This window comes from Emys orbicularis, chromosome 1, assembly GCF_028017835.1.
Source record: "Emys orbicularis isolate rEmyOrb1 chromosome 1, rEmyOrb1.hap1, whole genome shotgun sequence".
NCBI lineage: Eukaryota > Metazoa > Chordata > Testudines > Emydidae > Emys > Emys orbicularis.
Genome location: NC_088683.1, coordinates 292,671,484 through 292,743,572, shown reverse-complemented (window position 1 = coordinate 292,743,572; position 72,089 = coordinate 292,671,484). Strand labels below are relative to the sequence as shown.

Here is a 72,089-nt window from a genome sequence, read left to right as displayed (position 1 = left end):
CCTCCAGCCCAGCTCCACCCCCAACTCCACTCCACTCCACCTCCAGCGCTGCTCCACCTCCAAAGAAAGGAGACAAATAGAAGTTTGCCCAGGGCGCCCTTTTTCCTATGGCTGGCCCTGGAACTGAGACAACATTAGAAGGCTTGATTCGCAGCTGAACAAGTACTGTATTAATTAACAGTCAGAGACACAAGTGCAAACTTTTTCCTGAAAATAATGGCCACTTGTACTCCTAAAACCGCTAAAAAACGAAAGGATCTCGAGTCTTACATTAAACTTGGCTTTACCAGGATCATCACCTCTGGTACTGAAAAATCGCAATGTGTCATTTGCTGTGAAGTTTTGTCTGCTGAATCAATGCAACCATGCAAACTGCAGTGACATCTTGAAACTAAACATCCTGAGCATAAAAATTGAAACGTGGATTTTTTCAAACACAGAGAAGAAGCAACAAAGGTCAATTCATTTTAAGCAATAGGGTTTAAAATTAGTATTTAACAGTGTTAAATATCAAAAATGTGCTTTTAATTTCTAAGGGGGAGGTCGCACGCAGATGCTTGGTGTTCGAAAGGGGTCACCAATATAAAAAGTTTGAGAACCACTGATCTAGGGCAACATCTGGGTCCAGACAAGCCCCATGTTGCGGTGGGTGGTGCTGGTTCCTCCCCTCAAGAGGGGAAGGTCCATTTCCCACCCTCTCCCACACGACTCTTAGCCCCACCCCCAGGATCTGGCCTCTCTGGGCTCCGGAGTTGGGCAATGCCAGCCTGTGATGAACTGGGACTGTTCTTAATGTGGTCTTTGAATGCTGAGTGGTGAGTGTTGGCTGGGAAGGCAGGGGAGTGTGGCTAGGATGGTCTGCATGGGGGGATGGGAGACTGGCCGAGGGAAGATACCTGAGCATGTAACATGAGAACCCAGGAAGGGGTTAGAAGCCAGGTGACACCTTTGCCCGGGAAACTGAACAAAGGGTGGGGGGAGAGTTTCAGAGCTAGCTGGTGGAATGGCTGGGAGGCAGACGGGGCTCTGACCTCCCAAGGGGGCTGGGGTGCCCTGGGACCCCAAGATGGACCTAACTGAGGGGGTCCTGTTGTCTGTGCCTGCAAGACCTGTCTTGGACTGTGTCCCTGTTGTCTAAATAAACCTTCTGCTTTACTGGCTGGCTGAGAGTCATGGTGAATCGCAGGAAGCCGGGGGTGCCGGGCCCTGTCCCCCCCCCCCCCCACACTCCGTGACACAGCCTGAGAGCAAGGAGCCCAGGAGCTGGCATGGAGTGTGAGAATGGGAACCCCCCCCCCCCCCAAGGAGTGGGGGAGTGTGGAGAGCACCCCGTGGGGAGCCTGCAATATTTGTGCAGGGAAGGGGGGCATGGTCCCAGGGGCTGGGGAATCCAGGCCCACCCTTGCTCCCTGGAGCATGGGCAGCAGCATCGGGGACCAGCACTCCCTACAGCTGCTAGAACAGTGACACAGACGGAGCCCCACCTCGGCCAGCTCCCCCATCTGGGGGGGGCCCCAGGAGAAGCAGCTGGGCCCAGCACACCCCCTCCCCACGGAGCAGAGACCAGAGCTTACAGTCTCAAATACCTCAGTGTGGGTCCACTCAGCTGGTGCTAACAGCTCCTCCTCTCCCCGCGCGGGGTCCAGCCCTTCCTCCTCGTACTCCGTCAGGTACTCAGATTCCTCACCTGGGATGGGAGCACACATGGAGCTGGCAGTTGCTCCTGGCCTGGCCCTGGTGCCCCTCAATCCCGACCTGCAGCCCCCACTTCTATCCCAGCCCTAGCCCCCATCCCCCAGCCTTGCTGGGGCCCCAGAATCCTACTGGAGTGACATGGGCAGAGAGCCCTGTGTCTCGCCCCCTGCCCCACTCACCATCAGCGTAGCCATCGGACAGGTAGCTCTTGGCCGGCTCGATGCAAGACACGATCTCAGCCAGATCAGTGAACCCCACGCTGGGGCAAGTCAGCACCTGGGGGGTGAGAGCCAGGCTAGAGATGCCCCTGCCAGGTAGCCCTGGGGGGCTGGGATACAGGGAGGAAATGCTATGTGGGCTGAGCTAGAGAGCGGGTGGTTCAGGAGGGCTCCAGTGGGTGAGGACAAGGAGTGGGGGGCATTGTGGCAAAGGGTGTGGGTCAGGCTCTCACCCCATGGCTCTGAGGCCAGCCCCGAGGGGATCCCCCACTTCGCCAAGGGGCTTGGCCTAAGGACAAAGGGACCAGAGCCACACGGTGGCCCCTGCTGGAACTGGGGTCTGCACTGATGAGGGAGGGCACTTCCTTGCCAAGCCCCCCCACTCCCCTTGGAGCCCCCAGCCCTACTACTTGGGGCGCCAGGGCTGAGCTGGTTGTTCCCCTGCCCCAGGCACTGGCGCTGTGCCATGGGGCTGCCACAGCCAGGACCCTGTAGGAACATCAGCTTGGCACAAAAGGGAGCTAAGTGGCTGGAGTGTGACGAGGCACAAACTGTAGCTACCCATCCCCTGCTGGCCCATGCCCCACTGTTGCCCCCTCACTCACATCCATGCGCTTGCTCTCGTAGAAGTCGGCCGAGCACCGGTCCTTCACCGTCTTCTCAATGATGTTGCCGCGGCTCCAGCCGCTGGACATCACCTTGCCGTGCTGGTAGCCCACGTCCTGCATGAGATGGATGGGCAGGATGAGGGGCCCACTCCTTCCAGCCAGCTGCGGGGGGACTGGCCAGGCCAGGCAGCACCCGCTGCAGAGCAAGACATGGATTTGCCCTGGGTGCTCCAACGCAGCTGGGGGGCTGCTCCCCACAAGGGTGGCCATCAGATTTCCAACCCATCCCCTCAAGCAGGGCCTCTTCCTCCCCAACCTGGGCACAACCAGTGGCCCAGATCGGGGCCTCCCACCCTCCCCACCCCCGGCCAAGCGCAGCCCCCAGTCTCCCACACCCTGCTGAGCACTGACCCCCCCCTCTCCCAAGATCAGGCCCACCCACCCACCCCCGTCTGAGCACAGAACCTCCCTTGGCCCCCCCAGATTGGGGCCTCCCACCCTCCCCACCCTTGCCCAAGCACAGACTCCTCTCCCCCTCCAGATCACGGCCTCTCACCCCCAGCCCAGTGCAGCCCAAGGCCCAGATCAGGGCCTCCCACCTCCCCGTCCCCAGCCGAGCACAGACACTTCCCCCACCCCCTAATCAGGGCCTCCCACATTCCCCACCCCCGTGGCCCAGGCCATCTGGACTCACGTAGATCTCGAACTTGCCAAAGTCCATGGTTTTAAAGCGGTCGATGGGCAGGCAAATGTATTCACAGTAGGAGCTCGACTTTACCACCTCCAGCTGGCGCACACACGACACATAGGCCAGACGCGACTGGATCTCCGCCATGTCGGGCACCTGTATGTGTGTGGGGAAGAACAGGAGTGTCCTGCAAGGGGGTGGATCAGCCCCACCTCGGACAGCATCCTGGGGCAGGGGGCTGCAAGGGACAGTCCCTCCTATGTTCTGCAGGTCTGACCCCCTCCCCCCCCCAGCTGGCTCAGTCCAGCTGAGTGGCCGGAGCCGGATCCCAGCAACTGCCACTGGGGCATCAGGAGTGACTGTGCCCAGCCAGCCTGAGGGAAGCCACTGGCTGCCAAGGCAGGCCCACATGCTCAGGCAGGAGCAGCCCTGGGAGGCAGGGGCTGTGGCAGAAGGGACCCTGCCAGCACCTAGGGCTGTCGCTGCCCTTGGGGTAGGGGGCAGAGGAAGGGCAGGGGAGAGGGATGGTGAAGAGCCCCAGCCCTGGGTGGGTGGGGCCCGCCTGCCTCCCCTCACATGCCCCCTGGCCTGTAGCATGGGACGGGTGCAGCAGCAAGCTTTTTACAAAATGGAGTAAGCCTTTTAAAATGGGGTTTGAATGACAATCTGGCAAACAGTGAACAGAAGTTATAATGTAGGCAAGTGTAATGAATGGTGAACAGAAGTTACAATACTGAGATACTGAAAGAGTGCAAGTCTCAGTGACTTAAACAGGAATCGGATTGATATTGAAACTTACAAAGGCAGCTGGCTGAACAACTGTAGCTCTTAACAAGCAGCTTAATTGAGCTAAGCAGCAGCGGACTTAACCGGGGGAGCTCAACAAGCGGCTTAAAAATCAATTAGCCAGTTATTGGGGTAACTGGTTTTATGAATGAATGTGGTTCATTCATAAACTTGACTTATGAAGTTACATTGATAAAGTGAACAATTAAAAACAATTTCACTGATCAGTTCTACACAGGTGGCCGGGGTGACGTGCCCGGAGGCAGCAGGAGAGATGGGGCAGGGTTCCCCTTGGAGGGGGCTCTCGGGCACGGAAGCCCCCCGGGCAGGGCAGGGCAGGGCTCACCTTAACCTTCTGGGCCCAGGTATTGAGGCGTTTCCACAGCAGCCACCAGCCTGAGAGGCTGTCCCCGTAGTTGCAGAGGTCAGTCTCGTCCTGGCTGCCCATGTCGATGGCGACCACTGATTTGGGGCCCAGGTTCCGGGCAATGCCCACTAGTGTCAGAGAGAGCGTGTCAGGGGCAGCGGCCCGGCAGAAAGTGGCACTGCCGGCGCCCCATGCTCCTGCCTGCTGCCATTAGGGCAGCTCCCCGCCCCAGCCATCAAACACAGCTGGGGAGCAGGGCAGAACCCCAGCCACAAGCAGGAGGTGGGGAGCAAAGCCAGGTTTGCAGCAACCACTTTTCTCCCCTCCTCCCCATTTGCGTGGGAGGCATGAGCAGCAGGAGAGCGGGCGGGGTAGGTGGGGGTGGCTCCTCTGCACCAGGGAGTCCAGGGACCCCTTCCCACTAGCACTGCCCAGCTGGCCAGGCGGGGAGCTTCCCAGTGCAGGCTCCAGCATGGCCAGATCTTCCCCATCCCCCCTCTGACTTTCTCTGTGTGAAGTGCAGGTCCAGCTCACCCAGCCTGCCCCTGCTGGCTCTGTTCTGCCTGGGAGCTCCCCCTCCATGGCACATTCAGAGGGCAGTAGGAACCAGCAAGTCGTCCCATGCAAGGACCCCTGGCCAGACAAGCTGCAGCAGGACTGTCCCATGCTGAACTCTGGACTCGGAGCTTCGACAGGGACAGTCTGTCGCAGTGCTGGGGAGGGCCCAGTGCAGCTCCAGGGGCAGAGCACAGCTGCTGAGGCAGTGTGTAAATGGCTGTCTGTCAAAGACCTGCTGAAGGCTTTACCCAAGTCTGTGACTGCCAATGGGTGCAGTCTCTTCTGTTAGACTGCATGGAAGGAGCAATGAAGCCCCTTTATGTAGTGTGGTAACTAAACAGAAGCCATTGCCCAAGGCCCTGGGTGGGCCACATGGCAAGGCCAACCATACGCTGAACTGCGTGGGCTGAAGGCTTCCCTGTAAGTTTTTGTAATATTTTTTGGAAAGTGTGTGACTCAGTTTCCCTATTGTGTAATGCCACCCCCTGGGTACGAAGGGGTTAATCACTCCTCAGGGACGGGGAGATGAGGTGTGGTAAAATACTTACCTTTCCAAAAGGCGAGTGCACCTCTTGTGCTTTCTCATTTACCTGCTGCTGAAAGGCTCCTGTTTACATAGGCTGGGGTTTGGGGATGCTGGAAATGGGCTGCTGAAGGGCAGTACAGTAATTGATGTCTTAGCAAAGATCCAAACGTCAAAGTGCAGGCTACTAGGGGCCTATCTAGGATTGAGGAGATGAAGTGGAGTTTGGCATCAGGGCAATTCAATCCCATAGCTTTATGCTTTGGCCATGTGGGGTTAGTCAGTCCTGCTGTAAATAACCACATGGGCTCCTTCTGGAGGTACAGCATTCAGTGAGGATACAAGCCACCTGGAGAGTTGGGTTGACAATATTCTAAACTTTGAGAGTTCCATAGATACTACCTGATAAATTGACAGATCCCCAGGGTACAACCTTGAACTGTGGGACCACTGTGCCCCCTTAACTCTCCCACCTGGGCTGTCTCCCATGATGCATTGCTAGTGTCAAGCAGCAAACTCTTCCAGGTGCTGTGATCACTCAGTCAACAACATGCAGGGACACACCCAGCTAAATTGCATGAATGCTCTAAGCCACTCATGAACCATACACAGGGAAACACCAGCAAATCCCCCCAGCTTTGCACCCCAGAAATGTACCCTCTTACACTGCTCACAACCGTCTCTTGAACAATGCAAGCTCATTAATTCGTTCACCACTTCGTCAAAGGTGAGCGGACATGCACCAGCGTTTGTAATCTGAGCAGATTCCCCAAGCGCTTTAGACAGACTCATTGGTAAGGATAAATCATTGTTTATTAACTACAGAAAGATAGATTTAAGTGATTATAAGTGTTAGGCACAGAGGTTAGAATTGGTTACATAAGAAAGAAGAGGTAAACTCATAGACTAAGCAAAATTTAAATTAAACAGTTTCTCACCCCGCTAGATGTTCCAGGCAGTTTACAATTCTTATTACACAAGCTGCATTCCCTCCTCAGCCTGGGCCCAATCTTCCCAGTTCAAAGTCTTTTCTTCCAAACATTCTTGTTGCCTTCAGAGTAGATAGGGGAAGAGAGAGGTGGACTAATGAGGTCACGGTCCTTTATTTTATACTCAGTTATATGCCTGGAAAAATCCTGGCTCAAACATGGAGTCAAGCATCAGGTGTCTTGAGGTGCCTTGTTGAGTCAGAGTTAAGCAATCCCTATTGTGTGGATGTGACACTCTAACTCCCATACTCATTCATATATGGTTGTGATATTTCATACAAAGCATGCCATGTAAGGTACATGAAAGATCATGATCTGCTGAAACCCTTTGTTCTGTCCAAATATGTATATCATTACTGTGTATAAAGCTATGAGATTATGCTGCATGGTTGCTACTAAATAGGCTGTAAATTTGCTAGTGGCATGCAAAGGGTCCTTAAATTTTGAAAGTGTTCCCCACAGTATGCTTAGGTAATGGAGGATTGACACACTCTAGGTTTACACATATATTCTGTTTATAAATGTATTACATGAGCTCAGACAGAGGGAAAATTCTGGCCTCAGTTGAAATGAGGGAACCAATAGGGTTAGCTGTATGCAAGCATGGGCAGAATTTGACCCAAGGAGTCTGCATATACTGGGCCTGATTCTTCCACTCACAGTGGTTTTAAACCACTTAATTCCACTTCTCAATGGAGTTATTCCTGTTTCATCCCAGAGAACTGGGCCTATTTTTCCCCTGGAATTGTTTGACTTTGTAAAGCTGTTTGTAGAAGCTTTTCACAGACTAAGCATTTGAGTGCCACAACTTGTAGGGCCGTCTTGTGAAACTATGCTGGACATCATAACATTCACTTGGAAGAAACTGACTTTTATAATGCCGTGAGATACTGAGGTTAAAGCAGTTTCCCCTCTGATGACCAGAAGTGGTCTTATGGTTAAGGCAGTGGTCTGGGATTCCAGAGATCTGTGTTTATGGGCATACATGCAGGTACCTATTTTAAGGTCCCATCACACTGACAGAACGGCTCAAAGAGGATTTAATATAGTGAGAATCAGACCTGATGATCTAGTATGCTTACCTACACTGGCTGTTTGTACTCAGCTGACCACATCTACACCAGAAGGACAGCCCCTTTCAGCACTGCTTTGGCTTTACCAAACAAGGAACCTGCAGGAACTATGATGCCAGGGACTCCTCTAATGGTGGCTGCACCTGAAACTGCCCTTAACAGTGCAGAAGAGCTTCCAGATTGTGACAGGAAACACCATACTGCAGACTCCCTTGCCCAAAGGTGAAACTATCTGGCAGAGAACATCCTGCTTTCCTTTTGTACCTCCTCCCACCTGCAACACGGGGATCTCCCTGAAGGAGCTTGTCTGAGGTTTGGGGTAAAGCAGGAGCATGTCACACACACCTCTCCCCATCTACCATCCCACAGACAGAATCACCTCTGCTCATGGAAGCAGAGGAGAAAGCTTGGGTGACAAACTGTGGCTTTCTATATACTGGGTATGAGCTCTAATCCAACCATACTCCTTGTAGAACCATGTGCCAAACTACAAGATAGGAAACATTCTACATTAAAAAAAAAAAACCAAAAAAAACCCCAATCATTCTTTGCATCTTTGCTGCTTTACATTGCCCCCTCACCAAGGCAACAATAGTCTGTGATATGGTGACTGCACAGTATGCTGGTTGGATCTATGTGCCTTATGTAATAACACTATCATCTGTTTTGTTTTTCATTCTAGCCCCTGATAAGCACACCTGTTATCTTGTTTGCCTTTTTGTGCTGATGGTTTCAGTGACGCCCTGGCCTCTTTTACTACGTCACATTCAAGGTCTTCATTGTCAACTACAAGATGTTCTGGTGGAGACATGAGTCTGAGATCGAGGCTCTATTCTTGGCCTTACTTCTTGAGTGACTGTGGGCAAAGCAAATTAGGCCAAATTTTAAGAAGTGGCCTCTGTTTTAGACACAAAAAGGTCTGAGGTGAATTCAAAAGGGTTGAGCACTGACTTAAATGGAGTGGTAGACGCTCAGACAGCTGGGGTCTGAAACTGAACACTGAAAAATCCAAGTCGGTTTTGAAAATTTTAGTACTGAGTCTTTAGTTTGTATATCTCAGGTTCCTCATCAGTAAAATAGGGATAATACAGTCTACCTGCTTTGCACATGCACTAAAGGTGAGGCTTAATTCATTAAAAATTGCATTGATATCTTCAGATCTCCCATACATACAAAAACAAAGTTTTAATATGATAAATACCCAATAACTTCTCCTGATCAGTTTTCTGGTTGATTGTTCAAAGTGGTGTTCTCTAGATTTGTTCCTTTCTCTCAAATAGTTTTACACAACAGACAGGAATTATCTTGCTGAAGAAATGCTATATTAACAACCAAAGTTACTGTGATCTTAAGGTCATAGTGCACTTCAAGAATGTACTGCACATCTAAACAAAGTCACCTTTCCAAATATATACAACCTTCAAATCCCAGCAGTCTGCAAAGAATTCTGGTCCAACTATTCATACATTCAGCATCCCTGAGCACTTGTGAACACCCAGGGACGACTATGTTTTTTGCCACCCCAAGCACAGCAGTCAGGCAGCCTTCGGCGGCACGCCTGCAGGCGGTCCGCTGGTCACGTGGATTCGGCGGCGTTTCTGTGGGTGATCTGCCGGTCCCCCGCATTCGGCATGCTCGCCGCCGAGTTGCCACCAAAGCTGCGGGACTGGCAGACCTCCTGCTTGCATGCCTCACAGCGACTGACAGGCCGCCCCCTGCGGCTTGCCGCCCCAGGTACGCGCTTGCTGCGCTGGTGCCCGGAGCCACCCCTGTGAACACCCGCCCCCCAAAAACAAACAAACAAACAAAAAAACTGCATTTGCCATCTGATCTCCTAATCCGGGCACAAGCATTTGTATCTGATTGTACAATTTCTCACTATTTGTTCTGCCTACAATTTTAGTATCATCTGCAAGTTTGGAGATCTCTTTGCAGTACATCCACACACATCATTTACAGACTACCTAATGCACCGTGCTTAGCCAGGAGTGTAACAGGTCCTGAACTAACTCCTAACTGCTCTCCAATTTGTAAGATACCCATGACTAATCTTTTCTATGGTTCTTTGCATTAACCATGATGGGCCAAATCCTTCTCCAATGACTTGATGAGCGAGGAGAGCTGGATTTGGCCCCATATTCAATGGGGAACCTCATCAAATGCTTTTAGAAAATCCAAGCAGTCGTTAAGTATCACTCATCTATTTTAGCAGTAATCTCCAGAGTACTCCAGCAGGCTGGTTAAGGAGGACCTCCCCTGTCTTAATGCATACTGCTACCCATTGCAAACAGGGCTGCTCCCACCCCATGCCTTTGGATGCTTTCCAATAGTTCCCGTACAACTGTTAAAACTACAGCTCTAGAGTTTTCTGGTTTGTCTGGATTTTATTTTCAGTAGTGGAGCTTGTTTGCCATTTCACTGCCCTTGGGATTTTAGTACATGAATTAACCATCTAGAAAATGTGTCAATTTGTTACATTGGTGTTGGTGCTTTTGTTTATTTTTACTACGTGATACCGGGTTCCATCTCTGCCAGGTGTGGTGAATATGCAGCTAGAGCTTTAGGTTCTAAACCAGGGGTTCTCGGGACAAATGTTTTGGTGGCCTCAGAGTGCGGACACCAACTGTGGCTGGTGGCCGCTCGCTCACTTTTTCCTAAAATACTTAATTAGCTTTAGGAAAACCAAATAAATATGCACATATACATCCAAATCATTGTAATTTATTTATTGCTAGCTAGTAAGTCTGTTGTGAAAAGTGATATTAACAAGCATACAAGTATCACTTTTTACAGCAGTCTTACTCAGCCCCAGTAAGTCTTGGGACAAATTAAGCCCTGGGGAAGGGCCAGGGGAGATGGGACTGGGGATGCAGCGAGGGCTGGAGCCTGAAGCTCCGTGGCTAGAGCCCAAAGTCCCGCAGCTGGAGGACAGGGCCAGAGGATGGAGCCCGAAGACAATGGGCTGGATTCTGGGGCCTGCTGCCACACAGCCGGTGCCTGGGGCTGGAGCCCAAAGCCCCACAGCCAGAGCCTGCTGCCCTGCCAGCCCCGAGCTAAAGCCCAAAACCTGAGCCCCACCACCCCTGGGAAAGTGGGGAACTCATTGGCTGCCTGCTCCTACAGCGTTGTGCCCCTGGTGACTCCAGAGGGTGCAGGGCCCAACCCCTGATGGTGGCCCCAGCAGCCAACATCAAGGCAGTGCATCCAGGAGCAACGGGGGAGGGGCAGGAGGCCCTACTTTGCCCTCCCCACCCAGTGATGAGCTCCCAAAATCCTAAGAACTGGTTCCCTACTGGGTCCTCGGCAGCACTTCGGCGGCTGGGGGAGGGGCTGGGGGAGCCTCCCCAGCTGGGAGCTCAGGCAGGATGGTCCCGGGGGCCGGATGTGGCCCATGGACTGGAGTTTACTCACCCACCCGCCCCTTTAGGAACTGGTTCTACACCGGTGTGACGTTATTGATATAATCTGGGACCATATAGATCATTGTTGCAACCAAGGTCCTGTAGTGGCACCCAAATCTTGTATAAAGGGGGTCAAATGGGGTGTCTAAGACAAGGTTATGGTTTACTGGTTATGATTAGGCTGTCTATATGTGTGTATCAATTTTGTAGTTGAAGTTATGAATATTGGCTCTATACTGTCTGTATTTCAAACTTATGCTATGCTGCTGGGTGACATCCCAGACAAACTGGTGTTAGCTCTGCCTAGCCTGCTTGATGGCCCATTAAGGACCATCAGCTATACAATGGACCCATTGCGAGAAGGCAAATATGCCTTCAGACTCAGCAAAGTATGCAGGAACTTGCCCATGTGACTCCAGACTCCATTTTGCTGTAATTTTCCACAGTAAGGACAAAGAGGTGTTCTTACACCTGGAAAAGACTATATAAGGCTGATGCCTCATCTCCATCTTGTCTTCAATCCTGCTTCATACCTCTGGAGGAACTTTGCTACAAGCTGAAGCTTTGAACAAAGGACTGAGGACCCATCCCAGCGGGGGATGTATTCCAGAGACTTGATTTGAACCTGCAGTTTATTCTATCGCTGCTGCAAGCCTGAACCAAGAACTTTGCCATTACTGTATGTAATTGATCCCATTTAACCGATTCTAACTCTCATCTCTATCTTTTTCCTTTTATGAATAAACCTTTAGATTTTAGATTCTAAAGGATTGGCAACAGCGTGATTTGTGGGTAAGATCTGATTTGTATATTGACCTGGGTCTGGGGCTTGGTCCTTTGGGATCAGGAGAACCTTTTTCTTTTACTGGGGTCTTGGTTTTCATAACCATTTGTCCCCATAACGAGTGGCACTGGTGGTGATACTGGGAAACTGGAGTGTCTAAGGAGATTGCTTGTGAGACTTGCGGTTAGCCAGTGGGGTGAGACCGAAGTCCTCTTAGTCTGGCTGGTTTGGTTTGCCTTAGAGGTGGAAAAAACCCCAGCCTTGGGCTGTAACTGCCCTGTTTGAGCAATTTGTCCTGAGTTGGCACTCTCAGTTGGGTTCCGCCAGAACCGCATTGTCACAACCGGCTTCTAAATTTAACCACCGGTTCTTGAAAAGTGGTGCGAACCAGCTCCAGCTCACCACTGTCCCCACCCCTTCCAATCACAGCCCAAGAGGCTGTGGCCACAAGAAAAGCCCCTGGTGGCCGCATTTGAGAAACACACTAAACCCAACTTCTCTATGCCCTGCCTTGACTTCAGTGGAGTCAGACCAATTTAAAATAGCTGAAGTTCTGGTCCTAACTTATTTCTTAACTCCCCGCTATTCACTCTATTGGTTTTTTTTAATCTTTTGTCCACTGTGCATTTAGTTGAAGAGCCCTGATTGTTACTGGAGATTTTTAAAGTGCATGCTTTGTTTTTATTCCTTCACTGCTCTCATTTCTCTGTTGGCTTATGCACCTTTCCCAGTTTCTCTCCTTCTGTCTGAAGCAATCTTCCCTACCTGTAGCTTAGGCACATCCTAGTGTTCCACTGTGGATTTCCCAGGTGTTATTGAATTCCAGCCAGTTTTCTTGATCTCATAGTCTTCATTTCCTGCCATTTTATTTTCAAGCCTTTGTGTTTGATCCCACCTGTATCTTTTTCAGCAGCCTCATAAGATTCTCTGTTAGTATTAGTCTGGGTATTTCTCTGGCCTTGGGTCCTTAAATAGTTCCATGGAATCTAGGCTTTGCTATTTATTTTAGCCTTGCAGTCCCTTCCAGCCTTACATTTCTATGGTAAACAGTAGATTATAGCAGTGAATGGCTTATCCCAGTGGCTCTCAACCTTTCCAGACTACTGTACCCCTGTCAGGAGTCCCATTTGTCTTGTGTGCACCAAGTTTCACCTCACTTAAAAAAAGTTACTTGCTTACAAAATCAGACATAAAAATACAAAAAAGTGTCCCAGCACCCTATTACTGAAAAATTGTTTACTTTCTCTTTTACCATAGAATTATAAATCAACTGGAATATAAATATTGTACTTACATTTCAGTGTATAGTATATAGCGCAGTATAAACAAGTCATTGTCCATATGAAATTTTAGTTTGTACTGACTTTGCTAGTGCTTTTTATGTAGCCTGTTGTAAAACTAGGCAAATATCTAGATGAGTTGATGTAGCCCCTGGAAGACTTCTACATACTTCTAGGGGGTACATGTACCCCTGGTTGAGAACCACTGTCTTAGCTAAGTGGATCATCTTTAAGACATACAGTTAAAGATGACTTGAAGTGCTTTTGGGATAAACTAATGGTGACTTGCTGAGGTCTGTTGGAGAATGACAGTCCATCAATTAGAGAGAGCACTAAGAACACCATATTCAGTCCTTGTGAGATCTCTACCCAGTTCGTTTTAAGGCAGTCAAGGACCAATGGTGCAAGCTGCTAAGCATCAACAGTTCCCATTGACTCCACTGGTCACACAGGATCAGGCCATTAATGAAAGGCTTGACATGAGGGAAGGAAGAGGTCAAGGACCAAGTTCCACCCTCAGTTTGACCCAGGAAAACCCATTCATGTCAATAGAGTTACAGGAGTGTAACTAATGGCAACGTCTGGCCCATAGATTTTAAAAATAGTGCTAACTCCATTGCAACAGTTAACCTTATTTTAGGTGCTTTTCACACCACTAGCTGGATATTAAAGCGACACTATATGATATTGTTGACAGGGAATATTTGTATACAGAATTTCACAACTGAAAACACACGCCTGGCCATAAAGCTATCAAATTTAAATATTTACCAAATCATGTTTTCTTATTACAGCCTCAGTAGGCATAGAGCACATGGGTTTGATAGAACAGGCATATGAAACAAAAGCCTTCATTTTCTAGCCTATTGAGACTGCCTACGTTTGTTTCCGCATGGTAGGTGCGAGTCAGAGTGATCAGGGAAGTCTGGACTCTGAGAAAGAGTGGACTATTTGCTTTTGGAGAGAGTGATGAATGGATAGTAACAAGAGAGATTATCCTAATCAACTTTATTTACAATATGTACAATTTCTTTGGAATATGGCTTTGAATAGAGCCATGAAAGAGCAGGCAGCCCATCTTGGATCTATGTACTCCTAGACTGAAATACGGGCCTCTCAACAAGAATTGTGTGTTTTTTCCTCAGCTAGCACAGGGACATGCTTCCCAGGGACACCCAGGGTTGTGGGGCACCTTGCTACCACCTGCCCTTAGTGAGAGGGAACCTTGTCTGCCTGTTGGGGGCCAGTTCCCTGGCTCTCCCAGCCACAAGCAACAAAACACTCCCCTCTCAGCCCATGGGCTTTGCTGTTTCTCAAGCTGGCTAGCAATAATTCTCCAACACCTAAGGCCTCTGAGCGTCCCTCCAGCACCCAGCCCCTTATCCACTGGGCACAGGTTTTCATTGGCAACCTTACATGACATTCTTTGGCAAACTAGTACGTAGATCCTAGACCCAGGGATCCCTGCAACTCTTAGGTACCTCTGTTCTCTCTGACAGTTGGCACAAAGAGGTCCCTGGGTCATACAGTGACAGACTCTGGGTCCAACCCTGCACTCACTGAGATAATTAAATTGGTGCAAAAGGCTGAGAGGACATTTGTTTTGTTTTAGTGAAACCTGTTAAACCAAAAAATGACTTATTTTAGATTAGCAGTAAGTGTCCACACAGGGCTCTGTACCCGTTTGTCTATATTGGTTTAAATTCACTTCTTAATTCATATCCTTGCAGCTTTCTTGTGTAGATCATACCTCTATCTCAGTCCCTCTACTCTACTGTCTGGTGATAGTGTCTCGTAGTTTTCAAACTTCTCCACCTCATTCAATTGCCTTTGTGCCACATAAGGCAATGCTCTAGGGGCTTGTTTACACACACATGTAACATTAAACCAGTTTAGTTAGATAGGTGCAATGTTGCATGTGGACACTCACATCAGATTAAACCCAGTTTATAGAAGTTTAGTTGAACAACTCCTTCATTTGAGAGGAAGGTAAATTCTTCAATCTTAACTTATTTCCTTTGTGACTAGTCTAGGCAATGTACACTCTCATTTTTAGTAAGAGGAGCCATGGGGGGGGGGGGGGGGGAAGCCCTTCTACATTAACTTTCTTAGCACTAACAGCAAAATGACTTGAGAAATGGCCATTTAGAAATAAGACATCAACAGCAAGAAAAGCAGCCAGCCTTATGTGAGAAGCACTTATTCATGCGAGTAGCATGTTTGAGTTTGGAGGATTAGATCTTTGCTTGTATTTAAACAAACTATTTCTGTAGAAGTGTACATCAAACATTTGTACAAAGTGATGATTATGTTTATACAGATCTCCTCTTGCATTAATTTATAAATTTTAAAGATACTTTTCAGCGCACAAGAATAACCATACTGGGTCAGACCAATGGTCCGCTTAGCCCAGTATCCTGTCTTCTGACAGTGGCCAATGCCAGGTGCCCCAGAAGGAATGAATGGAACAGGCAAGCACCAGTGATCCATCCCCAGTCATCCACTCCCAACCTCTGCCAGTCAGAGACTAGGGACAACTGGAGCATGGGGCTGCAACCCCAGCCATTTTAACTAATAACCATTGATGGACCAATCCTCCATGAACTTGAGGGTTTTTTTTTTTTAATTATTATTAAACACAGTTATACTTTTGGCCTTGAAAACATCCCGACAAGGAGTTCCAGAGGTTGACTGTATTGTATGAAGAAGTTTCATGGGGTGATCCTCAGTTCTTGTGTAATGTGATGGAGTAAACAACACTTCCTTATTCACTTTCTCAACAGCAGTCATGATCTTCTAGCACTCTATCATATCTCCCCTTAATCTCTTTTCCAAGATTAAAAAAGACTGGGACTGTTCATCTCTCCACAGAAACTGTTCCATACCCTTAATCATTTTTGTTGCCCTTCTCTGTACCTTTTCCAATTCTAGTATATCTTTTTTGAGATGGGGAGACCAGAACGGCATACAGTATTCAAGTTGTTGGTGTACCATGTTTATACAGTGGCATTTGATATTTTCTTAGTATTTATCCCTTTCATAATATTCTGTTGGTTTTGGTTAGGTTTTTTTTTGGACTGCTGCTGCACATGGGGCAGATGTTTTTGGAGAACTATTCACGTTACTGCAAGATCTTTGAGTGGTAACAGCTAATTTAGACCCTATCTTTTTGAATATATAGTTGGGATTATGTTTTCCAATGTGCATTACTTTGCATTTAACAATTAACTTCATCTGTCTTTTTGTCATCTAGTCTCCTATGTTGGGAGATCCTTTTGTAATTCTTTGCAATCAGATTTGGGCTTACAAAATTACTCCAAATAGTATCAGCAGCAAGTTCTGCTGCTTATTTACCCCCTTTTCCAAGATAATTTATGAATATGTTGAACACCACTAGTCCCAGTACAGATCCCTGGAGGACACCACTATTTCTCTCTCCTCATTCTGAGAGCTGACAATTTATTCCTACCCTTTGTTTCCTGTCTTTTAGCCAGCTACTGTTCCACGAGAGGACCTTCTATCTTATTCCATGACTGCTTTCTTTAAGAGCCTTTTGTGAGGGTCCTTGTCAAAGGCTTTCTGAAAGTCCAAGTACACTATATCCACTCGAATCACCCTTGTCCACATTAGTTGACCCCCTCAGAGAATTCCAATAAATTGGTGAGGCATGCTTTTCCTTTACAAAAACCATGTTGACTCTTCCCCAACAAATGGTGTTCATCTGTGTGTTTAATAATTCTGTTCTTTACTATAGTTCCAACCAATTTGCCCCATACTCAAGTTAGGCTTACCAGCCTGTAATTGCCAGAATTGCCTCTGGAGACTTAAAAATTGGTGTCACATTAGCTATCCTCTAGTATGGAAGTTGATTTAAGTGACAGGATACATACCACAGTTAGTAGTTCTGCAATTTCATAGTTGAGTTCCTTCAGAACTCTTGGGTGAATCTCATCTGGTCCTGGTGGCATATTAACTGTTTAATTTATCAATTTGTTCCAAAACCTCCTCTATTGACATCTGAATCTAGGATAGCTCCTCAGATTTGTCACCTAAAAATACTGGCTCGAATCTCCCTCACATCCTCTGCAATGAAGAATTAATTTAACTTAGGGTTATCATATTTGAGGTTCCCCAAAAGAGGACACTACCAGTGGGGATGGGGCAGGGGGAAGCTGGAGAGGAAGGGGGTTCAATTGGGGTGTGTGTACTGGAAGGGATACCTGGGGGGGCACTGGAGGGGGGGTAGTGTTGCTCCCTGTCATGGTGGCAGGGAGGCTGGAGCAAGCCCAGGATGCAGCACCAGCTATCAGTCAGCATCTCCCTGCGGGATCCCCCTCCTTAGGGCTGGGAGCTGGGGTCTGGCAGCTGTGGCTGCAGGGGAATGGACCAATCAGTTGTGGATACAAGAAGGGACCAATCGGGGATCTTTCTGAGCTGCAATGACTGCTGTGCAAAAATTCCAGACGTTGCCTGTTATTTGAAAAATCCACCCAGACAGAAGGTCAAAAAAGAGGCAATGTCTGGGAAAACCCGAACGTATAGTAACCCTAATTTAGCTTCTCTGCTATAGTCTTATGTTCCCTGAGTGTTCCTTTAGCACCTCATTTGTCCAGTGGCCCCACTGATTGTTTGGCAGACTTCCTGCTTCTGATGTACTTAAAACTATTTTGTTAGTCTTTGGCTAGTTGCTCTTCAAATTATTTTTTGGCCTGCCTAATTATACTTTTACATTTGCCAGAATTCATGCTTCTTTTTATTATCCTCAGTAGAATTTGACTTCCAATTTTTAAAGTGTGTCTTTTTGTCTCTGCTTCTTTTACTTTCTTATTTAGCCACAGTGGCACTTTTTTGGTCCTCTTATGTGTTTTAATTTGGGTTAGGAGTTTGAGCCTGTATCGTGGTCTTTTAAAGAGTTTCCATGCAGCTTGCAGGCATTTCATTTTTGTGACTGCACCTTTTAATTTCCATTTAACTAGCTTCCTCATTTTTGTGAAGTTCCCCTTCCTTAAGTTAAATGTGATGGGCGTGTTCGGTGTCTTCCCACATCCCAAAGATGTTAAATTCAATTACATTATGGTCACTGTTACCCAGTAGTTCAGCTATAGTCACTTCTTGGACCAGATCCTGTGCTTCACTTAGGAGCAAGTCAAGAATTGTCTCTCTCCTTGGGGGGTTCCAGGACTAGTGCTCCAAGAAGCAGTCATTTAAGGTGTCAAGAAACTTTCTTTGCATCCTGTTCTGAGGTGACAAGTACCCAGTCAATATGGGGATAGTTGAAATCCCCCATTAGAGATGCTATACAAATAGAAAATGCAATAATAATCTCCAAGACATTTCACAATCACCATCCTGGTCAGGTTGTTGGTAGTATATTCCTACTGCTATATTCTTGTTATTCAAGCATGGAATTTCTATCCATAGAGATTCTATGTATAGTTTGATTCATGAGATTTTTATTATATTTGACTTTCACATAGAGTGCCACTGACCCACCAGCACAACCTACTCTCTAAACCCCTCACCCACACCTCAGAACTGTAAATCTTCCTTCAGAATGGTCTAGTCCATTGGTCATGGTATTACAATTCCCTGCTCTGCCAAAGCCTTTGTGGGCTACTTAGGAGAAGTCATTTGTCTCTCTGGGCCTCATTCCCTTCCCCATCTGTAAGATTAGAGATAAGAACACTTGCTGACCTCACACTGGTGTTGTGAGGGTAACTACATTAAAGAATGAGAGGTGCTAGATATTACAGGAATGGGGGCTGGTCCTGCCTGAAGTGCCATTCTGTAGCAGGCCATGGCACGATAGACATACTGCCTCAGTTCCCCCCTTCAGGTTACCCATAAAACTTCACTTCAGTCTCTCTTGTCCCAGTACTACCCCTCCTTGGGGGCAGTTTATTACCCAATGTGTCAATGATCCATAATATAAATCCAAACACATAGGCCAGTTGTCACCCCAGTACAAGTAGTCCTCTCATCCCTCAAGTCTTCTCATACCTCAGTACCCCCATGTACCACACACCAGCACCTTTGACCACATACACACATTCCCTGTTAGCCCTTTCTTCTCCCTATACCAGGGCAGCCACACTAGCCCCTCCAACCATCGTATAATCCCACTCATCCCAGAATCTCTCTGCTAGATGCATCCTTGCCAAGGGAGCATCCTTCACCCCACACCCTCAGTTCCTCTTGGTCTAGCTCACCAGCCTTGGAGATATCAGCAGGTAATAGCCCTACTGCCCCATTGCCTTCAGCTTGCTCCAGCCCTTGGCTCTGGTTCTCCAGCTTAGAGCAGGGGTCTCAAACACATGGCCCGCAGGGTTCTTTCATGTGGCCCGCCAAGCTCCCTGTGCCCCCCCGCCTGCGCCCCCACCCCCGGTGCCGCGAGCCCCGCGCCACTCCCTGAAGCGGCTGGAACAATGGCCCTGCAGCCCCGGGCAGGGCAGGGGGGGAGAGAAGAGAGTAGAGGGCTCCATGCTCTCGCTTCCAGGCACCGCCCCCTGCAGCTCCCATTGGCCGGGAATGGGGAACCGCGGCCAATGGGAGCTTTGGAGGAGGTACCTGGACGAGCAGCAAGAACAGCACATGGTGCCGTTCCACCTCCCCAGGACTCCTGCTGCTTCCTGGAGCAGAGCGGGCCCAGGGCAGGCAGGGAGCCTGCCCTGGCCATGGTGCGCAGCACTGCCACCCCGGAGCCGCTCTAGGTAAGCGGCGCCGGGCCGGAGCCCGCACCCCAACCCCCGCCCTGAGCCCCCGCCACATCCCACACCCCAACTCCCTGCCCTGAGCCCCCTGCCACACCCCTCCTGCACCCCAACCCCCTGTCCAGAGCCCCCACCACACCCCTCCTTCACCCCAACCCCCTGTCCGGAGCCCCTGCCACACCCCCCTCCTGCACCCCAACCCCCTGCCGCACTCCACACCCCTCCTGCACTCCACACCCCAACTCCCTGCCCATAGCCCCCTGCTGTACCCTGCACCTCAACTCCCTGCCCTGAGCCCCCATCACACCCCGCACCCCTCCTGGGGGTAGGGAGAGGGCAGACTTGGGGTGAGGACTTCAGGGAAGGGGTTGAAATGGGGGTAGGGAAGGGTCAGGAAGAGCAGGGCCGGCTCCAGGGTTTTGGCCGCCCCAAGCAGCCAAAAAAAAGAAAAAAAAAGAAAAAAGAAAAAAAAGCCACGATCGCAATTGCGATCTGCGGCGGCAATTCGGCGGGAGGTCCTTTGCTCCGAGCGGGAGTGAGGGACCATCCGCCGAATAGCTGGACGTGCCGCCCCTCTCTGGAGCGGCCGCCACAAGCACCTGCTTGCCAGGCTGGTGCCTGGAGCCGGCCCTGGGGAAGAGGCAGAGGCGGGGCCTCATGGAAGGGGTGGAGTGGGGGCGGGATCAGGGTCAGCAAGGAGTGGGTGTCAGTGATGCAGCCCTCGGGCCAATGCACTAGTCCTCATGCGGCCCTCATGATCATTTGAGTTTGAGACCCCTGGCTTAGAGCTAGCAGGCAGCTCCCTCTGCTGCTTTTCCTCTTACCTTCAGCCCTCTGGCCCTGGCTCAGGGAGGCCAGCAAACCTCTCTTTGTACTCCTCTACCTTCAGCTTCCTTCTTGGCTCTGCCACAGTCCCCTGGTCTCTAGCAATTCATACCTACCCTTCCCGATTGAAACAGTCTACTTTGGCACAGGGGGACTCCCTTATTCCTTATAGCCCAAAGATGCTGCCCCACCCTCTTAATTGGCCAAATGGGAGCACCTGCTCTGGCACCGGGGCTTTGGAGCGACTTCATTTACTGGGGCCAGCCACCTGTGGCAGGGCCATATAAGTGCCTAGGAGTGATCGACATGAAGAGATTCTATCTGCTATGACTAGATATAATCCTAGTAATTTAGGCCCCTATTCAGGACTGCACTTCAGCTTCAAGTTAAACACATGCTTCAAGTGTTGTCCTGAGCAGGGAACTTAGTTTCAAAAGTGTCTTTCCCCAACTGCAGAAAAACAGTGTATAAAACACCTATCAATGAGGGGCTGCTGACAGGGCCAAAATACCTTCAGAAAATGGTTTGAAGATGCCTTTTATAAGTGAAGAGGGATTGGCTGAGACAGATGTCAATGGGGAATGAGTTCGTCTCGCTAGGCTCCACTACAACAAAGACACAATTGCCTGCTGCCCTGAGACACGCGTACAATATCCAGAAAGAGCAGATGGCAAATGCAGCCAGGACTAGGCTCCAGGTGGAAGGGACAAGTATCACTAGAGCTTACATTAGTGAAGGCTTTTAAAAAAGATGTAAACCCCATTCAGCATACTAGACTATACAACTCGTGGGGAGAATTTCTGCCATCAAAAGAGTGAACATATCTGGGCTAATTTACTTTTCAGCATAATTCTTTTGCCCATAGCTGTGTTCCCATAGAGACTGGTGGAGAAAGAATGGAACATTCACAGTTCTCCATAGAAAGCACAGGTTAGCCAGCCAGGCAATCTAATCACTTCTTGAATGAACCCCTCCAGTCCATTACAAACACTATTTTTTTCTGATCAGAACAATCCATTAAATGCTGCTCTGCCTGGATTTTCGCATTTACTAGAGTTATCGGAATTGTAATGTTCTGAAAGGATATTTTAAAAGTTCCAATCCTCATAGAAAATGCCTTAGGAGCAAATCCCGCTTGCCTTTCTCATATGACTTCCAAGGGGCTACTCATATGAAGAAGGCAAGCAGGATTTGGGTTTACTGTATTATAACAAAAACAAAACCAAGTAGGAATTCCATAAGGACCAGAGAAAAACACAGTTGTTTCCCAGCCTGAAAGAAAGATGGCTTTGTGGATAAGGCACTGCACGGGCACACAGATTTGGGATCAGTGCCTGTCTCTGCCACAGACATCCTGTGTAATCTTGGGCATGTCACGTCACCTATGCGTACCTCAGTTTCCCCGTCTGTAAAATGGGGCTAATGATATTCACTGCCATTGAAGCGCTCTGAGATCTACTGATGAAAAGTGCTGTGTAAGAGCAGCTGTAAAATGGGGCCCATAGTTCTTCTTTAGTCATAAGAATGACCATACTGGGTCACATCAAAGGTCTATCTAGCCCAGTGGTTCTCAAACTTTTGTACTGGTGACCCCTTTCAAATAGCAAGCCTCGGAGTGCAACCCCCCTTCTAAATTAAAAACACTTTTTAATGTATTTAACACCATTGTAAATGCTGGATGCAAAGCGGGGTTTGGGGTGGAGGCTGACAGCTCACGACTCCATGTAATAACCTCGTGACCCCCTGAGGGATCCTGACCCCCAGTTTAAAAACCCCTGATCTAGCCCATCCTGTCTCCTGACAGTGGCCAATGCCAGGTGTCCCAGAGGGAATGAACAGAACAGGCAATCATCAAGTGATCCATCCCCTGTTGCCCATTCCCAGCTTCTGGCAAACAGAGGCTAGGGACACAATTCCTGCCCATTCTGGCTAAGAGCCATTGATGGACCTATCCTCCATGAAATTATCTAGATCTTTTTTAAACCCTGTTAGTATCTTGGCCTTCACAACATCCTCTGGCAAAGATTTCAACAGGTTGACTGTGCATTGTTTATCTGTCTTATGTATTTAGCCTGTAAAGCCTTTCTGGCAGGGACTGTCTCTTATGTACCTAGCACAATGGGGCCTTGGATGTCAGCTGGGGCATCGATACTACCATAATATAAATAATACAAAAATCAAACAGCTCTCTGGACCCAACTGCCACAGCGAGCTCACAGACATTACCTTGCTCCAGAAAAAGAGAAGGGCTGCATGGAATTTTGGAGTGTAACTGTTCACCCTCTGCACCATTGACTAACCAGCCTTTTTCTGTGGGAATACGGACCTTACCCCAAACCACACGTGTCTTTTGGCTGCCTTCAGTGACCTTTGGCTCAAGCCCTGATACTTTCCCCATTATTCACCTTACTGGTGCATATCTAAACTGGCGAGTAATCAGTAAAGATCAGTGGCCAGAACCCCTGTGTTTTGCAGAATGTGCAGATCTGGTTGCACGGGGCCACAAATAAACTGCCAAGGCATAACACAGGCAGGTCTGTTGGGGGAGAGGCACAAAATACATTTATTTAAAGAAATGCCCGAGGCCTAATATTTTGTTGAAACCTAAAAGGAATATGGAAACTGCCATACTGGGTAAGAGCAGTGGTTCATCTAGGGCTCAATCCTGCATCATTGAAGCCAATGGGAGTGTTGCCATTGATTTCAGTGGGAGCAGGAGCAGGCCCCAAGTCCACTTTCTGTCTCTGGCAGAGGCCTCTACCCAATGCCTGAATAAGGTGAGAAACACCAAAGTGGACAGTTTGGGAATAATTTACTCCCGGGGGGGGGGGGGAGGGAGTTTCTTCCCAGTCCCCTCGATTACATTGGTTTATACCTTGGAGCATGAAGTGTTTTAGCCTTTTCAAATGTTAGGTGCTTAAAAAAACAACCAACCAAAAACCAATAGGGTATGTGACTGTGGGGTGCTTTGTTAGTCAGAGAAATGGCCAATTGATAACTCCAGCTAAGCAACACCACACCGATCTCTTGTGACAGTGAGTTCCACAGACTAATCATAAGTTGTGCAAAATTGTTTCCCTCTGTCACTTTTTTGATTTGCTGCCTTTCAGTTTTTAATCAAATGTCCCCTTATTCTTGTATTTCAAGAGGGTAAATCGGAGCACCCTGACATACCTCTTCTTTACCATTCATTGTTTGTGCACCTCCTGCTATGTCCCTCCTTATCTGTCTCCTCTTTAAACAATCCCAATTGTTTCATATGGAAGGCTTTCCATGCTGCTGATTAGTTTCGTTCCCCATCTTGGAATGTAATTGGAATCTATTTCTGCTCTATCTTGTTTTTACGGTGGGGTGGCCAGAGCTGACAACAGTGAGGATGAAGTAGTGATTTATAGCTCAGCATTACAATATTTCTAATATTATTCTCCATCCCAGTCCTTAACATTGTATTGTTTGACTGCCAAGGCAATGCAATGTCAGACCCAGCCTTTCTGTACAACCACTCTAAGCTCTAGTTAGTTTATGTGCATATGTATTTGTTTTCAAGTAAAGCACATCACAAGCTTGCAGTTGTGGTTTTCTGAATATATTTATTCTGCGATGCTTGGAAAAGGGATATTTACAATGGGGACATAAATGATCTTCCTACCAAACAGGGCAGATTTCATGCCATCACGGTAACCAGAAACCAGTTTGCTTTTGGCCTTTTGTGCTGATCAGCAGCAATGCATTATCTCCCAATCATAATATCCAGCCCAAGGTGTACCATGAGTAAGAGACAAGGCAACTTCTAAATAGCTTGCCAGCAGCTGATATGGAGCAGGAATGCAGTGTCCCAACACTAAAGGGTTATACTGACATTACAGTGGCTGGTGTGCCATAAATGCTACAGATCAGACAGAACAGAGCTGCTGACACTTCTTCAAAGTGAGGAGCACATTTTATATAGGGAGTGTCTGGTGGATGGTTTTCCATTCTATTCACAATCACCTGGGGCACCTCCCCTCTTGTTTGTGTTCAGGGGGGCCTCTTCCCCTCCTAACTATGATCCCCATGGAAGCTACAGGAATTGCTCATAAGGAAAAGTAACACCGAGGAAGTATTTAAAGTGCTTTTAGCAGGTCTTTCAATAACATTTAGCAAGTGGAAATGGAGAGGAGGTGCCAGCACCATGTAACCCGCCAGCTCTCAGCAGACCACAATGTGGGATTATCCGATCTAGATTAGAGAAATTAGTGTCAGGTTAGTGAAGCTCACAAATCAGTGTCACAAGGCTTTGTTTTATATACCTCTATTTATTTACAAAGTTCACAGGAGAAAATGACGTGTTCTACCAAACCCACAAACTAGCAACTATTCTTTGTTCTGTTGTTAATTTAACATTTTGATGGGCAAAAAATCCAGCCTTGCAGGGGTGAGAAATTGCTGCAAGGCAAAGGCTGTATGTGTATGGCATCCCATGAGCTAACTGGCACCTCTGCCCCGTGGCCTTTACTCTAACCAGCCAGTGCTCCCTTTCGTTAAACTAAGGGTTTTGTCTGAGAATTTTAACGCCTGGGAAGGGTTTGGGTCCAACGCTGCTTTCTGGGGGAGTCTATGCTGGAATTTTTTAGTCATGTTTTAACATGTCCACTCGTACCATTGTAAACATTAGTGTAGACAGGACACACATGTTACTACACTAAGGATACACAACCACGGTAGTTAACATGGGTTAACTAACGTGTTAAAACACAAGTAAAATTAAAGTGTAGCCATGTGATCAATTACGCTGATGTGAATGCAGCTTAACTCCATTGGTTTCAATGGAGTTGTTCCAGATTTACATCAATGTAGCTGAAAGAAGAATTTGGCTCTTCATGTATGAGCAATATGCTTTGACTCTCTGTAGATAACGATACCTTGTCTTCCTACAGCTCTGCCTGACACCACCACATTCCTCACTAAATCATCTAGTTTTAGTCTGGGTTTAAAATTTGTGGTCTCGGTCACAACTAGAAAGTTAACCTAATGTGAGCTAATTATTGCATATATTTAATAAGGAACAACACTGCTATTAAAATTATTACAGCGGATTGGTCCATATTATATAAATTAGAGACCCATTAAATTGTACAGGTCATACGTAAGGGACTGATCCTGGAAACAAGCATGCACATGAGCAACTTTACTTGGGGGAGCTTGGTGACGCTATTCATGTGAGTAAAATTACTCATGTTTGCACAATTAGACCCTAAAATCTTAAACTCCAATCTTGCAGGACACTCATATAGATGGACCCCTGCACCTGCACGGACCTCTTTGCAGTTGGGCCTAGGGGTTACAGTGGACGAGAAGCTGGATATGAGTCAACAGTGTGCCCTTGTTGCTAAGAAGGCTAATGGCATTTTGGGCTGTATAAGTAGGGGCATTGCCAGCAGATCGAGGGACGTGATCATTCCCCTCTATTCGACATTGGTGAGGCCTCATCTGGAGTACTGTGTCCAGTTTTGGGCCCCACACTACAAGAGGGATGTGGAAAAATTGGAAAGAGTCCAGTGGAGGGCAACAAAAATGTTTAGGGGGCTGGAGCATGACTTATGAGGAGAGGCTGAGGGAACTGGGATTGTTTAGTCTGCAGAAGAGAAGAATGAGGGGGGATTTGATAGCTGCTTTCAACTACCTGAAAGGGGGTTCCAAAGAGGATGGATCTAGACTGTTCTCAATGGTACCAGATGACAGAACAAGGAGCAATGGTCTCAAGTTGCAGTGGGGGAGGTTTAGGTTGGATATTAGGAAAAACTTTTTCACTAGGAGGGTGGTGAAGCACTGGAATGGGTTACCTAGGGAGGTGGTGGAATCTCCTTCCTTAGAGGTTTTTAAGGTCAGGCTTGACAAAGCCCTGGCTTGGATGATTTAGTTGGGAATTGGTCCTTCTTTGAGCAGGGGGTTGGACTAGATGACCTCCTGAGGTCCCTTCCAACCCTGATATTCTATGATTCTTATAGTTTGTAAGATCTTGTTAATGAGAAATCAATTTCAAAAGGGCAAAGGCGCTCTTGGAGGTTCCTTGACTATCAAACCCAAACAGAACAACCTCAATATTTGGCACTGTCTCTCACACACTTTTACATAGCAATTTTTACTGATTGACATGTAATAAGTTAACAATGGGGTTTCTAGGTAATTGACGTCACCTTGCCCTTTGCTATTTTGTTGCCTTTCACTAGTTCTATGCCAGTCTCAATGTTCTAAGTTGCCTATTCATTTTCTCTATTAACAGAACAATACAAGTATTAAGAAAAAATACAAAGAATTATAAAACTCCACAAATAGCAAAACAAAAATCTAGTCTTTTATGACTATACTGCTAGAATTAACTGCCCTTCCTTTATAGATTATCTCTCTAGAAGTCCATCCGTGAAGCAGTCTCAGAAGGGGGTTATGTTCTCTTTTTTTATGCTAGTGCTGGTCTCAGTGTAGCCACCAGTATCTCGGGTAGCACTGAAAGCCCTTTCTCCAGATCTGCGTGGGAGCAGGAGTTTGTAGACAGCTGCCCTGTATTTCTTTGAAATGAGGTTGTAGAGGATTGGGTTGATGGATGCGCTCAGATAGAAAAGCTGCAAAGCGAATATATTAAAGTACTGGGAGAAAAGCATCATGCTGGTATCCTAAGTGTTTATAAATATGATCCTGCCCACATGGAATGGCAACCAGCAAATTATAAACGCCAGAACCACCACAGCTGTAAGACAAAACAACACACACAAAATAGTTAAGGGTCAGGAATCAGACTCATTAAACCACTAACATTGTGAATGTCTAGGTACCAAAACATATAATATATTATAAGTCTGATTCTGCTCTCATTACTTCCTCTTCTTACACTAGTGTAGATCAGGAGAAACACCAGTGAAGTAATGAAGTTATATTGGTGTAAGAAAGTGGGAACAGCATCACATCCATTAACTACTTTTCAGAACAAAATAAGGTAATTGGGAATTTCTCCAGCAAAATTCCTAGAGATTATTTAAACACAGGAAAAAGTACATACTTTGGTGAATATGAAATTGTAAACTATTGTATCTTCCCTGTAATAGCAAACACAATAAAAATGAATTTATGTAACATTTTCAACTTCATTTATATAGTATGAAAACTAAGAGGAAAACCAGAATGAGGAGTGTTTTTGTAAAAGTGCACAGCAAATCTATTCTTGTCATCAATTTATTCTTTAACATAGATATGTTGAAAAGGACGGTACTGTTATGCCTGTTCTAATACACTGCATAGTTAATGTGTTCTCTCTACTGGGCTCTTACTGTAATCTACCGTGTGCATTATTTTAAATTATTTCTATTTACAAGTTCAGGAAACACATACAATTCCTTTGTATTACTTGTGACTTTTCAAAAGATAACAACATATGGCCAGTCAATTATAGAAAAAGTTTAATGGTCCAAATTCATCCCTTGCATAATTCCACTAGTTTCAAAGGAATAACCAAGGATCAGTTTGAACCATATGTCAAAAGACACTATCAACTTGAAATTCACATTTCTGTCAGAAAACTTGGTCCTACTCTAGTTAAAAGAAATATCTAAGTTTACTACACCTGAAAGAAGTTCGCAAACACGTATTTTTCTCTAGTGGTTTTAGTTTCTTTGCTTTGTGCAACTGACAGCGCTCTGTATGTAGTCAGTTTCTCTCTTGTTAAAAGAGCTTTACATATGGCAACAGAGGCAGAAAAACCTTCTGAAAAACATTGGCCCATAATGTATAAATGATGCTCAATCAACAACTGGAATCTTTTAAAATTAGCCAATATATTACAAAAATTAACACTGGCAATGTTAATTCAACTCTATAACTGTTAAGAACCTAAAACTAACTGTGTCAATGCATGTAAATAACTGAATTGTTTAACAAGATCTTGTTAATGAGAAATCAATTTCAAAAGGGCAAAGTCTAAAATCTATTGTATACATTTTTCTCTAAGCACTTATATCACAGTTATCACAGAGTATTTTAGTATCTCCTCTGCTTGCAAATAAATGTTATGCATTCCTGCAAGCATGGCTTTGTGGTCTAATCAATATTTTCTAAATACCTAGACAGCTGGGAGCCACATGTTCAAATACCGGCAGGGTCCGTTCAGCCCTCTGTATTTCTCCTGTAGCTGTCTGATACAAAATCGGTGTGTTAGTTGAAGCCTTAGAAGTTAAGGAATGAAAATCAGTACCATTGAAGTCAATGGGAGTATCACCATTGACTTCAATGGAGCCAGGGTTTCATCACAAGTCTTCTTTGCTGCATGGGCCCATCATGATTTGTTAGCCCTTTTCATAAACATGCACCTGACCCCACATTCTCCATTCCTTTGCTGCCAGCCTGGTTATCCACCTCTGAAATGGCTGAATTTCAGTGGTGCTACATAGATAAAGTTAGTGAAGTTAGTTAGCTGTTAGGAAGTATTTTAGGTAGTAGATATCCCAAATATTATTTAAAATTAAATATTATAACCAAGTGCATTTGGGGGGTGGCCCCTCCAAAGCAGTGCTGACGATTATGGTGCACGCAAATGTATGAAAGCAAGATTTAGCAAGTACACCAGAAAAATCTGCTAACAGGGAAACCTATTAGGCAAGGGAAAAAATCTCCCCAGGGAAGAGGCAGAAGCCTCATTATTAGAGTAATTTTAAACTGGACAAAGCTTTGGAGAGAGCATGAACCTCACCTACTGCTAGACATTGGCCGACTACATCTATAGGGACCAGTGGTGGCTTGCTGAGGTCAGAGGTCACCAGGCCCTACCGAGCAGTTTAACCTAAGGGATTTTTCCACCTCTGATGTCCCTGCTCTCAGACACACCCCTGCTGAAATCAGTGGGGTGCAGACATTGGCCGAATTGTGCCCTATGAGGTTCTCAGTCCTTTTCACTCTGCAGTTCACCCTGGAGCCACCCTGCAGAGGTGGGCTGTGGGGAGGGTGCCAGGTTGCCTTGGTCTGTACACGGCTGATCGAGCCCAGCCTAGGGGGAGCTGGGCGGTACCTGGGGATGGAGTGAGGGAAGGGACCGATTCCCTGGAACTCACCCAGGATCCTGATGGTCTGTCTGTGCCCCTTTTCCCTGAGGGCTGCGTTGGGGCCCTGGGGCCGGACCTTGCTCCTCCACAGCGCCCTGCCGATGAGGCCGTAGAGCACGTTGAGGCAGAGGACGGGCAGGATGAAGTAGCTGGTGGTGACCCACAACATGATGCCCAGCAGGCCGGACTCGGTGGCCAGTGGCGTGAGCCGGCACTCGCGGCTGAAGTCGGTCTGGTTGTCCCGCTGCTCCACGCCCACCAGGAAGAAGAAGGGCCCGGCCGAGAGCAGGGCAAAGGCCCACAGGGCCCCGATCACCGCTTTGACCCGGCGCTTGGTGATCATCACCTTGGCCTTGAGCGGGAAGCCGATGGCCAGGTAGCACTCCACGGTGAGCGCCGTGATGTGCAGGATGGTGCAGTAGGTGCAGGCCTCGCTCAGGTAGTAGGAGAGGCGGCAGAGCAGCTGGCCGAAGATCCAGGGCCGGGAGCGCCAGAGGCGGTAGAGGTCGAAGGGCAGCCCCAGCAGGATGAGCAGGTCGGACACGGCCATGCTGCCCAGGTACAGGTTGGTGGTGGTCTTCAGCTCCCGGCAGCGCCGCAGGATCAGCACGGTCAGCACGTTCCCCGCCACCCCCACCACGAAGAGGCCGAGGCACACGGCGGTGACCGGGATGAGCGCGGGCAGCGGCAGGGATCTGCAGAGGCGCTCGTCGCACGGGGACCCCGCCCACGCCTCGCCCGCCACCCTCAGCGCGCTGCTGTTCTCGCAGCCGCCCCCCATGGCGCCGGCCGCTGCGGCTAAGCCCGGGGCTGGGGCTCGGGGGCGCTGCCCGGAGGAGCTGGGAGAGAAGCGCCCTGGCCGCAGCCCATGGTGGGCAGCGAGCGCCCCGCTGCCAGGGCTGGGCCCCGCTCCGGCGAGGCAGGGGCAGCAGGAGCCTCCGCTCGGACTGTTCTTCTGCGGCCGGGGGCAGAGCTAGCAGCTGCCGCCGCTCTGAGGCGTGGGTCGGGCTGAACTCGGCGCCACTGTCCCCTCCGCTCCCCGCGGAGCTTATATGGCTCCTGCTTCAGAGCAGACGTTTTTCAAAGTCTAATCTAATGACTGGCCCCAGCACATCGGAAGCCCATTTTTCACTGCTGGGAAGTGACAGCGAAAGCCAGGACAGCCCCAAGCGTGCACCTGTCGCCAGCAGTTTTTGCTTTAAAGAGCTCCGTCGAGTCAGGAATCAGCGCCCCGCCTAGGCTTAAGAGGAAAAGTACTAGTCAGACCTGGGCAGTTGTGCTTTAAAAACCGAACTGAACCATGGCTTTTAAGGTAGAGTTTTTCGTTCTTTCTTTTAAACTCAGCATGAATTGAACATCACGTTCCAACAAATCTCAAAACGAACCGAGTGGAAACGATTGATTTTCTCCTGCTTTCAGCCAAAACCTTGAATTTTGGATGCGGTCACAATGTTGCGCTGGTATATACACAACTTCATTTTAGAATCTGAAATATCCGGTTAAAAGTTGCAGTCCCTGCTTTGACCTTACTCTCACAAAATTCCCTGTGGAAGTTTTGCCTAAATAGGGGCTGCAGTTCCCTATGACAAAAATAGATTTAAAAGAGCTTGTATGAATGGATCATGTGGAAAAATAGATAATTTTCTTCTGGGCAAGAAGTAGCTTTTTGTACTGTAACCGCTATTTTAAATCACTGCTTCTTAGTCTTCTTGCACTAACTTCTTGTACTGCATAAAGTAGACTATATGCAATATTTAGGAACTATGGAATATTGTTCAATGAAATTGTGATTTTCAAATCAGCGTTTACATTTAATACTCATTCCTTTCTTCACTAACAAAACAATATGGTTATGAAAGCAATAAGGAAAAATAATTTACAGGAGAGCAAAGCTAAGTTTTAAGAAAGACACTTAGTATAGCAATGAGGAGTTTGCCTAATCTCCCTATCAGACTGGTGTCTGAGACAGTGTCTGGTCACACTCATCTTGTCACACTCATCTCATAGACAGAATGCTTAAAATCTTGCAAAAGGAGGAGAATACTATTTTACATGAATTGTTGTCTCATTAAAAACTATGTCTGTCTGCCAGAAAAGTGGGGAAGTCCAGGAATAGTTCAGTTATATCCAAAGATCAATTAACAAACATGGAAAAAGAATGATACTTTTATTTTCCACACATTTTAAAGATACTTTTGCTACATAGTTTGTGTATATTTCTATGAGATTATACATTTTTCATCTGTATGAAGTCCAACATTATACAAGTTTAAAGTGATATGTTTGGTACTGTATCTATAACATTTTAAAAAGTTTAGAGTTTTTTTGGAATGTACAGTATATGAGGTAAAATTAAGATTACATTAAAAACCGTCTTCACTGCAGTAATCTGCACTGAGGTTCAAATGGCAAATACACTATTAAATGACATTTACTATCAAAAATAGGAGTTCATTTGAATTTTACTATGAAAAACATAAGCCACTGCAGTTTAACTGTAGTGACAAATCTTACCATTTTAGACATTCAACCATACAGAAATCTCTGGGCTATTACACTCAATCTCATTTGTACTGCCGAACATGGCACTTTAAGAAGGTTCTAGAAAATATCTGCTGTCACTGTATTTTGTGGGAAGATATTAGCCTCTACATAAAAGTGACAAATTTAAAATAAAATGTAAACATACAGTACATTTTAAAGACAGATCATTCTTACCACTTGAGGGCCAAGTTCTTATCCATTTCTTTTTTAAAACAAAACTCAACAACATTATTCTACAGCACAGATCATTGGACGTAGAAACAATTACAATACATGCCCGTTCTAATATAAGAGAAATTCTTCAGAGATCTTCAAAACACAAGACAGAGGTTCTTTTTATTATTATTTTAAGACTGACAGAAGTGCTTAATACCATTAAAAATGCTAAATCCAACACAAGTAGAAGTCATTAGTGATCCACTATCTTGTAACTGAAATAAATTAAAGCTAATTACAAAATGGATAACAGATAATGTAAGTGTGATGAGACAAGAATTTTTTTAAGATAGTTTCACTACAAGCTTTATGTAATTGGTAGTCATTGACATCTGGCAAGATGTTCCACGGGCTACTTGATAAAGTTAAGTCTGGTCATTCAAGAACTCACAAATGCAAGCTCACAAAACATTGATGAATTATGCAATTGCAAAGTGCTCTAATGCAACATTAACTACATGCAATCAACAATTTGGTACAGTATCCAAAGAGACATTACATTAAACGTTAGGTTCTCAGGAAAAAGAAGGTTGAAGTTTTCTGGTGCAAATTATTACACTCCCCCCTTTGCCCGATTTGGTGCCCCAAAGAACAAAGGCAGTGCTTCATTCCAGTGGCCACGGCAAGTGAATGTAGGGGTAACAGCAAAAATTATGGTTATCCAAGAAAATTTATACACATTATCAATAGAGGGCACATATATCTATATAAACAGCACCCAATCAAATAAAGGTCTTATTTCAAAAATGATTTTTAACGTACTTCTTTATAGTGTTAGATCAAAAAAGTTCTCTCTCTTCCATGTCTGTAGGAAGCTAAAGAGGCATTTTTATGAGTAAACATATCGGGGCCAAGATAAACCACTTGTGCCATATCTTTTTAGTCTTACAAAATGTATACTTGCAGTGGAAAACTCTACATTTCGATAAGAATCTTCTTTCATGCATTCACTTCCATCCAGTTTACTGCCTGAGAAAAGCCCCTTCTATTTTCATCATAATCCTGCTTCCCAAATAATTAAGAGAAATGAGGAGGTAGAAATACAGCGCTAGATTGCTTTCACAGCATCAGACTAACATTTTATACAGCACAAGTTTGTTAGTGTAACTTTTAAATACATTTTACTCATTTCCCCCTCCCCCCCTTATGGTACTAATCCTTAAAAATGTGGACCAGGTTACCATTATTACGCTCCTGCTTATTGGTCATAACCTTATAATGATACATTGCTTGCCTTATATAAAGTTTGTACTGCAAGAAGGCATGTTAAAGGAAATATTTCTGTGGCTTGCATTCTATAATCTGTGCCAGCGTCTACTTAATAAGCATTTTAAGTGGCTGAAAAAATGTGCTACAGTCCCAATGCTGATGCTAAATGCCTGTTTTTGTAAAAGCAAGAGAAGAGAAATATTTTTAGAATATGAGAATGTAAAATGTAATTGGCAGCATTCTAAAAGAAAATGGTTTTTCTCACTTTATTACAAAGTACTGAATGATAAAGGCAATCAGAATGGAAAAGGTAGCAAAGAGCACAAGGATGACAGCAGCACACTGTTCATCACTTAGTGTCTGTTGTGTCCTTGAGATTTCCACAGTGTCTTTGTTGGGGCTGGTTGGTGGTTCAGTTCTCTGAGAGATGAATAGTACTGTGGTACTGTAGGGGCCTATGAGGTCCTGATGACCTACTGTTTCTTGGCACTGTCGAATGGCACACACACGAAAACGATATTCACAGTTCAGCTGGAGGCCTGAATACCGGAATGACCAGTCAGGCCCTTTATAAATCTGTCAAGAAAAAAAATAAAATAAAAATAAACAAAAACCCTTCTAGTAAACAGGCACATTGTGTTTTAACAAAATGTCATACCTATAGTTTAATACAGGGATCGGTAACCTTTGGCACGCGGCTCGCCAGGGTAAGCCCCCTGGTGGGCCGGGCCAGTTTGTTTACCTGCTGCGTCCGCAGGTTCGGCCGATCGTGGCTCCCACTGGCCACGGTTCGCCGTCCCAGGCCAATGGGGGTGGCGGGAAGCGGCAGCAGCCCCCATTGGCCTGGGACGGCGAACCACTGCCAGTGGGAGTCGCAATCGGCCGAACCTGCAGATGTGGCAGGTAAACAAACCGGCCCGGCCCGCCAGGGGGTTTACCCTGGCAAGCTGCGTGTCAAAGGTTGCCGATCCCTGGTTTAATATGTCTCTATGTTTACTGTTGAAGTTATTGTGAAAATAGCAAGTGCTACTTAATCACCTGTGTTTTCAATGACATTCTTCTAGCCATATAGGCAGAAAAAATTAACAAAGATTAATGGAAAAGAACTTTAATGCCTAATTAAATTTATTTCCAGTCTTTTGGTAAAATATGTAGCATTACAAACTCCACTAGATCATAACTTGCAAAGCACCAAATTTAGCTCCTGTAAGAAGCCTTCACTTTAAGTAAACATTTTAAGTGTCAAATTTGATGTAAATCTCATTGTCTCACAATGGGTTTCTAGGTGATTAATTAGATGTCAGATTGTACGCAGGGTTGTTGTAGCCGTGTCAGTTCCAGGATATTAGAGAGAAGAGGCAGGTGAGGTAATATCTTTTATTGGACCAACTTCTGTTGATGGATATTAGCGAGACAAGCTTTTGAGCTACTCGGAGCCCTTCCTCAGCTCTTCATTCACATTGTTCCTTAATCCGAGGAAGAACTCCGAGTACCTCAAAAGCTTGTCTCCCTAATAGCCACCAACAGAAGTTGGTCCAATAAAAGATATTACCTCACCCGCCTTGTCTCTAGATGTCAGATTACCATATTCATCAATTCTAACCAAATCCAACACATTTTTGCTATACTTATGCTACACTCTCTTAAAAAGACCACCATAAATTCTCCCAGCAAACTTTGGATCCAGTAAAGAGCCTTGAATAGGGCCGGATTTGGGGGCAGGCGATCGCCTGGGGTGCCATTTTTGTTGTTATCATGAATAAATACAGATTTACAGATCCTAGCATGCATATTTATCGTCTTATATGTGAGGGCTAAATCATGCATCAGAGTTGTAAAATGGGCTACAAATGCAATAAAAAATAAGGTATTCAGAAGTTTAACAAATGGAGGGTGGGGGCGCCAAAGACGGTCCTTGCCTGGGGCTCCGTTTGGTCAAGGGCTGGCCCTGCCTTGAAAAGCCCTCTTTGTGATTCTTTTTAACCTCAACAATTCAGTGGTCCCAACACGCTGTTAGTGTTCATTCACACTGTTCCTTAATCTATCTGTTGGGTGACTAGGCCCTATCTTTCACTGAACTCACTGCTGCTTCTACATTCTGAATGCCTGCCTCACTGAAAGCTGAGGCCTGGTCTCCTAAGGATCCATGTTTGTAGATCCATTTATGTCTGTGGAAGTCTCATTGAAGCCAATAAGACTCCATGTAGGCATAATGGTCTGGGTGGGTGGATTCATATGCTGTGTGGATGCCCATCACAAACACAGCATATGCTAATTTCTCTCTTTAAATGCTTTTATCCTTTTCTCTCCCATTATTCAATCTCATATTTAAGTGGAGTACTGGTAGCAGTAAACAAACATCAAATAATCCAAAACCTTTTCCTATAATTGATTTCACAGTATTGAACATCATCTAGCAAATAAATGCATGCAACTACTAATTTGTTTAGTGGTGGAAGAAATAATCAAAACCTGTTTTCTAGATTTAGGTCTGGATGCTGTTGCTCATTTATACTTACAGGGTTAATTTAGTTGCATAAATAAATGCTTTCTTTGAGAGGTTAATAAATCTAAATAACCCTATGTGACCCTGTTTTGCTTGTCTTGATGCAAAATTTGATTTAAAGATGTTTTATGAACTAATAATTAATCAGATGTACAGCCAAATTTCATATAGGTATAATATATTTTCAGAGGAAATACAGTACATTAGGTGTATGCTGTCAAAGTAATAAACTTCTCAAACTGAATTTGCTTGAAGATTGTAGAAATAGTACATGAGAGCTCTTTCTACTACTTGCTACATAAAGTGTTACAATAACCAAAATTTCACATCACATTAAGGGCAGATCTTCTGGTCTGGTCCAGCTATACTGACAGCTGCCCTACTTTACACCTGGCTGCCCTTGGACCCAAGAGACCATTCTGACAGCCAGGGATTGCTAGAATGTATAGACACCTTGGAGACTCCCCTTCTTCCTAGACACAGTTCCCACACCAAGGGATGGGAGACAGGTTGTATAGGAAACCCTACAGCAGACCTATGCCACGAGGATTCCCCTACACAGAGGGCACCCTACACTAGTAGGTCTTAAGGCTGGCCATGTCTATATTACAGGGACTATAGTAGCAGAGCTACAGTGCTGTAGCTCTGCTGGCATAACCCCAGAGTGTATGCACAGCCTATGGAAATGGAAGAGGTTTTTCTGTCGCTGTCACCCCTGAGTGTTGGTAGCTAAGTTGATGGAAGCAGTCGTCCGTCAACCTAGCTGCATCTATGCTGGGGATTAGGTCTGCATAATTATGGTGCCAGCGGTGTGGATTATTGCACTCAGCTGTGTTGACCTAAAATTTAAGGGTAGACCAGACCGCTTTTTTGTATTGCTGGAGTAGCAAAAAGCAGCCTTAATGGACAAGAGAATCTGGTTCTAAGGCCATGTCTACACTTACCCGTAGATCAGCACTGCTGCAATTGAAGCAGCGGGTGTCGAGTTAGCGGGTCTAGTGAAGACACGCTAAATCGATGGAAGAGCGCTCTCCCGTCGATTGTGTACTCCACCTCTCCAAGAAGAGTAAGGGAAGTCGGCAGGAGAGTGTCTCCCATCGAACTAGCGCAGTGTAGACACCATGGTAAGTGGATATAGCTACGTCAGCTTCAGTTACGTTATTCACGTAACTAAGTTACGCTACTTCAGATCAATTTACTGCGGTAATGTAGACCAGCCCTTTTAGTGGTTTAACCTAATGTATGTGCTCATTTACATGTTACAGGCCAGTTCCCCAGCTGATGTAAATCAGCGTAGCTCCACTGAAGCTCTGCTAATGTGCACCACCTGAAGATCTAGCACTATACATTTTGTAATGAGCAGTTAAGTACACAGTTTCTATCTTGGCGATTTTAAAAGGGCTTCTCACCATAGTATCCACACACCTTTAATATTCTGTTTCCATTCAGTACCCTGCTTTAATTTCCAGTGATAGTTTTTACAAACTTAATGCTATCTTTTAAAATCTACCTCAATTTACTGCACTCAATAATTAGTGAGGCACATGTGATCACACAGATTGTTCTTTCAGTGTCAGGCTTTAGGAGTAATCTTCATTTTCTTTTACAGTACATTGGCAACGTGCATCACTTATCAAAAAACAGTCCAACTCTGTCTCTAGAGGCAATTACACAGCATTTAATGAATTCTACTAACATACTGAACGCTGCATTTGCAACTTTAAAGCTACAAAATCAATAAGTAAAATACGTAACACTACATTGTAGGTACTGATTTATGAGACTAGTAATGTGCATAATCTACCAAAACACAGGGCTACACTTATTTAATTTGGGCCCATAATAAAATTACAGTATCTCAAAATTAATTGTGCTTCCTCTTTGGAAGGAAACCTGCTTGCTTAATAGTGTGAAACAGAGCTCACAAGTCTAATTATATGTCAATTTTCTGAGAGTTTATAGTGAAAGACATCAGAAACTAAGGTGGTATTGTACATCCTCTGTTAAAAGCAGCCTATTTTGTTATTTGGCATTTCAAACTGCATATCTACATGGTAAAAACTGAAATTAACTGAAAACATTCTTAACTGTTTGGCACTGGTGGTTGCAGCATCCCCTATCACTGGGAAGGGAATGAACGGCAAGAAACTAATGATTGGAATGGGTTAGAGCAGCTTCCCGCAAGCCAACATTCCGCTGTGTCTACACTGCCTATGGAATTCTTCTTGTCGGGTAGGGCCTGTCTGCTCTACTGTGCTTTCCATACACCACAGACCTTACAGTGAAACTTTCTAGAATATCAATAGCTTTCCTTGAAGAGTTCATGATGTGCAGTGAACATCGGGTTTGTTTACTCTTTCTTCATAAATCTTGCTTCCATTCCTTTAATTAATTTGTTTCCCTTTTCTCAGTTCCTCCCATTTGTGGACATTTTCCTGACCCTCAGGTGCAAAGAACTGTACGTAGTATTCAAGATGACTCATCAGTACAATGCAGATTCATAGATTCAAAGGCCCAAAGGGACCACGGGGATCATCTAGTCTGATCTCCTGTATAACAGAGGCCATAGAACTTCCCCAAAATGATTCCCAGAGCAGATCTTATAGAAAAACATCCAATCTTAGTTTAAAAATTGACAGTGATGGAGAATCTACCACAACTCTTGGTGAACTGTTCCAATGGTTAATTACCCTCACTGTTAAAAATGTACACCCCGTTTCCAGTCTGAAACTATAACATCTTTTCCCTCTGTAAACATTTTAGAAGAAGAAACCTGGAGGATTAGCTTTTAACACAAAATCAGCATGGGTGATAAATATAACATTTGACCTGCACATTCTTTAATTGCAATTAACCTTCACCAATATACTTCACATAAATATATTATACTTTTTTAATGAACTATACCTGTTTGAATTCTGAGTCTTTTCCCGCCATGACCTGAAGACTATAAATAATTGGATCACCTTTCATTGGTTGCAAAACCTCCCATGTGATTTCACAAGTGTGATCATTTACTCTCTCTATTCTTGGCGCTATTGGAAAAAAGCAAATACATTAGTTAACTGTGTATTGTCTCCAGTTAGTGGTTTTCACTAATTTGTAAACTGTAGCCTCTATGGTATTTTATTTTGTTTCTGAAACACAGAAACAAAAGATTTAAGTGCAAAGATATTTTTCTTATCCACTTCTCATGTTGACTAACACTACATAAATAAGGATGCTAGCACACTGCTTACATGTTTTGTTTCCTCCACAAGGAAGCAAGGACAATTATGATTCTCATGAATTAATATCATAAGAAAGGTTAGTTGCTATGAAGAAAGTAGTCTGAAAGAACTTTTATTGCAGAGAAGTGTTAAGTAATAAATGTAGATAAAGAATTGCAGTTTAAGATCAACTGACCGAGTCTGAACACAGGAATTGCCATACTCAACCATCAGAGAGTGGAAAGAACCAGATGCTTCAGAGGATAGCATAAGAACCCTGCAGCAGGCAGAGACAGGATAATCTGATACCTCCCCACCCACCAAATACAGAAAGAAGAATCTGTACAGTGAGTGAGGGCTGGGTGAGTCTGAGACTACGTGAGACACTATGGAAGAGACTGGGTGCCGGGTTGTATGTAGTAGTCATTTTATAAATTCCTCAACAATACAAGGAAAGGAAGAAGCAAGTGATGACATAGGAAGGGGCCTCAAACGAGTTGGTCTGCAGGTGTTCTGGATGGATCTGACCCAGCCCTGCTACCAGGACACCAAAAACTCCAAGAAACAGTTCCAAAAGGAATACTACTACAAATGCCTAGGCAAACTTATTTCTGATGTCACAGAAAGTTAAATCTGTACCCTAAGTGTATGGAAGGAGATGTGCAGTTTTGGTGATTTGTGTTCAAGCTTGACAAAAGGCTGTCAACCCTGCTTTAATTGAAAAATTACATGTCCCATTAAGTATGGAGTTGCTGCTGATACCTTCATAATCTATGTATTTTAATGCACCCATTATGGAGTCTTTGGATGCCACAATGTATCGTGTTTGTTTAGAGCACTTTAAAGAGGAATTGTTTAAACCCCATCAAAAATAATTAATTGAATAAAATATGATCACAAAGTCCTTTCTATTCAGTTGATTTTTAATTAAAAAAAACAAAAACAAAACCCTTAACATGGATTTGGGACTTAAACTACTCAGCACTGCCCCTTAACTGCAAGCTTGTTTAAACTGAATAGGACTAGTAGTACTGATTTATTAAGTAGGGAGAAAAATGACATTACAGGTAAATGACAAGTGAAAATACAATGGTTACCTTTCAAGGCAGCTGGAACAGATTTGGGAGTCGTGAAAATGTACTCTTGAGAAAGTGGACCTTCATCAGCTTCATTACAAGCCTGAATACAAAGTTTGTAGGATGTTGACTCAATGAGTCTTTGTACTTTGTATGTATGACATGGTCCTCTGTATAAGGATATAAATCTGAAAGTAGACATAGTGATTATGTAAACAGACTACATAGATTCCAAAGTAGTCTGCATGATTTCTATTTTTGTTTTAAATTCACTCATCTTTTTTTTTAATTCCTGGAATTTAATGAGAAGCTCACAAATACTGATTTCCAAGTTAATTTATGATCTTTCAGTAATACAGAACAATGAGCTCACTTTTCAATAAGCAGTAACTGCTGCTAGTCTTATTTCGTCTTGGAGTGGGAAAGGGGGAGAGCTCTGGATTAGTTTAGTATGTGGTGCTTTCATTATCATTGCTCCCCTATCATCAAAAGTGAGTGGGCCTGGATTTTAGCTACCTGCACCTCAGCAATACTCCTCACTAGCTCCAAGAAACGGTCCAGTCTCTGTGGTTCCCATTGCTCTTCCACATTTTTGTGGGGAAGATGTGCTATGGCGCTAATGTCACATCTGTGTGGGAGGGATCTGTCACAGTTGCAACATACGTTGTTGCCCCACTCTGATGGGTTTTTCTAGATTGGCCACACTCTCTTGTGTCATGATGCCGGAGCAGGTTAGTTTCACTGGCCCATCTGTTTGCTTTTCAGTCTTGGGGGTTCTAATACATAGCACAGGTTTTGTCTCAGAGAGAGTGGAGAGGTTTTGTTACCATATTCTACTCCTGTTCATTTCTGAGTTGGGGTGCAGGCATGAATTACTTTTGGGGGCGATGGTGAATTCCGTGCTATGTGGATCTCCATTTCTGTTTCTCCCTATGTCAGGGCAGGTTCCATAATCTACCCTGTCCTACTTTTGTCCAGTTCTCAAGCTATCATATGCTCATACTAGGGTAGTGTATGTGGTGCGGTGGTATTGTATGTTTTGCTATCTAGGGAAAGGTGGTGCAAGTAAAAAATTAATGAATTTAAATCCTTAAGCTCCTCACCCTATAAAGAAAGCAGCAACAAGGTGAGAACTCACCTCTCATCCCCCAAGAGGCACATCAAGTTAAAAGAATTAGATCAAACTTAATCAACATAAATACTTAACAAAACCATAGAAAACAGAAGAGCATGGTGGCACAAGCCATCTCATCTCCACATCAAGCTCCTCATGTTGAACCTTCACTATGAAAACTGTTCAGTTTTAATTTCTTGCACCCTCTAATGCTGAACATCAGAGTCTCCCATTTTCTTCCCAAGATAGACAACGTCTTAAATTCATTTTAAATTAAACCAAAGGTATGGTGTCTTCTTCCATTATGTCTTTCTGATACGTCCTTAATCCATTAAACAACACCATGTATAATGCAGAGCACATACAAAAGGAAGTGATATTAGTGCTAACCTTCCATTCTTATCTTCCATTTGAAGGTGATACTGAATGGAGTCAGTTAATGCTTTTGAAGTTCCCTCTCCCCATTTTAGCTTGAGAGTCTGAGAACTGTATACAGCACATTCCAGGCGAGGCGGATCAGGAGGGAGTGGCTTTGTTTTCAGTTTTATTGTGTGGCTGAAAGGACCTGCTCCAAGACTATTTAGGGCTTGAATTCGTATTCTAATAATTAAAAAGAAAAAAATTATCCATGTAAACATGAATACAGATTTAAAAGGGTAACTGATTAATTCCAGCACTCATATTCAAGAGTATTACAGTAGAGAATAATAAGGTCATTGTACAGATACTACTTTTTATGATATACATGTCCCTTACCACTAAGAGCTGTTGGATTTAGTCATAAATATTAATGAATGTGCATTCATCTTGCAATACTTTAAAACAATCTATTCTATTAAAAGTAAAGACTATTAACATAAGGGTCATCATATAACGACAGGCAATAAAAGTTCTAATGTTTGGGTCCTGGGACATCAAGTGATCCTAGTTCAGCACAAGAACTTATATTTATAGGAATTATATTAATAGAAAGCCATGATCTTCTGAATCCCTTCCAATTACTGCATATTTTCATTATACCAATAAATGAAGTAATAAGCAACAGATCAACATTCAGCTTTCTCTGATAATAAACATCCATGTTGGGACCAGCCTTAAGAGAGTTGGGGTGGCCAAAGAGAAGTTCTGAGAGCCTCCTAGAACTGAACTAATTCATTAAAAATGGAAGGGAATATTTGGGCTGGCACCATTTTTTTCTCTTGCAGGGATGTTGCAGTGGTGCTGGTATCACTGGTAGCGGCACAGTTGGTCACTCCCAACAATGAATTATCAAGGGGTCCACAAGAAAAGAGGGAAAGAAAACAATAAATCAGAGGACTAGCAGCTGTGAACTTTGCAGGCCATTGTGATTGTGGTAGGGACTAGGAATAATCTGTGATTTTCAGGAAGTCAATGTTGCAAACTTTCAATCTCAGGAACAGGTTTACAGTTTGAAGGTCTGTGACTCAACAAAGAAGATTAGAACCTTATTTTTACAAAACAAAAACAGAAAATAGCCCTGAGATTTAAAGAGCATAGAATTTGGGGGACACAGCTGCAGGCTTTATGGATTTCAAAGGTACCTTGATTAGACCAACACTCCATGACTCTAAGGCACCTTGTTTTCCATTAAAATATCATACATTAGTGTCTGTGTGTTTTGAAAAAAATCAATGTTTGAGCAACTTCAAAAATTAAGGTCACAACTGCAAAATGCTGGGGTCCCTTTGTCTGCACAGATTTCATTCCTTATATATCTATCACTATAGAACTGTTTAATTTTGAGTATGTTAATTTATTAGCACACTGTAGCACTGGCGACCACATATTTGAGTTTTGTTTATTTTCACAAGAAGCTGGCAGGGTTTATCAAATCTGTGATATAAAAGTACTTTTGTGTGTCTAAGTGCAAAAATATCTTTGCAATGTCAATTTCCAGTTCTTCGGTAATATATATATTTTACAATTTCTCATAATGTGGCAGGCAGTAGTTCTTCAATTACTAATATAACAGTTTTAAAAGTAATAATAACACAAAAGTATTTTATTTCTAAAAAAATATTAAGGGTTACCCTGGCAGTCTATAATGAACATCATACACATGGGGTGAAACCCTGGCCCCAATGAAGTCAATGTGAGCTTTGCCATTGACTTCAATGGAGTCAAGATTTCACCCAATATATTTTAATGCAGAGGATCTGTGTTTCTAACATGAGCATAGAATGCTATTCAACTGTAAAAATGACTAAAGTGGCACAGTGGAATTCTGTGTTCATTGTCTTTTAATAACTGCCATATTAAATTTAACCGATTTACAAGGAAAAGGATGTTTTCTGTAACCATCACTTTTGCAGACACCACCAGGGATCTCAAAGTTATGCTCTTTGTGCCTAGATGTATCACCACCAGCAATAAAGGTTCTGCAGAAATTGCATCACACTTTGTAACAAGCAGGCACTGGATCAGAAATGGAAAATAATGAGAAATGGACACAGCAGATCAACAGATCTTACCTAATTTGACAGATACCTTAGGAGTCTGTCTTTTTTCAATACTTTGGCAACACCCATATAGCTTGTTTCATGACAACAAAGTCTCACTGAATTTGAATTTACAATCAGAACTTTGTTAACCAATATGAAGCTGATGCATGAATGGAATTAGGTTCTCTTTTTCCAGAACTGTATTGGTTCTGCCATGCTAACAGGAGCAAAAACTTGGTAGATACAACTAAATGCCCATAGTGACCAGATCTGTTGAGTTCATTACATAGTCTCTTTTCTGACCATTGCTACACTTGACCAGAGCTCAGAGAGCCATACTTTGATAGGGTGGTAGTGATTTGAAGCAATGTGGGAACAAAGACAATAGATTATTTTCCTTCTATGTAAAATGCTAAGGAAGCCACACCACTTTGCACAGCATACCTGTATGTTGTGTCTGGCTGCAAATTGTCTATGAAATAGCTTGAAACCTTCCCAACAGTTACAGGCTGCTTTTCTCCATAGTCTATGCTGTAGCCAAGGATTTCAGAACCATGGTCACAGGGCTTTTCCCAGCTCATGGCAAAGCATGTGGAAGGTGAATAGTGTGGACTCTCCACTTCATCTTCACTTCTTCCCTGAAGACAGGTCACAACTGCAGGTACAGAGGCTGGTGTCATGCATACAACTACTTCACTGAAAGGTCCTGCGCCTGCAACATTCACGGCCTGCAAATGCAAAGTAACATAAGAATGGTGATAGTGGGTCAGATCAATGGTCCATCAACTCAATGTACTGTCTTCCCACAGTAGCCAATGCCAGGTGCTTCAGAAGGAATACAGAATAGGTAATCATCAAGTGATCCATCCCGTTGTCCATTCCCAGCTTTTGGCAATCAGAGGCTAGGGACACTCAGACCATGAGATTGCATCCCTGACCGTCTTGGCTAATAGCCATTGATGGATGTATCCTCAAAGAATTTATCTAATTCTCTTTTAACCCTGTTACAGTTTTGGCTTTCACAATGTCCCCGGGCAAGGAGTTCCACAGATCGACTATGTGCTGTGTGAAGAAGTACTTCCTTATGTCCGTTTTAAACCTGCTGTCTATTAATTTCACTGGGTGACCCCTGGTTTCTTGTGTGAAGGAGTAAATAATATTTCCTTATTCACTTTCTCCACACCAGTCACTATTTTATAGACCTCTATCATATCCCCTCTTAGTCATCTCTTTTCCAACCTGAAAAGTCGTAGTCTTTTTAATCTCTCCTCATACTGTTCCCTATCCTTAATCATTTTTGTTGTCCTTCTCTGTACCTTTTTGAATTCTAATATATCTTTTTTGAGATGGGGCGACCAGAACTGCATGCAGTATTCAAGGACTGGGCGTACCATGGATTCATACAGTGGCATTATGATATTTTCTGTCTTATTATCTATCCCTTTCCTAATGGTTCCTAATATTCTATTGGCTTTTTTGACTACCACTGCACACTGAGTGGATGTTTTCAGAGAACTATCCACAATGATTCTAAGATCTCTTTCTTGAGTGGTAAGAGCTAATTTAGGGTATGTCTACACCCAGCCGCTAGTTCGGCGGCTCGCAATCAAAGTTCTGGGTTCGACTTATCGCGTCTTGTCTGGACACGATAAGTCGAACCAGGAAGTGCTCGCCGTCGACTGCGGTACTCCAGCTAGACGAGAGGAGTACCGCGGAGTCGACGGGGGAGCCTGCCTGCCGCGTGTGGACCGAGGTAAGATCGAACTAAGGTACTTCGAACTTCAGCTACGTTATTCACGTAGCTGAAGTTGCGTACCTTAGTTCGATTTGGGGGGTGAGTGTAGACCAAGCCTTAGACTCTATCATATTGTATGTATAGCTGGGATTATGTTTTCCAATGTGCATTATTTTGCATTTGTCAACATAGAATTTCATGTGCCATTTTGTTGCTCACTCCGTCCCCCAGTTTTGTGAGATCGCTTTATAACTCTTTGCAGTCTGATTTGAACTTAACTATCTTGAGTAATTTTGCATCGTCTGCAAATTTGCCACCTCACTGTTAACCCCTTTTTACAGATCATGTATGAATATGTTGACCAGCACTGATCCCAGTACAGATTCCTGGGGGACACCACTATTTATCCCTATCCATTGTGAAAATTGACCATTTATTTCTACCCATCGTTTCCTATCTTTTAACAAGTTACTTATCCATGAGAGGAGGTCCCTTTTATTCCATGACTGCTTACTTTGCTTAATAGCCCTCTGTGAGGGAACTTGTCAAAAGCTTTCTGAAAGTCCAAGTACACTATATCCACTGGATCACCCTTGTCCACATGTTTGTTGATCCCCTTTGCTCATGCAAAGGTGGATAAGCCAGTTGTGCCAGGAAAGTGTGGTATTCAAGAACAGCAAGAATTTAAAAGGTAAGCAGGCAGGAAGGGGGACTGGACAGTGGAGTGGGAGGAAGGAAGAACGAAAGGAAAATAATACAGAGTTGAAAATGAGAGGAACAGTATAAAATGGAACAAAAGAAAAAATGAGGTTGACAGGAATACTCAAAATGAAAATGATGGCTATAGAACTCCATTAAGGGCCTTCTTATTCTATATGGTGCATTTGGAGAGTCTGTATTTAGTCCTGAGCAGAGCCCCCACTCCATGCCAGTCTGAACACTCAAAGGAGACCTTCAGGGGCAGCAGCCATGGAACCAAATTGCCCAGAGCTGGAGAAAGGCCCCGGGGGCTGGTGTGGAGGCACTGAACTTTGTGCATATGGTCATATACTTCCAGCACAATTCACAAGATCTCAGAATAACTACAGGTTTGGAGGTCCAAAACTCAACACAACAAAAAAATCTGTGCAAGGAAACCTCACCTAATTTTCTGCCTCTCAAGCCTCTTCCCATTAGTCTTCCCTCAGGAGGGCAGGACCTGGCCATGGATACCTTATCAATAGATGCTAGTATGTGGGGTACACATTTTCTTACTATAGTTACTATTGTAAACATCCACTAGATGTCAGTGCATGCTTGCAAAATGGCTTAAGAGTTCTAAAGATATTATGTTTCAAGTACAAATCTTGTCTATCCTTAATATACTATTGAAGTACAAAATGTCAGTATATAGCTAATGCTGCTGCTAAAAGAACAGCTGAAGTCAATGAAGTTACACCAGTGTAATGCCTAAGTGAAGTAAGAGCAAAATCAGGCCCTACAATGCTTTTTGGAATTCCAATAAGTCCCATATCCTTACGGTTTAAAATGAATTTTTGCAGGCTATTAGTCTGTAATAGGTTTTCAGATAGGAAATTTAAAACTATTCCATTGAGAAGAATGGGTTTACTGCACATGCATGCCAGTTTTTTTCACCTAAATTTTAATAAGAATTTTAACACAGCTTTAATAAACATATGCAGAGCCAGCTTGACACAATATGCTGTGAAGTCTCTTTCCAAATGTTACTCAGCTACTGTACAGTGAAAGTGTACCAAGGACTGTTGAATGTAAGGGGCATTTGATCAAGTCCATAAGGAATGATTTTTTTAAACTATATTATTCTTTAGGACAGTGACTGTCTCTAACTTCTTCAGGTGACCTGAAAAACAGCTCTATGTGGCTTGAAAGCTTGTGTCTCTCAGCGACAGAAATTGGTCCAATAAAAGATATTACCTCACCAGTCCTGTATCTCTAATATCCTGGGACCGACCTGGCTACAACTACACAAACAAGCTTGCTGCTTATCACAGCCAGGTACTTTGCTCCTCTAGGCTGCTGGCAGCTGCACTGAGACGTTCCACTGATCATTTGTATTGCTCTGCATGACACATCACATCATACACAAACCACTGTCTTACTGACTGCTTTCTAAGTTTTAGAACAAGACCACTTTATTTTTGTTTTGGTGCAAAGCTGACACCTTTGCTTCTCTCTCTCTCTCATTTCCTAAAATATGTCAATTAAGACACTGACTTTGAATGTAACCTAAGCATATACAGTTGCTTTGTATCATAGAATCATAGAATATCAGGGTTGGAAGGGACCTCAGGAGGTCATCTAGTCCAACCCCCTGCTCAAAGCAGGACCAATCCCCAACTAAATCATCCCATCCAGGACTTTGTCAAGCCTGACCTTAAAAACCTCTAAGGAAGGAGATTCCACCACCTCCCTAGGTAACCCATTCCAGTACTTCACCATCCTCCTAGTGAAAAAGTTTTTCCTAATATCCAACCTAAACCTCCCCCACTGCAACTTGAGACCATTACTCCTTGTTCTGTCATCTGCTACCACTGAGAACAGTCTAGATCCATCCTCTTTGGAACCCCCTTTCAGGTAGTTGAAAGGAGCTATCAAATCCCCCCTCATTCTTCTCTTCTGCAGACTAAACAATCCCAGTTCCCTCCGCCTGTGTATATATACAGGTATCCCTGAGCACCTTGCCTATGCCAATCTATACCTCAGTAATAGATGCAGCTATAAATATAAATATAAATAAAAGAATGCTTCTGTCACTCGAGGAGATGATGTTCCCACACCAATGGAAAAAACCCTTCTGTCAATGTAGGCTATACATTAGTTATGCTGGCGCAGCAATGGAAACCTGCTGGTATAGTCTCCATACCTTAGACATACCATTAGTCAAGAAAACTGCCTATTGAAACCTGAGTAAAGATTCAGTTATGATTTTAGAAATGAGTCCCATATATGTGATATTTGGTTCAGTCACAGGATATATCAGTTTCTTATGGTTAATACTAGCGCCTCCTGCACAGAAAATCTCCCTGAAGGGGTGTTGCAGGGGTGCTCATAATGCATCTTGTTCTGGGAGGTCTAGAACTAGTCAGCAGAGCTGCCAAAATGCGTGACACTGGCTGAGAATGAACTATGTCCACAGTACTCCTGGGTGCGTTGATTCAGTGTCTCTCAAACAGCCTCCACTGACCAGCCCTAGGCACAAATTGAAGCTGCTCGGGTAGGGTCTTGGCAAAAATACAGTCTGTCCTCCCTTTTGGATGGATTCCCCACGGACTTAGGGGACTGTACAGGGAACAAATATAGTCTGATGAGCATAGTCTAGTGTAAACTGACAACCATTTTATCTCATGTATCCTATTGTTTTGTTTCTTAGTATTCCAAGTAGCCTCTGACTCTGCCGACTTTACTACAAGCAGTCAAAAGAAACAAGCTGTCATTCTTGGTTACACCACAACCCTCATTCTTTTCAGCATCATGTAACTGAAATCCCACATGATCAGTGTTCTAGCCATTTTACTGTCTTCATTTATCTGCGTAAACAATTCCTAGTCTGTCTTCTCATTTTGCCCTGGAGATATAACAGTTTTTTGTATGTAACTATCTTTTACTTCAATACAGTTTGTCGCTATATTTTCCAAGAGCATTGTGCCATGCAACAATGCAGCTTTATATTTCCCTTTCATTATTGTATGAACATCTTTCTACATAGATGGACCTATCCTCCATGAATTTATCTAGTTCTTTTTTTAACCCTGTTATAGTCTTGGCCTTCACAACATCCTCTGGCAAGGAGTTCCACAGAATGACCGATGAAAAAATACTTCCTTTTGTTTCTATTAAACCTGCCACCTATTAATTTCATTTGGTGGCCCCTAGTTCTTGTGTTCTGAGAAGGAGTAAATAACACTTCCTTATTTACTTTCTCCACACCAGTAATGATTTTATAGACCTCTATCATATCCTCCCTTAGTCGTCTCTTTTCCAAGCTGAAAAGTCCCAGTCTTATTAATCTCTCCTCATATGGCAGCCGTTCCAAACCCCAAATCATTTTTGTTGCCCTTTTCTGAACCTTTTCCAAGTCCAATATATCTTTTTCGAGATGGGGTGACCACATCTGAACACAGTATTCAAGATGTGGGCATACCATGGATTTATATGGAAGCAATATGATATTTTCTGTCTTATCTATCCCTTTCTTAATGATTCCCAACATTCTGTTCACTTTCTTGACTGCTGCTGCACATTGAATGGATCTTTGCAGAGCCCTATCCACAATGACTCCAAGTTCTCTTTCTTGAGTGGTCACAGCTAATTTAGACTCCATCATTTTATATGTATAGTTAGGATTATGTTTTCCAATGTGCATTACTTCACATTTATCAACAGTGAATTTCATCTGCCATTTTGTTGCCCAGTCATCCAGTTATGAGAGATCCTTTTGTAGATCTTCGCAGTCTGCCTGGGACTTAACTATCTTGAGTAGTTTTGTATCATCTTCAAATTTTGCCACCTCACTGTTAGAATCATAGAATCATAGATTCTTAGGGTTGGAAGAGACTTCAGAAGGTCATCTAGTCCAATCCCCTTCTCAAAGCAGGACCAGCACAAACTAAATCATCCTAGCCAAGGCTTTTTCAAGCCGGGCCTTAAAGACCTCTAGGGATGGAGATTCCATCACCTCCCTAGGTAACCCATTCCAATGCTTCACCACCCTCCTAGCGAAATAGTGTTTCCTAATATCCAACCTAGACCTCCCCCACTGCAACTTGAGACCATTGCTTCTTGTTCCGTCATCTGCCACCACTGAGAACAGCCTAGCTCCATCCTTTTTGGAACCCACCTTCAGGTAGGTGAAGGCTGCTATCAAATCCCCCCTCACTCTTCTCTTCTGCAGACTAAATAACCCCAGTTCCTTCAGCCTCTCCTCATAACTCATGTGCTCCAGCCCCCTAATCATTTTTGTTGCCCTCCGCTGGACTCTTTCCAATTTTTCCACATCCTTCCTGTAGTGTGGGGCCCAAATCTGGACACGGTACTCCAGATGAGGCCTCACCAAAGTTGAATAGGGGAATGATCATGTCCCTCGATCTGCTGGCAATGCCCCTATTTATACAGCCCAAAATGCCATTAGTCTTCTTGGCAATGAGGGCACACTGCTGACTCATATCCAGTTTCTCGTCCACTGTAATTCCCAGGTCCTTTTCTGCAGAACTGCTGCTTAGCCAGTCAGTCCCCAGCCTGTAGCGATGCTCTTCCTTCCTAAGAGCAGGACTCTGCACTTGTCCTTGTTGAACCCCATCAGATTTCTTTTGGCCCAATCCTTCAATTTGTCTAGGTCACTCTGAACCCTATCCCTACCCTCCAGCATATCTACCTCTCCCTGCAGTTTAGTGTCATCTGCGAACTTGCTGAGGGTGCAATTAATCCCATTATCCAGATCATTGATAAAGATGTTGAACAAAACCGGCCCCAGGACCGACCCCTGGGGCACTGCCAACTAGACATCGAGCCATTGATCACTACCTGTTGAGCCCAACAATCTAGCCATCTTTCTATCCACCTTATAGTCCATTCATCCAATCCATACTTTTTTAACTTGCTGGCAAGAATACTGTGGAAGACCATATCAAAAGCTTTGCTAAAGTCAAGATATGTCAGATCCACCACTTTCCCCATATCCACTGTTTACCCCTTTTTCCAGATAATTTATGAATATGTTGAATAGGACTGGGACCAGAACAGACCCCTGGGGGATACCACTATTTACCTCTCTCCCTTCTGAAAACTGACCATTTATTCCTACTCTTTGTTTCCTGTCTTTTAACCAGTTACCAGTCCATGAGAGAACCTTCCCTCTTATCCCATGATTGCTCACTTTGCTTAAGAGCCTTTGGTGAGGGACCTTGTCAAAGGCTTTCTGAAAATCTAAATACACTATGCGTCTGATGAAATACACCATGCATCTGATGAAGTGGGTATTCACCCACGAAAGCTTATGCTCCAATATGTCTGTTAGTCTATAAGGTGCCACAGGACTTTTTGTTGCTTTTTACAGATCCAGACTAACACGGCTACCCCTCTGATACTAAATACACTATATCCACTGAATCCCCCTTGTCCACATGCTTGTTGACCTCCTCAAAGAATTCTAGTAGATTGGTGAGGCATGATTTACCTTTACAAAAACCATGTTGACTATCCCCCAACACATTATGTTCATCTATGTGTCTGACAATTTTGTTCTTTACTGTAGTTTCAACCAGTTTGCCCAGTACTGAAGTCAGGCTTACTGGCCTGTAATTGCTGGGGTACCTCTGGAGCTCTTTTTAAAAATTGGCATCACATTAGCTATCCTCCAGTCATTTAGTACAGAAGCTGATTTAAATGATAGGTTACAGATGACAGTTAGTAGTCCTGCAATTTCACGTTTGAGTTCCTTCAGAACTCTTGGGTGAATATGATATGGTCCTGGTGACTTATTACTGTTTAGTTTATCAGTTTGTTCCAAAACTTCCTCAATGACACCTCAATCTGTGACAGTTCCTCAGATTTGTCAGCTAAAAAGAACGGCTCAGGTTTGGGAATCTCCCTCACCTCCTCAACCGTGAAGACCGATGCAAATAATTAATTTAGTTTCTCCACAATGGCCTTATCGTTGTTGAGTGCTCCTTTAGATCTCAATCGTCCAGTAGCCCCACTGCCTATTTAACAGACTTCCTGCTTCTGATGTACTTAAAATAAATTGTGCTATATCTTTTTGAGTCTTTGGCTAGCTGTTCTTTTTTGGCCTTCGTAATTATATTTTTATACTTCATTTGCCAGAGTTTATGCTCCTTTCTATTTTTCTCATTAGGATTTAACTCACACTTTTTTAAAGGATGCCTTTTTTGCCTCTCACTGCTTCTTTTACTTTGTTGTTTAGCCATGGTGGCTCTTTTTTGGTTCTCTTGCTATGTTTTTTTTAATTTGGGGTATACATTTAAGTTGAACCTCTATTATGGTGTCTTTAAAAAGTTTCCATGCAGCTTGCAGGGATTTTACTTTTGGTGCTGTACTTTTCAAGCATTGTAGATACTGTGAGCAGAGATGTGGGGGGAAGAGGTAATTTGTGTATTGCAATTTCACTTTTGTTATACCCTTTTCCCCTATCTGAGGATCACCCTCATCTGGGGGGTAGACAAACCAGTCCCCTGTGTATGTGAGATTCTAAATGTCTTTTAAGTACATTGTAAATTTCTTGCTTACACCTTCTTTGTATATGAAGTCTGAGCCATCTCAGAGGTGACATGTTTGTTTACAGTCTCCCCTGTTGGTGAATGGTTGCTTCAGCAGTTAATAGTTTTCTATACTTGTGGTCACATCCTTTGTTGTCTCTGAGGACCTAGTCTGTGGGTGTTCCCCAGAAATACAATATATTTCAGTAACAAACATATAGTAAAATTGCATAACTTTACACACAGTGTTTTGACATACATTTTAACAGAACAATGCTGTTCAGCAGATTATGAGTTTTAAAATGATACCTCATAAGGCATACTTTGTACAAAATATATCACACCATATAAAAGTGATGAACACGGGGTACAGGATATCACAGAAAGGCAGTATGCTAAGTGGATGAGACAAGAATCTACCATATTAGTGATCTAGATTCTATCAGCAGGTTTGCCAGAGTGACCTTATACAACCTCTCAGTTATCCCTTCTGTAAACTGGGACAAATAATACATACCTACCTCCTAAAGTAAGGGTCTGAGTCATTGCTCATTAATAAGGGCTGTTAAATGAACACTAGCCAATATACAGGTGAGATAGATACATGGGGTCCTGGCATCTTCCCCTAAGACAAAAGATATTTTGGTGTGGGAAAGCAGAAGAAGTAGTGGAAAGAATTTTACCTGTGGCCTATCAGGAGCTCTGACTGTGCACTATAATTTGAAAAAGATGCAGGAGTCTTAGTCGGAACTAAGATCATGTGAAGTGGAACATTCAGAGAATTTAGTGCAAACATCTATCAAGTTCTACTAAACAGTGTGATTTTTCCATGGTTCTAAAATTGAACTAATTTGGCAGGTTTTCACAGGGACAGTGAAACACACCTCTGCATCCTGAGGACTATATCCTTATCAAATTTCAATTCCGAAGTCAATAGGACCACTTGTGAAGAAAGATACTGCTCAGTAGTCAAAAGGGTAGCACAATCAGGTCGTAAGTGACTAGTCCAATGTAACCCCGAAAGTCAGGTGATGGAGTAGTACTGATGTCTGTCGACTCCCAACCTTCACTTTAGCCTCTAGGCTTCCATCGTTACATTTAAAGGATTTATTTCATTTTGAAATATTCTAACTGTATGAGCAATATTGGCTATAATTAGAATGGAGAATATCACTGGAATGGTAATATCTGGAATTAACTTTCAAGTGCGGCTACTCTGTATTCTACTGTTGGGCGTAGTTACAAATCTTTTTAGTGTGAAGCAGTGGCATTCAGAAACCAAACCAAACTCAGATAGTTTGATGCTGTAAATAATTTAAGCTTTTGTCATTGTTACATTTATCTCTTTTTTTCAGAAGTTTGAGAGCGTTTTTTGTAAAAAAAAATAATAATAATAATCCCTGTAGTCAGCAGTCTCAAGGGTAGAGGCTTCTGTTTTACTGCTGTTGATGCTTGTTTGAACTGTAAAATCTTGTATTCTTGAGTTAGCACTGAGACAGAAGATGTCATGCTTGAGACTTCTGATTACATGGGAAAAAATCATTTTTTTCAAAATTCACTGAGTCTAAGTTACATATAATGAACCAGATCTCCAGCTGGTAAATCAGTTTACACCTACTGGGAATGTGATGCAGTATCACATATGGCCAGTTTCTTAATGCATGCAGGCTTCTTGATACTGCAGTAATCCTTTACTGATAAGAGCTTTTTGACAGTAACTATATCCTTTCTAATCCACTGATTTGCAACAGTCACCACTTCAACCCTCTGGGTGGGGTGATGTCAAGCCACACACCAGCTCTTTACCAGCAGTATATTTCTGGTAGTGTTCTTGTTAAACTATATGTATTTAAATTAGGCACTACACTTGGATACATAAAGGGGAAGTGTTTTAATATGCAGCTGCCTTATTTTAAAAAGTAGAACATTCATGGACTCCAATCGATTAAAAATAGGAGAATGGAGAAAGGGGAAAGAAATGAGAAAGAAAGGAATATATATATGGGTCTAACAGTGGACATAGAAGCTGGACAAAAAAAAGAGTCTTAACTAGCTTCCTTATCCCCTAAAAATTCAACTGTTTTCAAGTTATCAAAACATTCAAAAAATTGATATAATTTAGTGATACAATTTGTCAAAAAAATTCAAAGTCATTTGAAAAAGATGACAGCAAAAATACTCTGACAGCTTTTTTTGTTATTCTTTATGCTCAGAATTGTGCTAGATGGTTGTGATTCGTTGCAAAGAATTGCAAAGTAGTCACAGTATCAATAAATAATAATAATAGTACTTAGCTTTTACATGTCACTTTTCATGAGTAGATCTGAAGGTGCTTTTCAAAGGAGGTCAGTATCATTATCCACATTTTACTGAGGGAAACTGATGCAGAGAAGTGAGGTGACTTGCCCATCATCACCCAGCAGACCCGCGGCAGAGTGAAATAGAAACCAGGCTTCCCGATTTCTAATTCAGTGTGCTATTGACTAGGTGAATGGGAAAAGCACACTTTTCTACCACATCCAACATATGTCAATGGAAAGGGCATTTTGGAACATAACAGCATTATCTCCAGATGAATCCCATCAACAAGTAGGACTATGAAAGGGTGATCACCATCACTGGCTTGATCCAGCACCACTTAAGTCAGTGGCAAGACTCCCACGATGCAGCATCAAGTATTTATTAATGACATTTCCCCAAAGCAAGTCCTGCAATGTCCCAAATTAGAGGATGATGGAGCTCTAACATGTCTGTTTGGCCATATCATTCAAGCTGTCCTCCAGGGCAAGACACAAATATTCAGGTTTCACAGGGCAAAAATATATATAGTTGCAGGTGTTTATGACTATGTGCTCCTTGAGGCAGGGACCACATCAACTCTGTGTTTGCTACAGAATGACACACTGTCAACGCTGAGTAAATAATAATATACTATCATCCATATGCTGAAGATATGCTATTGTGTGTCTAGATGAGCTGACCACGAGGCTGTGCGCAAAATAGCAGGTACGATTGAGCTTTGAAGGTTGTTGCATTTCAAATACCTTAGTGATAATTCTCAGTTGACCATCTGTACTGATTGACTTCTACTATAATCGAACCTCTAGAAGACATTTCCTGGCACACCAGCAATATCCTTTCATCCCAAAAACAATACCCAAAATGAATTCCTCTAGGAAACAAAAACAGCAGTTTTCTTCAGGGCTTACAAATGACCAAAACACAATTCTTATTGGGAATGTTTCCTTTAGCTAAGCAAAGTAAAGCATACTGTATTATAATTTGTCAGTCTCCTCAACTTTGCAAGACCTTCAGTTGTTCATTCCCTGTTTCTATTCAACGCTAACATTTAAACTGGGACTTTATTTCTTCTTTGCTTATTGTACCTCTTATCTCCATGTTTTTATTCCCAGGTACACTCATTATGATGTACATTAGATTACCAGAGCACTGAGGGATATGCCACATTTAAACACACAACTACACTTCTTCACAGATTTATTTCAATTAATTGTTCCTTCTGAAGTAATTTTTACAATGCCATAGCTCTTTTGCTGATACCCATCAAAATCTTTATAAAAAGGCACAGAGATGACAGCCTAGCATTATATATCCAGACAAAAGGATTGTCTTCATCTAGCACATTTTCAGATTGGTGTTAACATTTCATCTTAAAGGACAAACCCTAAAGTACCTTTGCCTACATTTGCACTAACTATTGCTTACCCCACACAAAGATCTCTACATGCATCTGAAAACTAGACATTTAACAGGATTGAAACTTAGGATAAATATTTTAAGGAAGTGTGATCCAAGAACCTCTTAATGCCAGCTGGCAAAGGGATTATAGGCATGTCCTGATCCCGGTATCTACAATCTGGCTCACCAAAGAAAGTCATGTGAGGTTTTAAATGAAAGCTGGGGTGACAGTAATCATTAATGTCATTGTGAAATGTATGCACAGATACGATCTAAGGAGTTATGTATATATACTGAAAATATATTCTTTGAGCCTGCATCAAGTAGTAGTCACCAGCAAAGATTAAAGACAGGGCATTTCTTCCAGACAGGAGGGAAGAAAGGCATATCACGCTTTGGAATGTAAATTAAGCATTGTAAGCTAACACCATGGATTCTCATTTACATACAAAGTCAAAATGTTAATGAAGAGATGTGAAATCAATAGGGAAACAGCACATAGGGAAGAAAAGCCATAGGTGTGTATCCTGTCTATTTGAGGGTTGTAACCTTAAGAGCACCCCAAAGCCAACTGGCATGCAGTTGTCATGATATTTATCCAAAGGGTGGCATGCAATGTATCACTGGAAAACTCATAACTCACTGAACATGACTATTACTGTGTGGTACACACTATGTACAGGTATGTATGTATGGATAATGTATGCAAAGTTACAGACGTGTTGAAATTGTTATTAAAATGTTGTTATACATGGTATTACTTAAAGCTATGCCTTTTTGATTAATAAAATAGCTTTACTTTTTAATATAAACCAACACCGTGCTGTGAATGAAATAAGAGTGTTTGTCAAGCCCCATTTAAATTAATGAGCTGCTGTTTACTGTCTCTTAGGGACAGTGAACCTAATAACTTCTGTGAGTGTTCGAGGGAGGACCGGACACTGCAGGGCAGACAGTTTGGGGGAAGATGTTGGGAGCCAAGGAGAGGCTATTGTATTATGAGCATGCTACTCGTGTCAGGGCTCTGAACCAAGGAGACATAGCCCAGAGACACCCAGGGTTATAGGCCAGATGGTAACAAACCCTTTACTGGTCTGGGTTGAACCCCACAGTGTCACAGGGGTATATATAGGAGACAATGAAGACACCCCCTCATCCTGTACCTAGGAAATACATGTTCAGTGTGTTTACATTCTTGCTTTTTTTCTCTCAGTTTCTGTTTGCACCCAAGCTTTTCTCTTTCCCACACAGACACACCCACTCACCTGGTCAGAACAATACCTAGTGGAACCCTCTGCCCCCATGGTGCTACTTTCCCGGCAAATTCTATTAGGTCTTGTTTTAGGTGTGGCCCCGTAACTGTCTCACAACCATCTTAAGTGAAGGGTGTATTCACACATCAATTTTAATGAGGTTTTAATTTAAACCATTACAAGGTTTAACCTAGATAATAACAATACTATACCACTTTGAAAATGTTTTGAAAGGGTTAAATAATGTGCTGGTGGGAAAAAGAAAGAAAAGAAAGAAAGAAACATTCTGTGAAAAAATATTGTTGGAAAATTTCTTCTTTTTGTCAAAATTTGAAATTTTATGGCCAGCTCTATTAAGGGTGGACATTTTAAAAGAGTTAATGGGATGTGAGCACTTAGGTCCTCTTAATTTCTAATGGAAATTACGTGTTTAAATCCTTAGGTAGCTTTGAAAATCTCAGCCTAAATATGTTGTTCCATAACACTCTATGAATATGTTGTATTGTATCTATGACTCCCTCACATACTTACACTTTTTGTTCACTGCCAGAAAGTTAGAGGGTGTTGTGGACCAAGGGTCAGAATCAGTGTGAACTACTAATTATCAGAGCCAAGGGTCAAACCGGAGTCAGAGTCAGAAATCAGAGGCTGGGGTCAGAGACAGGACTGGTAACTAATGGTGGAAGTGAGGTAAGGGCAGGAACTGGACAAGAGGAAAGGATCAAGCACTGAGCAGGAAATCGGTGGGAACAGGAGCAATGGCCGGAGTGAGACAGGAGCCAGCAGCAGAGCAGGAAGCAGGCACAAATGCAGCCACACCAGGAAATCACCTTGTTGCTCAGACAACTTCCTGTGCCTCCTGGCTTAAACAGCGTGGTTGGACAAATTGGTGAAGCCTGGGTGATCCTCCAATCAGGGCTCCCATGGGTGGCGCCTTGACTGTGGCTGCAGTCCTAGTAGCTTATTGGCAAACCAGGTTTCAGCAAACAATGGGTGAAGGCCACAGTGGGAACTGCCAGGCCTTGGTTCAAAATCTGGCCATCGCACAGTGTGGGTTATAGAGAGTTAACTAAGGTGCAATAGTTATCTGCTGTAAAATCTGAAGTGGAGACAAGGAACTTGCAGTGTTTATTACAATCCAACTAGGTGAGGTGAGCACTGCAGCCAGGCCTCTGCTTGATCTCGCCTAGTTTACCACACGGTGAAACTAAAGTGCCTTGTCTCCACTATGTTTTGAGTGTGATATAACTAAGGCATGTTAATTATCCCACAGTAAAAAGCACATCTCTTTTTCTTAATAGCTTCACTAAAAATAGTCTATAAGCAAAAAAGAAGAATGGCAGTTATGAAACCATTGTGGAACTGAATAGGGAACCAGTGGAGATGGCTGAAGATAGCAATGCTGTAGTTATGCTACTTTGCAAGCATGAAAAGTCTGGAGTGCTGAGGTTTGGGGGATCGTTGAGTAGAAAATCAAAATACCCAGGCAGAAGGAAATAGATATTATATAATTTATGCATGTGTTTATCCCAAATTCATACATACAGAGAATCCACACAAGCCTCCGTACCACTTAAGTCCTGCTTAAGCTCTCAGAGTTCCTTATCATGATGTACCAGCAAAATTAATATGGTATATGGCATTTTTAGCTTTTTAAATCACCGTGATAAAATTCACCCCAGTGCAAAGGGCTCAAGTGGGATGCAAGTGGTGCAATGGCCTTGAATGTGCCCTCTGCACTGGGAAGAATTTCATCACCTGTGAATTGTAAAGTCAGACTTACTACATAGCACTAAAACTTGGAGACATATCAAGACCTTACTATCAAGACTCCAAGTTTTCATAAACAGCTGCCTTAGAAAAATCCTCAGTATCAGATGGCCAGAAATAATCACAAACAAAGAACTCTGGAGGAGGATGAATCAGGAATGGCTAGAACAGGAAATTACAGAACAAAAATGGACATGGCTAAGACATTCATGGAGGAAAGACACAAATAACATAACAAGACAAGCGTAGGACTGGAGCCCCCAGTGTAGAAGGAAACGAGCTAGACCAAGGATAACATGGAAATGCACAATAGAAACAGAATTGAAAGCTGTCAAAATGACATGGGAAGAGGTTAAGATTTCAGCAGGAGATTGGCAAAGATAGAAGACAGTAGTGAAGGCCCTATGTTTTGAACGGAATAAAGAGGTATAAGAGAGAGAATTCAATAGCTAAATGTGTCAAATTCCATATTAGTTACCATTGTACATCACAATATAGTAATCAACAGCTGAATTCTGCTTTCATTTATACCTGTAAATCTCCACAAACTTCAGTGGTGATGCATGGATGTAAACAAGAAAGAACAATGTCTATCTCTATTTGTAAAGACTTACATTAATCAGAGTACCAATGTTGAATAGAAAAACATATACATTAATTATAAACAGTTTACTTACATGCATGAATTATCCTGTAGCTTTGGAACACAAATATGTCATTCGCTACAACACAAGAATAAAAAGTCAACTTTTACCAAGAGATGACACTCAATTAGATTTTTTTTTATTACAAGTCACTTCTGTGATAAAAACTACTATGATAAAACCCATTGTTGGGGTTACTAGGCCTATATGAGCCAGAGTTCTTCCATGTTTAAACTCTGTCCTTCCATGTTTAGCTCTAATCGGCCTCAAAAGCCAAGGACAGGAATTGGAATGTGTAAACAGCTAGTTATCAATTACAACCCCCCCTCATACCAGGTACCAAGCAATAATGATGAGGTTTGCATGTTTTTAGCTGGAGAAGGGGTAATAAACTAAGGGTAAACAGAACCAAATAACTGTTTAGAGGAATGTTACTAACAAGCTAGATTTATAGCCCTAGAATGATTTAACGTCTTAAATGTATAAACATGCCTTCGGTAGAGAGGGGAGGGGGAGTAGAGGGGGGAGTGGTGGGGGGGGTGGTAGAGGGGGAGAGAGGGAGGGCTTAGTTGTAAAGTATAAGAAGAGAGAAACTGTTTTTGCTGGTGTGCTCGATTTGAGACTTGCCTGTCTCCTTGCACCACTTTGAGATCTCAAATAAACTTTGATTGTTTCTCCACCCCGGTATGTTTATTGGCGCGAAGCACGCCGGGCAACGAACCCCGCTGTTGCTGTCCTCGGGCCTCTGTGCCTGCAACACCATCACAGCAAATCACAGGCAAGAGAAAATGCATAAAACAGGATTTATAGCTGTTTAAAATATAGCTTTGTTACACACATGTAAAAGACTACTGAAAATAATTTGTGAAATATTCTGAGATAGCAATTTTTAGTTAACCTGAAGGACCTCTCAGTGGAAAAAAATCAAAACAAAAAAACAGTGATCTTTCTGCAGCAAATTACTGCTCACAGGTGGAGATGGTTGTTGGGCAGGAACTTATACGCAGAAGTGTGAATAAGTCTGTTTTGTAAAACAGTCATGAATGGATGTCCGGATGCATTATCACAGGAAAAATGAGAGACAGAGAGAGAGAGATCATGGATAAAGTAAAGATTGAAAAAGAGAGTGCTGATACAGGCAAAAAAGTCAAAAGGTAAAAATGAGAAAGAAAAGCAAATCAGATTTGCTAGATAGCAGTAACAAAGTTAGAACTGTGGCAATATTGGAGATTGAGGGCATGTAAGACTAAGAACACAGAGCTCAGAATGGAAATATTAGCTTGACCTTTCATTACTGTGGGAAGTAGCACGTCCACTGGAAGAAAACCCATTCACTTCAGAGTAGTGCTGATGAAATTACAGTCCAAGTTGACCTGTTTGAAATGCTTGTTACAGATGAGGTTATGAACCTTAATACAGGACACAGAAAGCAAGTTACCTCTTCCTGTCCACTTCTGGAAAGAAATTCTCATCTGATATCGTGTTTATTGGCTGGCAACTGTCTGCAAATGTCTACTGAGTCGCTAAGGAATTTAACATTAAAATGGTGACAGGTTTCAGAGTGGTAACCATGTTACTCTTTATCAGCAAAAAGAATGAGGAGTACTTGTAGCACCTTAGAGACTAACAAATGTATTTGGGCATAAGCTTTCGTGGGTTAAAACCCACTTCATCGGATGTATGCAGTGGAAAATACAGTAGAAAGATATATCTACATAGAGAACATGAAAAAATGGGTGTTGCCATACCAACTATAATGAGACTAATCAATTAAGGTGGGCTATTATCAGCAGGAGAAAAAAAACGTCTATAGTGATAACACTGCTCTACAGCAAAAATGCTTCTGAAATAAATGTAGTCAAACTTTACTAATTCTGGGTCACTGAGAACGAAAATGATGCTTAAAATTGTTGATTGGCTCTAGTTTTCAAGATATGCAATTGGGTCAGTATATACGACCCTTGACTTGGGAATGGCGGAGGATAAGTGAGTTATAAAGGGAAGGGATCTCAATTTAAACCATAAATGACTAAAATACATCTTTGACTGGATCTATGAATAAATCTATGACTGGGTTTGGACAGTACTTGCTTTTTAGGCAAAACAATGACTGATGCAATCTGAAGCTGGTATTGCATCATACATTATATGAATTGCATCTTGTTATTCCTAGAAGTCATGGATGATGCAATCATAACGAAGCTTACATCACTCTGCTGAACAAATTGCCCTATATCAGCTCTAGAAATCATACAGTGTCGTGCTCTCTTATTTGTCAGTGTTTGATTTTGCAAAGGGACACATTTCTGTTTAGCCAAAGTGAGCAGAGATGCCTCGTACTTGTGTGAACAGTGCAGATAACTTCTGCTATGTTTGTGGTGAAGTGACTTTTGCATCACAAAAGCGCAGTATAACCACTATGGTTAAGAAAGCCTATCACCTTTATTTTGGCTGCAAAATTGGAGATCAGGACAAGAGGTGGGCCCCACACATATGCTGCAACACTTGTGCAACAAATCTTCGCCAGTGGTTGAACAGGAAAAGGAAATGTATGCCTTTTGCAGCGCCAATGATTTGGAGAGAGCCAACAGATCATACCAGCAATTGTTACTTCTGCATGGTGCCTCCAGTTGGGAAAGGTGTGTCAAAGAAGAAAAAGTGGACTGTGCATTATCCAAACATTCCATCAGCTATACGCCCAGTACCCCACGGAGAAGGACTGCCGGTTCCTGATGCACCAGAATCATTCTCACTTGAGTCAGACGAGGAAGAGGATGAAACTTCTGGTCCTGAACCATCAATGTCACAGGACCCACATTTTCTCCCATCCTCCTCCTCTGAACCACACCTCATAACACAAGGTGAACTGAATGACCTTGTCAGGGATTTGGAACTACCCAAGAGTAAGGCAGAGCTGTTGGGTTCCAGACTACAGCAGTGGAATCTCCTGGCAGGTGATGTTAGGGTTTCCATGTTCCGTGACCGTCAAAAGGATCTTGTCCCATTCTTCTTCATGGAAGGTGATCTTGTAGCCTGCAACAACATCGATGGTGTGATGGCAGCCCACAACATCGTTCACGATCCAGATGAGTGGAGACTGTTCATTGATTCATCGAAGACGAGTATTATTTATCCCCTGACGATGGTTATGAACCTTAATACAGGACACAGAAAGCAAGTTACCTCTTCCTGTCCACTTCTGGAAAGAAATTCTCATCTGATATCGTGTTTATTGGCTGGCAACTGTCTGCAAATGTCTACTGAGTCGCTAAGGCGATGATTGCTCTCTTTAAATATATGATTGCTCTCTTTAAATATATCAAAGGGATTAATACCAAGGAGGGAGAGGAATTATTTCAGCTCAGTAGTAATGTGGACACAAGAACGAATGGATATAAACTGGCCGTGGGGAAGTTTAGGCTTGAAATTAGACGAAGGTTTCTGACCGTCAGAGGGGTGAAATTTTGGAACAGCCTTCCGAGGGAAACGGTGGGGGCGAAAGACCTTTCTGGCTTCAAGATTAGGCTTGATAAGTTTATGGAGGGAATGGTTTGAAGGGATAACGTGATTTTAGTCAATTAGGCATTAACGTGCCATCGCGGGTAAAATGAGGGTCCGGCTGTAGAATCTTGCCTGTATGCTCGGGGTTCTGCTGATCGCCATATTTGGGGTCGGGAAGGAATTTTCCTCCAGGGTAGATTGGCAGAGGCCCTGGAGGTTTTTCGCCTTCCTCCGCAGCATAGGGCAGGGGTCGCAGGCTGGAAGATTCTGTTGTGGGTGGGTCAGCTTTTGTGGCCTGCATCATGCGGGAGGTCAGACTAGATGACCATATTGGTCCCTTCTGACCTTAAAGTCTATGAGTCTATGAGTCTATAAAGCTGTTTTACTGCATAATGGCAATGTTTTGCCATCAATTCCAGTTGGTCATGCAGTCCATATGAAGGAAACCTATGACAACATGAAACAACTTTTGAGGTGCATAAACTATGACCAACATCAGTGGCAGCTTTGTGGCGATTTGAAGGTTGTTGCTCTCTTGCTTGGTCTGCAGACTGGATACACAAAGTACTGCTGTTTTCTCTGCGAATGGGATAGTCGTGCAAGAGATTCCCACTACATCAAGAAAGATTGGCCACTCCGACAGTCATTGGAGCCTGGGAGGAAAAGTGTTCAGCATCCACCACTTGTTGAATCAAGGAAGATTTTGTTACCACCCTTACACAACAAGCTGGGTCTGATGAAGAACTTTGTCAAGGCCATTGACAAAACACAAGCAGCTTTCAAGTACCTCCGTGGAAAATTTCCAAGGTTAAGTGAAGCTAAGATAAAGGAAGGTGTCTTTGTTGGTCCTCAGATTCGTGAACTTTTTCGAGGTGATGCATTTGACCATGCACTGTGTGGCAAGGAAAAGACGGCATGGAAAGCCTTCCAGTTAGTGGCAATAAATTTTCTTGGAAACAACAAAGCAGACAACTACAGGTTGTTGGTGGAAAACCTCCTCAAGGCATACAAAAGCCTTGGTTGCAACATGTCACTAAAGATACATTTTTTGCACTCTCATCTAGATTTTTTTCCACCGAACTGCGGAGCAGTGAGCGACGAGCACGGCGAGCGATTTCACCAGGACATTGCAACAATGGAGAAACGCTATCAGGGCAAATGGAGCCCATCAATGCTTGCAGACTATTGCTGGACAGTGACAAGAGATGCTCCATTTAATGAATACAAGAGACAAGCCAAGAAGCGCCGAGTAGACACTGAATAGGACTAAACTATGTACATAGTAGTTTTTTGCCTTTTGTTTCATAATAAATTTTATTTATATAACCCTTTTGCTGATTTTTAAAGTGTTACATAAACAGGACAGGTGAAATATTATCATGTAAAGCAACCATAAACACATGAAAAGACCAAGGTTTACAATTTATGATTAAAACTCTACTATCTACACAATATACATAGACATAAAATGTAAAAACTTAAATATCTTAGAAACAGTAGCCAATCAGTTGTTTTAATTGTCATATTTGAATTCAGCACATCAAAATACATAATAAATAGCACATTTTATCTCTGAAGCAGACGACTTCTCAAAAATTGTAGACCAGTGATAATCAGGATGGCCCATTTCCATCCTGATTATGGTGTGACAAGTAGGTGTGAGTAACAGTAGGGGAAAAAATAGCATGGGGAAAATAGTTTTTACTTTGTGTAATGATCCACTATACTTACCTACATGCCTCCAGCTTTCATCCAGACCACATCACATGATCTGTTGTCTACAGCCAAGCTGTAAGATACAACCACATATGCTCCAATCCCTCAGACAGAGACAAACACCTACAAGATCTCTATCAAGTGTTCTTAAAACTACAATACCCACCTGCCGAAGTGAAGAAACAGATTGACAGAACCAGAAGAATACCCAGAAGTCATCTACTCCAGGACAGGCCCAACAAAGAAAGTAACAGAACGCCACTAGCCATCACCTTCAGCCCCCAACTAAAACCTCTCCAGAGCATCAACAAGGATCTACAACCTATCCAGAAGGACGATCCCTCACTCTCACAGATCTTGGGAGACAGGCCAGTCCTCGCTTACAGACAGGCCCCCAACCTGAATCAAATACTCACCAGCAACCACACAACACACAACACAAATACTAACCCAGGAACCTATCCTTGCAATAAAGCCTGTTGCCAACTCTGTCCACATATGTATTCAAGGGACACCATCATAGGACCTAATCACATCAGCCACACAATCAGAGGCTCGTTCACCTGCACATCTACCAATGTGATACATGCCATCATGTGCCAGCAATGCCCCTCTGCCATGTACATTGGCCAAACCGGACAATATCTACGCAAAAGAATAAATGGACACAAATCAGACGTCAAGAATTATAACATTCAAAAACCAGCCAGAGAACACTTCAACCTCCCTGGTCACTCAATTAGAGACCTAAAAGTTGCAATTCTCCAACAACAACAAAAAACTTCAAAAACAGACTCCAACGAGAAACGGCAGAATTGGAATTAGTTTGCAAACTGGACACCATTAAATTAGGCTTGAATAAAGACTGGGAGTGGATGGGTCATTACACAAAGTAAAAACTATTTCCCCATGCTAATTTTCCCCCTACTGTTACTCACACCTTCTTGTCAACTGTTGGAAATGGGCCATCCTGATTATCACTATAGAAGTTTTTTTTTCTCCTGCTGATAATAGCCAACCTTAATTGAATAGTATTGTTATAGTTGGTATGACAACACCCATTTTTTCATGTTCTCTGTGTATATATATCTTCCTACTGTATTTTCCACTGCATGCATCCGATGAAGTGGCTTTTAGCCCACGAAAGCTTATGCCCAAATAAATGTGTTACGTTCTCAAGTGCCATAAGTACTCCTCATTCTTTTAATATTAACATAGTGGTGTTTAGGGTGTTATTCCTCTAGTAAATGCACGTGCAGGAAACTCTCAACACCTGGATCTCTTCCTTCCAAAACAAGACAAGACATGTCCTCCACAGCATGATTCCTTCACTGACCCAGACCCCTGAAACACCCTGCTCAGGTCAGGGATCTGTCTGTATTGAGATGGTAGGGATCAGAGGATCAGGAGATGGGCAGAGGCAGGACTGGGAAGAACACTCCTAGACACCAGTTGTAAATCCACCTGGAAATTAATGCAGCTTGAGGACACATTAGCTTATCTGACAGGTTGCTAACAGAAGCCTGCCTGTTTTGAAACAGTCAGAAAGCTGCCTGGTTTCCTCCCTGCTTGATTATCCGGGGCTTTGGCAGGGCTCCCAGGGCTGCCAAGCTCCAAGCTTCCTGGCTCTGGGGCCATAGAGCTGGGCAAAAAATAGTAATTTCATGTAATGGAACATTTTGAATTTGTTTTTCTTCTGAATCAGAAGAAAAACAAATTTCAAAATCTCAAAATCCTCCATGAAATGGAATTACCACTCTCTGCATAGCTCTACTGGGCTTATTATAGAACAGCTGGTTGGTAAATCTAAGCTATAAGGATGTCACCCAGGCTATGAATTACATCAGATGATGGGTAATGAAATACTCTAATTCAGTATGATGCAGAGAATGCCTTATGATGACATCCTATATGAGACTAAAATAAGATATTCATTTTGGGTGAGATTTATCCCTGTGAGAGATGGCACAAGGACTATGCACTGCTCAAGTCCCTCTGAAGTCCTGTTTTCAGTGGAACTTAACTGGTGCATAAGTTTTACACTTTCCATCTGCACAGGGATGATTTCACCCCTTCTGAATTCTCTTTTATTCTTTTCATTTTTTCTTAGTCTGGCACAGAAATTCCTTAATTGTTCCAAGGCACCTTTTCCTTCAACTTTTTTTTCATACATGTGTACTTAACTCATAAGATTCCAGCCTCTTGGCATGTACCCAGTGTATTGTAAAGGTTGATGCAAATAGCATTTCCAACTTTAGGTGGCACTGTCCCTTTAAGTTGGCACCAAGATATAGTCTTGTTTGCAAGTTTTATTGCTGGGCAAAAAACTCTCAGTTGTACCCTATGTCCTATTTGTGTATGTATCCGTTTGAAAAACCGAGGGCATGAATAGGACCAGGGTGTTTTGGTACAATACGTTTTATAACCAGATTTTAATTGTTTATGACTAAAAGGTGATGGCTATAGTATTTATTCTTATATTAGCTTTAATAGGAAGTATATATTCATGTAATTCATTATTATTTTAATGGTGCCAAAAGGTGTGGTAGGCCCCTCCCAAAACAAAGGTCAAGATCCCAGATTCAAGCAGTTTAAGAGATAGTTTCTGACCTAACTGTGATTGAACTTTGTGGAGATAGTGTATTGAATTCCATGGGTGTTGGACTGGGCCCCGCAGCCCCAAACCTGGAGACAATTATGAACCTGAGTAATTCTTTTTCGCATGAGAATTGTATTGTAATTAAGGTTAATCCTAATTTTGGATAAGATAAACAGAGGATAACTAGGGAGAGAGGACAGGAGTGACTAATTTATTTTTAATATGATTAATGGAAAGAATGACTAGGCAGAAATTGGCTAATTGGTTGTAGGCATTACAAAGAAGTAAGTTTTCAGAAGGGATTAGAAAGGGGAGAGGCTTTACGGACCACTGTTATTGTGGTAGAGGTAGGCTGAAAGAGAGAAATGAGATGGCTGTGGGGGGAGTGGACATTTCTATAACACTTCCCTATCAGAGGGCTCCCCAGCTGTGTGCATTTGCCTCTGCAGTTACAGAACCCATGAAAGTTCAGTTGAGTTTGCCCCCTCGGCTGTAGGTGTCTCGTGTGTCTGTGTGTGTACCTAGCACCTAATGAAGTCATCTGAGAGGCTCCCGTTACTTTCAATAGGTTCTGGAACTAATCTTTTAATATGAATAAAGATGCAATGTTCTCAGAAGCAAAATTGCAATTACAGTTTGAGCATTTTAAGTAAACAGAGCAAAATAATTAGTGATACTGTAAAATTACTTTTTGGATATTTAGAATTTAATATTTTAACATTTTTAAAACAAACAGCAGTTACTGATTCAACTTTGTGTTAGCCATAGCTATTAACACCAACATATTAATTTTTAAAATAACCTTAGTTTTGTTTTCTCCTCAATTTGATTAGACAACACCCATAAGGAATTTCAACAATATTCATCATTATCGCTATAATCTGGCAAAGCTAAACCATTATCTGCCCAAGCAAGAGATATAGAGCAGGAAAACTTTTGAAGATTCCTCTTAAGGGATATTCAACAAGCCCTCCAGTCACTTAATCAATTACAATGTTACCAACAGCATTGGATGCATTCTGAATTTAGAGTAGAGAAATAGGCACCTGAGAACATGACAATAGAAGTTATATTTCAGCCTAATCTGCTTTTTTTACTCACCCAGCAAAATAAAGCAAGAATTCATCACGTCTCAAATTGACAAATGTTGAAATCATATAGCCTTTTGTTTTTTAAGTCTTTGACCCTCCTGCCAATAACAAATATATCCTTAAAAATGTAGCACAATGAATAAGAAGAACTTTATACATAGGCTTGGCAGAATTTGATTTTTAGGGGTTTATTACTGGTTTCAATGGATAATATGAGACCATTGCTTAAGATTTTCTATTTTATCAACTTGCATTTTCTCAGTTGCACAAAATTATGGGATTTAAACTTTTTTATTTTTATCTGTCTAAATGTTCACAGTTGTGGGAAATCATGGGGGTGTTAAACAATGGGGGAAGGGAGTGTGAGACAATAATTATAATCACAGTAGACATTGAGTTTCCAAATGTTAAAGCTTTATAACTATTAAAAACACAAATGTCAACATCACATGTCAAAATATACAATTAAATATCCTTAAAACAAACTCTAATTAGCTCGCAAGCACCATTTTTCTGACTTTACCTATCTTTACATTTCAATTATCATCAATGGAAATATTTTTGTCAGTTTCCCTGGGGAAATTGGCGTTTATTGATATTTACTAATAAAAATCTAATTCTTCCAAGCCTAATTATATAGCAGTCAGTATTTATTTACATAGTTTTTTTGTGCATACTGTTAGGCATGACTAGGACTTATTGTCAGGATTAGCAACTAAAGTATGCTCTAACACATAGTAAAGTATTGTGTCATGGCAATAATCTAATGTGAGTTACTTTGACAAGGACTGTATGTAGTACCATTTTCTCAGCTCTTTTTAACTCTTTTAGGCTCATGCAAATATCTCTCCGTTTCTACATAGTGTATTTTTAGTTTGATTCTGGTCTTAGAGACAAACATGCACATACATCTCAGCCTCCCAAGGGACATGTGAGAGATGTAGTGTGTGATAAGATCCACAGATCCATACTGGAAACTTACTCCTTTAGTGTTGTGTTTTTTCTTTATAGCTGCAGAAATTTCTTTTTAAAAGTGTGATATTGTTTTGGGTTATTAGCTGCACCCCATTAAAGCACACGTTCAGCCGTAACTCTTATATAACTAATATGTTTCATTTTTTTAATCATATGAAGTACAGTAATTAGGATGAATTTCTGAGCTTGGCTGATCTTACAAGTGACTCTCCTGTGCCAACATCGAGGCCCACTGAGGTGTGCACAGATATTTGCTGGTCTGGGGCCATAAATTTTAAATACTCTATTTGACTCCTTCAAAGCACCAGGCATTAGAATCACAAAGAAATTAGGCATGATGGTATCAAGCACAGCCACACTTAACTTTTAGGTGCCTGAGTTCAGGACCTCAGCTCCCTGCACAATGTATGGGGAGAGATCAGCACCTTAGAATGGTAGTCACAAAACTCAGCATGCTAGGCAGCTCATCACCTAAACTGGTGAATGGGAAAGATCAACCTACCCCTCTCGCAGAGATAGGCATCTCCCTCTGCTTGGGATTCTCAAATGCAAACCGTCTCTTGGCATTAGGTGCCTGTGCCAAGAAGCTGTGGGTAAGAAGCTGTGGGGAGAGGACAACAGCCTCCCACATAACCACTGGGTTGAAAGCTATGGTACTCACCTGGCATGTGGGAGCATCCCAGCTCAAGTCCCCCCCTCTACCTGAGGAGATAAAAAGGGATTTGAACAAGGATCTGCTACCTCTCATGGGGAGTGCCCTGGGGTATGGGCTATTCTGTTGTGGGGCTTGTGCAGTATCTTGTGTTGAAGATCTTCCACTTTGCTAAATAATGAGATAAACAGAGAGAATGGTAATGACTCTGAAGCCTGGTGGCTAAAGCACTCACCTGAGAGGTGGGAAACCCAGGAACCAGTCCTCTTACTCCAATGACTTTTTGTTTGGTTGTTGTTATTTACTATCCACAGTGGAACAGCTTCAGCAGATCAAGGGAATCCCACATCAGAAAATCCTGTGTGGCTCTGTGGGGGCAAACTTTTTAAAGATGTATCAACCTAACCTAATTTTGTGCCTGCAATCAGTTGTGGAAACAAAACTTGCAACTTAAATTATAGAAATATGAAGCTAACTAACTTGATGTGTAGATTCAGTCAGGTAAATAGACACCTAAATTCTGTTATCTGCACCTACAACTGGTTGAAAATGCAAAATTACAGGTCAGCTTTACAACAGCTGAGGGGCTGACCCAAGTTTACTCTTTTAAACCTGCTGTGTTAAATAGATGACAAAGACTTCTGCTTTTGAGGCAAGAGGTAAAGCAACATGGTAATGATTATCTACTTCATTCAAGCACCTTAAATACTGAATGGTTAAGCCCAGACTTTGGAGAGATAGAGCACCGTAAATAGAACATACCTAAGTGATTTGTTCCCCATATTTTCACATTTGTTAAAAGAAGTTGCTGTCATAATCAAAAGGAGTTATGCTCATGAGGGGAGTCACGATAGGTATCAGCATGGAACATACATACAGAAACATTATTAGATACAGCACAGTGAAACAAGAAATCTAAAAGTACTTATTTGAACCCTATTTATTCAGAGGACAATTCTGGAAATGAGGCATTTGAATTTCTGTTTTTCTCTGTTAGATACACTGATGAGGCATAGCATTGCAGAGATCTTTTCTGATTCCTGGTTCAGCTGTAATGTTAAACTATAGTATTCTATATGCTGACAAAACAACTTACAAGGTCTTTCAAGCTCCCTTGTTGAGCAAATGGAGTTCTCACTTCTCTGGATACTTTGTATATTACTAGTTACAGCCAGCTTATATTCACTAAGTGACTCTCTCGCTTTCAGCTGTCTTTCATACATAATTTAGTAAGTGTAGCAGCCTCAGAAAAATACTTCTTTAGGAATCATTTTAAATCCAGCCTATTAAAAAGAAATTCTTATAGCTGAGGTAAA

The 72,089-nt window shown here is 43.1% G+C and overlaps 2 protein-coding genes across 2 annotated transcripts; both read right to left on the bottom strand.

The window, feature by feature from the left end:
- Positions 1 to 26,915: 26,915 nt before the first annotated feature.
- Positions 26,916 to 30,351, bottom strand: LOC135895314 (motilin receptor-like). Its single transcript, XM_065423385.1, is given in 2 exon segments — positions 26,916 to 27,229; positions 29,580 to 30,351. Coding segments are annotated over 2 exon segments (1,086 nt in total).
- Positions 30,352 to 33,800: 3,449 nt separating this feature from the next.
- On the bottom strand, positions 33,801 to 51,849 carry LOC135895680 (fibronectin type-III domain-containing protein 3a-like). Its single transcript, XM_065423828.1, has 6 exons — positions 51,835 to 51,849; positions 44,351 to 44,634; positions 41,835 to 42,044; positions 40,352 to 40,518; positions 38,953 to 39,080; positions 33,801 to 34,115 (listed from the first exon to the last, which is right to left on the bottom strand). The coding sequence occupies exons 1-6, from the start codon at positions 51,847 to 51,849 to the stop codon at positions 33,801 to 33,803; spliced, it is 1,119 nt and encodes a 372-aa protein (XP_065279900.1).
- Positions 51,850 to 72,089: the final 20,240 nt, after the last annotated feature.

What these genes read in the sequence shown, in the direction of transcription:
- LOC135895680 (XM_065423828.1), bottom strand. An exon ending in ATGGAAGATAAGAATGGAAG is followed by an intron (nt 40,519 to 41,834) that starts GTTAGCACTAAT and finishes GTCTACTTTCAG; the next exon opens with ATTTATATCCTTATACAGAG. An exon ending in TGTTCCAGCTGCCTTGAAAG is followed by an intron (nt 39,081 to 40,351) that starts GTAACCATTGTA and finishes TTTTTCCAATAG; the next exon opens with CGCCAAGAATAGAGAGAGTA.